General features: G+C 38.5%; 1 protein-coding gene across 1 annotated transcript; it reads right to left on the bottom strand.

Moving 5' to 3' along the window:
• Window positions 1-7,251: 7,251 nt before the first annotated feature.
• SLC30A5 (solute carrier family 30 member 5) lies at window positions 7,252-48,491 on the bottom strand. The gene is made up of 16 exons (XM_011283965.3): window positions 48,358-48,491; window positions 39,031-39,153; window positions 37,790-37,856; window positions 35,828-35,913; window positions 31,716-31,803; window positions 28,004-28,091; window positions 26,747-26,823; window positions 26,338-26,508; window positions 24,617-24,905; window positions 24,228-24,436; window positions 23,531-23,688; window positions 16,127-16,256; window positions 13,306-13,507; window positions 12,417-12,643; window positions 8,925-9,053; window positions 7,252-8,092 (listed from the first exon to the last, which is right to left on the bottom strand). The coding sequence occupies exons 1-16, from the start codon at window positions 48,438-48,440 to the stop codon at window positions 7,922-7,924; spliced, it is 2,298 nt and encodes a 765-aa protein (XP_011282267.1). The 5' UTR covers window positions 48,441-48,491; the 3' UTR covers window positions 7,252-7,921.
• Between the last annotated feature and the right edge of the window lie 18,228 nt (window positions 48,492-66,719).

Below are 66,719 nucleotides of genomic sequence, written 5' to 3'. Positions count from 1 at the left end.
TATATATATATATATATATATATATATATATAAAACAGAGAACATCAAGCAGGAGCTGCACTGTCAGCGCAGAGCCTGACTTGGGGCTTGAACTCACGAGCGCAGAAATCATGACTTGAGCCGAAACCAAGAGTCAATGCTTAATCGACTGAGTCACCCAGACACCCCTCATTCACTTATTTTTATATGCTCAGTAACTATTGCTTTACTGTAAGGACAGAGGCCCTATCAGACCTCTTTGCGTCATCCACTCTGCTTTATACATATTAGGCCATTAATGCATCTTTTATCTAAATAGGTAGGTGCCTTTAACAAAAAAGTTCCCGTACATTAATTTAGAACAATTGCCTTGGGGCACCTGAGTGGCTCAGTTGGTTAAGTGACAGACTTTGGCTCAGGTCATGATGGCTCGTGAGTGCGAGCCCTGCGTGGGGTTCTGTGCTGACAGCTCAGAGTCTGGAGTCTGGGATTTCCGATTCTGGGTCTCTGCCTCTCTCTGCTCCCTTCCCCCCCTCCTCTTCCCCACTCCCCGATCCTGCCCCCATCTGCTCACGATCAAGCTTCTCTCTCTCTCAAAAATATACATTAAAAAAATTATATAAAAAAATAGAACTATTGTCCCCGGGCGCCCGGGTGTCTCAGTAGGTTAAGCATTCAACTGTTGATTTGGGCTCAGGTCATGATCTCAGGGTTTGAATTTGAGCCCCGGGTCAGGCTCTGCGCTGGCAGTGTGGATCTCCTTGGGATCCTCCCTCTCCCTCTCTCTGTGCCCCTTCCCTGCTTTCACTCTCTCTCCCAAAGTAAATAAATAAACCTTAAAAGAAAATAAAAAATAAATAGAACTATTGCCTTAATTTCATAGGAATGAAAGGGATAATCTTATGTTCACTGGATCCAAACCCCATCATTTTACATCTGAGAACAAGTGACCAGCCCTTAGATCACGGCTGTGGTGATTCCTAGGCCAGCGTCCAGCCCACTGTATCAACTTGCAGCCTTTCAGATTAGGCATTCCTATCTTGCTTCTATGGAAAATCAAAGCAAACCCAAATGGGACACTCCACTTGAAAAGTATGTATCATTTAGCTAACGTTTTTCACAGGGCTAGACAATAACACCCCCATAGGATTACCTAGAGGTCTATGGTTAACTTGTACTCTGGTATTCAAGTACCCTCAGCGCCCTCCTCTTAAACCTTCTAATCACAGGCCTAAGAATTTCATATGCGAAAGCCATGATTATGCAAAACTGAAATACTAATGGGTTTACGCAGTTCACTCTGATGGAATTAAGCCCCTTGCCGTCTTATTTCCACCAGTTCTTTGGATTTGTCAAATGCCACCTCCTTCAGCTAAAAGTGACCTCTCCATACTGAATTTTACCACTCCCTTATGGCACCAAATCTCTCCAAATCTTGAATTATAGTTATTTTCATCTTATCTTCTCTGCTGTAACGAGTGTGTTGAAGAAAGGGTTTGTGTCTTTTTTTTTTTTTTTTTTAACTTTAAATGGCAAACTTACAAATATGAGGCAATGAACATGTCACATAGTTCAAATCACCATCCTCTCTCACTGGGGCTTGGCAAAAGCCTTCTAACTCTCCTCAAGGTTGCACTGTCACTCTCCCACGCTGATCCTCTTGAAACCTATCAGCTCAGTAAGTCCCTTCCTCCAGGCCCTCTACAGGCTTGCCATGTCCTGACCACACCACCTGCCTGATTTGCTTTCACACTGGTTTTCCTGCTCTTCTTCTCGCATGTTAAGCACCTCCTGCCCCAGATGCCTTGCATTTGATGCTCAGTCTAGAACACTGGGTATGGGTAGAATAGTCTAGAATTCTAGATATTGTTTGCCTCCTTACTTAAATCAGGTTCTCAGGTTTTTTTCCACGGAGATCCTCTTTGGCCATTCTCCAGCACCATGTTACTCTCTATCCTTGTGTTGTGCTCCAGTGGAGTGTTAGTCCTGAAACCGGAGTGCCTGGTTTGAAAAGTCGACTTTACCACTTACTAGGTGTATGGCTTGGGGCAAGCTAAATTAACCTTTTCCTGCCTTAGTTTCCTCATCAAGAAAGTGGGGGTAATTCTGTATTTGTTGCTTGGAACATTGCCCATCTGATACATGATAAGGGGCCAATAAATTATTGCTTTTCTCAACTATCACAAACTATTTTTCACATATTAGTCTGTCTCCTCGATTAGAAAGTCAGCTCCATTAGGGCAGGACTTTGTTTCACTTATGACTTTATCCCTATAGCCGTGTCTTGGTAAGAAGGACTCCCACAAATTCTTGTTGAGTATGAATGAATTTACTGAATGTCTAAAAAGCCATAAACCATTGAATGTATTATTTTCTTATGTTTCCCGTAACTAGGTGAGTATTAACATTGATAGATCTGTGTACTATACTTTGTTGCAGGGGGAAATCTCCTTGGTCTTTAAATTCAAGTGGAAGATGGCAATAAAGTGGAACAAAATGTACCTGAAAAAATCTTCTCCACCAGCCTGCATTATTGAACTAGATCAGTTAAAGCAAACTTAGTATATGATAACACCAGAGTATGAGGAGAAAAAAAATACAGATGATTATGTAAACTGTTTATACAGTGCCTAGCATATAGTAGCTTCTAAATGAATACTCACTAGCAAATTATAGGTACACTTACACAAGTGCAATAAGTAAGTTATAATTAAAGGATGTTGCCAATTATATACACCTATGTTAGATCTAGATATAGAACATTTCCATTACTTCAAAAAGATGCCCCTTGCCCCTTTTTCAATAAATTCTGTCTCCCCAAGCCAACCATGTGGTAGGCAGAATGAGCCACTCCCCTTTAAGATGTCCTTGCTGGGGCACCTGAGTGGCTCAGTTGGTTAAGTGTCTGACTCTTGGTTTCAGCTCAGGTCAGGATCTCATGGTTGTGAGATCCAGCCTGGCGCTGGGCTCTGTGCTGGGCATGGAGCCTGCTTAAGATTCTCTCTCTCCCTTTTCCTCTGCCCCTCCTTTGCTCATGCTCCCTTGCTCTCTCTCAAAAAATAAATAAATAAAAAATTAAAGAAACTTCCTTGCCCTAATGCCTACAACCTGAGAATATGAACATACCTTTGAATATGTTTCATGGATGGGCCTGGTGTAACCACATGAGTCCTTAGAAGTAGAAGAGAAAGGGGGCGCCTGGGTGGCGCAGTCGGTTAAGCGTCCGACTTCAGCCAGGTCACGATCTCGCGGTCCGTGAGTTCGAGCCCCACGTCGGGCTCTGGGCTGATGGCTCAGAGCCTGGAGCCTGTTTCCGATTCTGTGTCTCCCTCTCTCTCTGCCCCTCCCCCGTTCATGCTCTGTCTCTCTCTGTCCCAAAAATAAATAAATGTTTTGAAAAAAAAAAAAAAGAAGTAGAAGAGAAAGGCAGAAAAATAGGTCAGAGAAAGATACAACAGTAGGAGAGGAAACGAGAGATTTGAGGTGAGGAGCATATGACCCATGGTACTGGGTTTGGAGGTGGAGGAAGCCAAGGAATGCAGGTGGCCTCTAGAAGCTGCGATACCAACAAAGAAACAGGGACCTCAGTCCTACAACTACAAGCACTGAATTCAGTCAACAATCTGAATGAGCAAGGAAATAGATTCTCCCAGATGCTCTTGGATTTCATATACAGGTAATCATAAAGTAAGAACTCTTTTGAATCTGGCTTCTTTCACTTGACATAATGTTTTTGATCTTTACCTACATTTTTAGAACAGTAATTTTTTTTAACTGCTCAGTACTGTTCTACTATGAATATGCCTCAGTTTATTTATCCATCTTGTTGACGGCTATTTGGGTTGTTTCTGGTATTTGGATATCATGACTAGGTACATTCTTATACAAGTCTTTTTGTGGACACACCTTTCCATTTCTCGGGTAAATTGGGTAAATACCCAGGAACAGAATTGCTGGGTCACAGGGGAGATATATGTTTAACTTTAAAAGAAATTGGCAAACAGTTCTCCAAAGCGGCTGCATGTTTCATGTTCCCTCCCACTTGCCTGGAGTGAGCTCACTGAACTGAGCACTGTGTATTTCATTGTGTACCTAAGTGTACCTCAACAAATATATCAGAAAAGAAAAACATGTAACAGAACACTGTATTTGGATATGCAGACAATATAGTATTATCCGTCTCAGAAACGGTACTGTGGATACAAGGAACAAGTAAGTCATAGAATAAATTTGATTAAAAAAATACAACTTTACCATTTTAATTTTATTATACATTATTTACTAGAAAATTTTCCTTCTGAAAGGTCACTCTGAAAAATGAACACTAATGGTTTTATAATCGAATTCAGTTTAGCATCTATATATAATCTCTGCATATTTAACTTGCACATGAATTAGGGCTATAAGAAATGTTTGCCCCCAAATTCTTAAATTTTTAAGAATTTTATTGTCTTAAAATTCTTTTTTTTAACTGTTAGAATTCTTATTAGGTGAGATTTATTTATTTATTTGTTTGTTTACTTATAATATCTATGCCCAACATGGGGCTCAAATTCACCACCCTGAGATCAAGAGTCACACGCCCTACAAACTGAGCCAGCCAGGCACCCCTGGTCTTAAAATATTTTAAGACCTCTAACATTGCTGATGGAAGGGTAAGCTGTTGCAATCTCTATGAGTACAATTTAGTAATATTTTTCACATTTATATAAGCTCTAAACCCTTTGACCTTGAACTCCTGCATGTTGGAATACATTCTACATATTTACTTGCTCATATGCACAATATTCATGCAAAGCTACTCATATCAGCAGTCTGTAATAGCAAAACATTTGAACCAATCTAAAAAAATGCAGGGTTGCTAAATCACAGGGTTGCTACACAGCTGAGGAAAAAAGTGGGGATGCTACTTAATGTTTCAAGTATGGAATAATTTCTAAGGGAAAAATAATACATACATATATTTGCACATTCATAAGGTATTTGGAAGGATATACTAGAAACTGAAAAGTGGTAATTTGTTTCTTTTTTTTTTTTTTTTTTAATATTTATGTATTTTTGAGAGAGCAAGAGAGCAAGCCAGCCAGGGAGGGGAAGACAAGGAGGGAGACAGAATCCTAAGCAGGCTCTGCATCTCTGGGCTGTCAGCACAGATCCCAGCGCAGGGCTTGAACTCATGAACTGTGAGATCACGACCTGAGCCAAAACCAAGAGTCAGACACTTAACCAACTGTGTCACCCAGGTGCCCCAAGTGTGGTAATTTCTAGAGAGGAGGGAGAGCTGTGTATCTGAGTGACAGGTGTGAAGCTTTTTGCCATTCACTCTTTAATTCTGAACAATGTGACCATTAACTAGTAAAAACAAACGTCTCTGCATTAAAATTTTAGGGGAGAATGATAATCTAAATTTAAAGTAAAACGAATCCTATGTTACAGATATTTAATTATATATAGAGCTTCATTATTCTATTATGATTAGAAAAATGTAAAGTTTGTTAATTTTTTAAATTATTTTTTTAAATGTTTTATTTTTATTTTTAAGAAACAAGAGAGTGAGCAGGGAGATAAGGAGACAGAGAATCTCAAGCGGGCCCTGTGCTTAAAGCAGAGAGCCTGACGCAGGGCTTGAACTCTCATACGACGAGATCATGACCCGAGCTGAAGTCGGATGCCACCCAGGCGCCCCAAAAGTTTTATCAATTATTATGTAAAAGGAACAATAAATCTATACTATAACAGATGTAAAGTTAATTCTAAGTGAAAATCATGAGCTCCCAAGTTGGTAATAAGGGAAAAACAATGCTTGGAATAAAGGGAAGGGGAAAAAAATTAGTAGGTGTGGTAAACAACCATAACCATTCTTCTTGGTGCAAATGAACTGTTACAGGCTACCGTTTGGAGTATTATTTTGAACTTATTCATACATTTAACATGTAGTTAATCTCTTGGGATGGTGATTTTAATAGAAAAAAACAGACAAATTGAAAGCTACCTTTAAAGGCAGATTTAAAATAGTAAGAAAACCTCAACTTTATTTAGCCCTTTTCAACTTTCAATTCATTAAGAAAATTTTTTCCTTACATAATTTGTTCATACATTATTCCTTTTGCTCCTCATAACCCTACGATTTTGAAATTTTATTCTGACTTTACGTATAAGGAAAAAAAAGATACTGAGAGAAGCTAATTTACCTCAAATCACATGGTTTTGTATGAGCTAGACCTAGGACCCTGGTGTTCTTAACACTGGTGCTACTTTCCATCTGCAATCCCTTAACCTTCAGCCCCTGCCCTCTCTCTCACCTTATCTCTCATCACAGTAATTTAACTTTCCTGCTGTTTATATGCCTCCAAAGGGAAATGACAATTTTGATAATGGTGCAATATTTATTGTACCTATCTATTTAAAAATTTTTTTAACAAACCAAAATTGCATTAAAACATCGATATGCGATTATTTTCCCACCACTCAAAAATTTTAATATGTATTGAAGATTCTGGACCAGAAAATGTGTAAAGATAAGACAAAGAATATCAAAATAACTTATAACAAATTTCTAAAACCTCTCACATATTAAAATTGGTAAGATAAAAATATGATTTACAATACATGTTTGCCATTATGGTATAGATAAGAAAATAGTAACCATACTAAAATTAATTCATCCTACTTATCAAAATTCCTATTATAAGAATGAAAATATTCACCTGTTTATAAATAGGTATTCAAAAGTGTCTTTTGAACAACATTCTTTGGTGTTCATAAAACGGCATATATTATAATATATTTATCATACAGTCTTTTCAGACTATAAATTCATTTTAAACTGGAAATGAAAAAATATAAATTAGATATTGCTATAGAAAATAGTTACAGGGTAAGTATTTTGATGTCATGGTGCCCAAATACTTATGGACAAGATTTACCTACTAAACTTTAAAATAACTACCTTTTCTTTGATATTTCTTATAGATCTACATGTTCCAGAACTTAAAAAAAAAATTACGTTAGTCTAAAGGCAGAAAATTCAAACATGAATTGACAATTATCTATGATTCTCTCAACTGGCTATTCCACAAAATATGGAGCTAACTGAATAGATGAAAACCCTAGCACTGCATGGATACCAGCTTGATAAGCAACTTGGAATGGCAGATGCATTACAAGAAATGGAACATTCTACTACAGAGGAAGAAGACAAGTGATCGAATAATATGCACACAACTTGGTAAAATTCTTTACCCTAATAAAGTAATTATTCATTTGCAAATATTACCAAAAGTAAAAAAAATTTATTTTACAGAGTGGTTGGTTTTCAATACATCAATAATGTTTTAATTCCCTATTCTCATTTCAGCTTGTCTCATTTCAGTGGTTGGTTTCTCCTAAATAATTTAGTTTACATTTAAAGTGGCAATACAGCTTTTACGTAATGGATTTAAGTTATAATTAGAAACCAGTTTTATATACAGAAAATCCATAAATATAGAACTTTTATTCCTATTTTATCCTAGGGCTATGCAAAAAATTGACTAAAAATTTTTCATTTGGGTCTTTGTAATAAACATGTAAATACATTATTTACAATGGAGACATTTTATGACAGAAAGTAAACACACAGAAGTAATTTTGGTCTTCACCAGAATCCATCATTATATGTTCATTTTCGAAGATGATGTGACACATGTTCAAATTTTAAGATTCTCATTATACACGTAATTCAAGTAATTATTTTACTTGTACAATTAATGCTTCATTCTGTATTTAAATTTCCTTTATGAAAGATTCCTTGATCCAATAGTAGGGAACTTTAGAATTTGTCTCAAATACAGCAAAATGTTTCTGTACAATTATGTGCAATTTTCTTCCTTCTGGCAATATTATAAATACCGAGCAATTTCATCTTCATTTTCCATATTCCAGAGGTAATCCTTGAGTTAGCTCACATGATGTAAGTACCATCTTTGTAGTATTTCATGGACTCCATTTGTTTGGTCATAGCTAGAACATCATGAAATCCAGTACTTAGGCCAGACATATGTTGAAAGTATGCCTCTTTTTCCACTTGAATTGTTAAATTGTTTACTCCAGCATCTTTAAGTATTCCTGTAACCTGTTATAAAAACCCATACATTTTAAAGCATTTACATTAGTGCATTTAGTACATATGTCTCAAATAACTCATAGGACATTTTTTTCATAGCCACAGATAGTCAAAGATAATCCCCAGGGCGCCTGGGTGGCTCAGTCAGTTGAGTATCTGATTTCGGCTCAGGTCATGATCTCACAGCTCATGAGTTTGAGCCCTACATCAGGCTCTGTGATGACAGCTCAGAGTCTGGAGCTTGCTTCATATTCTGTCTCTGTCTCTCTCTCTGCCCCTCCCCTGCCCACGCTCTCTCTCAAATATAAATAAACATAAAAAAAAAAAAAAAGATAATCCTCAAAGTAATGTTTATTATTTACTTGGTAAAATGTTAAATATAATCTTTTAGAAGACCTGTAAATTACTGACCTGACATTCCAATTTGAAAAGAAGAACAGCTTTTGTTTCCAATTTGGTATGTTTAGAAAAGTGATATTAAAACTATTTTGATTCTTACCTCCAACCATAGCATATACCTTGCCAACTTTATTGTGATTATTATTAATCTAGAGGTATATTTATAATAATTAATTTCTAGATAACCGATTGGGAACCAAGGTGGATCACAAGTGATATTTTAACATTACCTTAAGCTTGTGCTCTAAATACTAAAACTTAATTTTTACCATTTTTGGGCAGAAAACAAATCTAGATGTAAAAAATAAGTTATATTATCTTTAGACAGCCAAAGATTGATGTTTTTGAACAAATGATTACTGAACTGTGTAATTTATGACGTGTGCAAATTTATGCATGAATTAACTCAACTGAAATTACTTTAAAAAGAAAAGCTGATCACCTGCTGTACTATTCTTTGCTCCAGCACATCGGATGCCACCTGTATATGAACTGTTCCTGCCACAACACTGGCTGAATGACGCCAAAAATGAGGGTCTCGGTATGATATTAATCCTTCAATTTTCTGTATCTGTAAGATAAAAAAAGAGGTGATATAAATGGACATAAAGCCTAATTTATTTAACACAAAGCAATCTTTTTGGTCCAGGAACCAGATGATTAAGTGTCTGACTCTCAATTTCGGCTCACGTCATGATCTCAAGGTTCATGGGATCGATCCCCACATCAGGCTCTGTGCTGACAAGCGTGGAGCCTGCTTGGGATCCTCTCTCTCCCTCTCTTAAGAAGAAAAAAAAAAGATAATAAGGAGAGCAAGGAAGTGAGAAAGGAAAGGGACAACTCGCTTGAAGTAAAATATTTCCAAAAGAGTGATGCCAAGGAAGACAGCTCTGAATGGGAAGTGAGTAATAGTTGCACACCCATTTTCCCTTCTTGAAGAGGTACTTTACCGATGCTAAACTTTGGGATACATTCAATGGACTAAATGGTTTCCTCATGTTGATACATACATTCACATATTATTTAGTATAGAAACATGTTCAAAAGATATCCTTTATGCTTAGTAATGGAGAACTGGTTAAAAACAGACAACACATATAATGTAATAGGACACTGTCATCAAAAATGTATTAAAGGTATTTATCAATATGACATAATTAAATGGGGAAAAATTTACAAAGTAGCACAAAATAGTTTTTTGCCATGTTCAAAATACCTAAAATATAGAAAAACAATTTTTAAAAGTGCTTCTTTCCAGGGGCACCTGGCTGGCTCAGTTGGCAGAGCATGCAACTCTTTTCTTTTTTCTTTTTAAATGTTTTTTAATTTTATTTTTAGAGAGAGTGAGAGACAGAGCGTGAACAGGGGAGGGACAGAGAGAGAAGGAGACACACAATCAGAAGCAGGCTCCAGGCTCCGACCTGTCAGCACAGAGCCTGACGTGGGGCTCGAACTCACAAACCGTGAGATCATGATCTGAGCCGAAGTCGGACACTTAACCACCTGAGCCACCCAGGTGCCCCTCTTTTTTTTTTTTTAATATATTTTTTTAATTTACTTATTTTGAGAGAGACAGAGACAGCACAAATGGGGAGGGGCAGAGAGAGAGACAGAGAGAGAGAGAGAGAGAACCCAAGCAGGCTCTGTGCTGTCAGCTTAGAATCTGATGTGGGGCTTGAACTCCTGAAACGTGAGCTCATGACCTGAGCTGAAACCAAGAGTTGGACGTTTAACCAACTGAGCCACCCAGGCACCCCTAGAGCATGCAACTCTTGATCATGAGTTTGAGCTCCACATTGGTGGCAGAGATTACTAAAATAAAATTAAAATAAAATTAAAATAAAATAAAATAAAATAAAATAAAATAAAATAAAATAAAATAAAATAAAATATAAAGAGGTTTCTTTCTAGGTGGTAGATGTGATTTTGTGTGTGTGTGCTTTTCTGTATTTTGAAGTTTTCCTTTTCCCATAATGGACATACATTATTTTTGAAATAAAACTTTTTTTCACTTTTAGAATAATGTAGTATTCACTAATAACAAGAAGGTGAGGGAACTACTAATTTTATTTATGAAAACAGTGGGTTAAGATGCTATTCCTTTAATATTCAAGATGCCAACTTTTCATCAGCAGATCCTGATTTAATATGATATGGCAAGGGTGCCTGGTTGGCTCAGTTGGTAGAGCATGTGACTCTTATCTTGAGTGAGTTTGAGCCCCACAATGGGTGAGGCTTTCTTTAAAAGAAAATATGACATGGCAAACCACAAGCTGAAAAAAATTTCTATTGTATTTGTTTTTTCTGTGAATTGCTGATTTATATTCTAGTCCATTTTCTTACAAGACTTTCTTTTTTAAACAAATTTGTTTTATAAAAATATTTTTTTATTTTTAACAGAGAGAGAGAGAATGAGAATGAGAGGGGTAAGGGCAGAGAGAGGGAGACACAGAATCTGAAGCAGGCTCTAGGCTCTGAGCTGTCAGCACAGAACCTGATATGGAGCTCAAACTCACGAACTGTGAGATCATGACCTGAGCTGAAGCTGGAGCTCAACCCACTGAGCCACCCAGGCGCCTCAAGACTCTCTTGATTTTTTTTTTTTAATTTTTAATTTTTTAGTGTTTATTTTTTGAGAGAGACAGAATGTGAGTAGGGCAGGGGCATAGAGAGAGCGAGTCATAGAATCTGAAGCAGGCTCCAGGCTCCAAGCTGAATGTAGGACTTGAACCCATAAGCTGTGAGATCATGACCTGAGCTGAAGTCAGCTGCCCAACCAACTGAGCCACCCAGGCGCCCCAAGACTCTCTTAATTTAAAAAATTATGCACAGTAAGTCTCTGGTTGCTTATATGTGCTGCAAATATTTTTCTCTTGTCTGCCTTCTGTATTTCTTATTTGTTAATGGAGTCTTTTGCCAATCAACAATTTTTAACTGCTCCAATCTATAGATTTTTTTTTGTCCTTTTTTGGCTTCTGGTTTCAATTTGAACTTATTAAAAAGGCTTTCTCTACATCTGTAGCCCTGAAAGTATTCTTCTACTTTATTTTAGTACCTTCATTATTTTTTATCTTTTACATATCCAGTACATTGGAAATATATTTTGATTTTTGGTGGTAAAGAGATACAGCTTTTTATATTCCACTAAGTAGAAATATTAATTAGGTCCACCCTTTCTCCCCACTGATCTAAAATGCCAAGCTTTGCTACATACTGAATTCCATAAATTTCCGGGTCTGTTTCTGGACCACCAATTAAAAAAAAATTGATTTATGTGTTTACTGTTGTGCAAAAACAAAACTATCATTTGTGTTGGATAATTCCGTAACTTTATAATCACCAAACAGCATCCTATTAGTTAATTCTGTAATTTATGGGTTTTTTTTGTTATTCTCAAGCATTAACTCTTCCAAATAAGCTTCCAAGTAATACTGGATAACAAAATAAAACAAACAAACAAAAGGAAAAAAAAACAAAAATCCCAAGGAAAGGCAACTGCACTGAGATTTAAATAAAAGAAATGCAACATCTTTACAATACTGTTTCCCATCCAAGAAAAATGTCTCCATTTATTCAGTACTTATTTTTATGTCCTTTAAATAAGACTGTATTTTCTTCATTCATATTTTTCACATTCCTAGTTGGGTCAACTTACTCAATTTCAAATGCTATTTTAAAAGGAAAAAATACGGGCACCAGGGTGGCTCAGTCGGTGTTCATTTTCAGCTCAGGTCATGATCTCACCATTTGTGAGTTTGAGCCCCGCATTGGGCTCTCTGCTGTCAGGGCAGACCCCACTTCGAATCCTCTCTCTCCCTCTCTCTGCCCCTCCACCCATTTGCATGCGTGCACAGGCTCTCTCTCAAAAATAAAATAAAACATTAAAAAATAACAATAAAAGGAAAAAATATAGTAAAGAAATTACACACAGTACCTTTTCTAAAGCAACATGTAGTTCTTTTTCACATTCTGGTGGCAATCTCAAAAGTAGAACCTGACAGGCATCTTTAATCAGTGGAACAACACTGAGAAATATTAATACGGCAATAAAAAGAGAACAGAGGGGATCAGCAATGAACCATCCAAACTGCTCTATAAGAACTGTGGATACGATCACACCAATACTGCCAAGCGTGTCTGCCAAAACATGTAGAAATACACCTGCAAGTAAAACACATGAAAACATTAAAAATTAAAGCACATCTAATTTAGTTCTTTTATCCATTTTATAAACAATACTGGGTATCTACTATGCACCAGAAATTCTGCTAGGGGATGGTACTTAAAAAAAAAAAACAACAAAAAACAAGGTCACTGCTCTCAAACAATTCACAGACCAGTGGTAAAGGGAAAAATGTAGGCAACGGTAACAGAGAGCGTTAAGTTTTATGATGGTGTGGTTTTCCTAGAAATCACACATGAGCCAAGTTTTGACATTATACAAATTACTTCTATTAAACCATCAGAATATATAATTTAACACAGTAAGTGATAAAAATTCCCCCATGTATATTTATAATACAATAAAAATTTCCTGGTTCTTTTGTAGTGAAAGTTCATAATGACACACTCAGTGTTCCCGTTCCAAATAATATTTATGCAAATGTCACAGGAAAAGGACTCTATAATAATCTGTTTAAAAATTGACATTTATGAACCAATGTGAGCATTTTCTACAACAGATGACTTTATTTATTTATTTTTTAACCACAGATTGTTTTACAAAAATAAAGCTGTACCAGAAGCCTAATACTTAATACAAGTAAGACAGTGTCAATTCAGAACACAACTGAAAGGTAGGACAATATTTGGCAAGGACTCACCCCTCATGTTAGCATTCATGCCTCTGCCTGCAGATCCGTGGCTGTGACCATGTCCGTGGTCACTGTGTCCATGCATATGGTGGGAATGGCTGTGATCAGATGCATGACAGCTTCCCTGAGAAGCTCCATGGTTATGGTTATGGGCATGGCTAAAGGCACAGATACCAATAAGGTTTACTATCAGCCCTCCAACTGAGACTGGCTAGTAAAAGGAGAAAAGAAAACCTTCAATTTGTAGTTAAAAAAATAATTTTGTTACTTAAAAGTTACTACAGATCTAAATGTTTTTTGTTTATGGCTTTAAAAGTATTTATGGTAAAACCTCACAAAGTTCAATAAGGAAATTCAGAAATGTTATTTACTTATTAATGTAGTTTTGTTTGGAAATCCAAAATTTTTAAAAATCGGATTTTTGAGTATTTTAGAAGAAACATTTTTAACTTCCAAAAACCAAAGTTTTGGCAAGTAGAAGGATTTGGACTTGCTTTAAGCAAGCGATTAAGAATAATATGCACCTGGCTCATGGTTCATGAATAAATAAATTATGCTAAAGTTTTGTTTTGTTTATTTAAATAGAGTTTGAAAGTACTGCTTAAGTATACACTGTAGTTGAAATCTCATTTATATTACTAGGTAAATTTCAGTTTGTAAGGCAATGATTATAATTTACTAACTAGTAGATTCCAAATACATACAGTCTTATTAGTGTCTTAAATACAGTAAAATTTGCCAAAGTAAAAAAAAAAAAGTATAATGGAAAAGCAAAGATATAAATGGCATTGTCTGGATTTAATAATGCCACAACAACATCCTAAAGGATACATAAAGTTACTTATCCTTGATTATCCTTACAAAATGATTTTGGGTAATAGTTAAGGGTGTTATTTAATTTATGTACGTCTACAATTTCTCCTTCAGAGAAATTCATTTGATTTATAAAAAGAATATATGGGGCGCCTGGGTGGCGCAGTCGGTTAAGCGTCCGACTTCAGCCAGGTCACGATCTCGCGGCCCGTGAGTTCGAGCCCTGCCTCGGGCTCTGTGCTGACTGCTCTGAGCCTGGAGCCTGTTTCCGATTCTGTGTCTCCCTCTCTCTCTGCCCCTCCCCCGTTCATGCTCTGTCTCTCTCTGTCCCAAAAATAAATAAACGTTGAAAAAAAAATTAAAAAAAAAAAAGAATATATAAAAATAACGGGTACAGATAATTCTAATCAATTTCCAAAGGATGTAAGAGAAGAGATTTACTTTAGTAATCATATATGGAAACTATGTATTTCTTATTGTGGCTCATTTGTTTGTCAGACTTTAAAATTTTAGTTAGCTTTATGAGCTTGAAGATGGTTACTGAACTTTGAATTAAATCAAATACTGCATAAAGAGATCCCCATCATCTCAACTACTTGTCCTCTAATGATAAATACTTCATTTGTATAGATTTCACCAGAAAAAAAAACAACATAGAAAGTATAATCCCCCTTATAATTCTAACCCTGAGTTAGTCACTAAGAGAATAGTGTACACTCTATGCATGTACTAAAATACATACATCAATCCCCTTTTAAACCGATAATAGCAACATGTTATAATACTGCTTTGGAAAATTTTTTTAACTTAGTACAGCTTACAAATATTTTTCATGCCTGTATATACAGATGTGCCTCATTCTTCTTACTGGGCACCTAGTTTTCTATAAACATCTTTATTTAGTCTTTTTATTGATTTTTTTCGCCATAATGAACAATGGCACAATGAATCATGCACCTTTACACACCTGTGCAAGTATTTCTGTAATAAATATTAAAGGTTAAAGGATGTGAGCATTTAAAATTCAAAATATATTTCCAAACTGTAATCCAAAGCATTTTACTAACATATACTTCCACCAACCAGATTCATAACTACAAGCCAGGTGCTAGAATTTAACACTTAATAATAAACCATTCAGGTCCCCAAGATACTTCACTTACATGTGGAAGAATGACAAAGGAGTTAACTCAATGTTGCTTAAAAAAAAAAAAAAAAAAAAAAAAAAAAGAAGCAAGATACAATGCGAATAGTGAGAAAGGGAAATCTAAGAAACTGAGGAAGGAAGACAGGAGTTAAGGGAAAATCTCTCACTTGAGACACACAAGCAAAGTCTTGAGGAAGGTGGAAAGGCAGATGTGAGGGAAGGGCATGCCAGCTTCAAGAAACAGCACATAAAGGTATGGCAATACAGGGAGAACATTAAAAATTTCTAACAGTAAATAATCTGTAAGATAAAGCCTTTAAAATGATAGTATTTTTCTGATTCGCTAACATTTTGCAAATTTCCTCAGGTATTTAAAAGCACATCTTGGGGCACCTGGGTGACTCGCAAGTGTGGAATTTTTGATTTTGGCTCAGGTCATATGTCGCGGTTTGTGAGATCAAGCCGCACGTCGGGCTCTGCTCTGACAGCCAGAGCCTGCTTGCAATTTTCTCTCTTCCTCTCTCTCTGCCCCTCCCCCATCCATGCTTGCTCCCTTTCAAAATAAATAAACGTTAAAAAAAATAAATAAAAGCACATCTTCATACAAAAACACTGGATAAGTCAGAAAGATATCTGTTATGTATTAGAATGTCATCTAATATTCTGACTGCTAAAATATGAGAGAAAAGGATTAATTTCTAAGAGTCAGCAGTGTAAATGTAAATACAGGGTCAAGAACTTATGTTAATTTAAATTATAAAAATAAAGTAAAACCTTCCTACATCAATAATTACAGATAGTTAAACTTTAGCATGGAGAAAGCTAAAGGGGTTATGAGTAAAAAATCAAACAGGAAAAAAAGAGACTTACTGTTAACATGTGTGTGTCTAATTCCGGAGGATCAATTAATCTAGCCACTGACTCCATAAACACAAAAAAAGCTATTACCATTAGAAAAAGTCCATTAATAAATCCAGAGAGAATTTCTATTCGGCCATACCTAGAAATGTAAAAAATATTTTTAGAAAGGAAAATGACAAATATTTTTATTTTATTTTTATTTATTTATTTAAATTTTTAATGTTTATTTATTTTTGAGAGAGACAGAGTGCGAGCAGGGGAGGGGCTGAGAGAGAGGGAGACACAGAATCCAAAGCAGGCTCCAGGTTCTGAGCCATCAGCACAGGGCCTGATGTGGGGCTCGAACTCACAAATGGTGAGATCATGACCTCAGCCAAAGTAGGCCGCTCAACCCACCCAGACGCCCCTACAAATATTTTTAAAGCATAAACATTATTATGTTACAAAAGAGGATATATAAGTCTAGATCTTCAATTATGTACATAATTAGTAAGACTAGAAAATTATCAAGATTTTAAACACCACACCAATGCTGAAAGAGTCTTTCTGTATATGTTTGTTAAAATTTTAAATATTTATCAAAGTCCTTCTTCAATGTTCTCTCTTATACAAGGCCTTGCCTAATTTATTAGCAAGAAGTTACTTCTCTCTCCTTTAAGCCTTTGATGGGTTCTGTACCTCTGTCACAACACACAGATTCTGCTTTGTACCAAAATTATTTGTATCTTTGGCCCCTCTGTCTTTCAGAATATAAAGAGTTGAAAATAGCTGAATTTATCAATCTATTTAGGGTCTTATGAAAATTCATCATATAAATCAGGGATTCTAGTATTTGTTGAAATGAATTCAGTTAATGAAAGGGCATTTCATGCATAGCCACTTCAAAGTTTGAATACTGGAGAAGCGGCAAGATGGCGGCTTAGGAGGACGCTGGGCTCACCGCGCGTCCTGCTGATCACTTAGATTCCACCTACACCTGCCTAAATAACCCAGAAAACCGCCAGAGGATTAGCAGAACGGAGTCGCCGGAGCCAAACGCAGACGAGAGGCCCACGGAAGAGGGTAGGAAGGGCGGCGAGGCGGTGCGCGCTCCACGGACTGGCGGGAGGGAGCCGGGGCGGAGGGGCGGCTCGCCGGCCAAGCAGAGCCCCCGAGTCTGGCTGGCAAAAGCGGAGGGGCCTGACTGTGTTCTGACAGCAAGCGCGACTTAGCGTCTGGGAGGTCATAAGTTAACAGCTCTGCTCGGAAAGCGGGAAGGCTGGAGGACAAAGGGAGGGGGAGCTGCTGAGCCCCCTGACAACACAGCTCAGTTTGGTGGGGAACAAAGGCGCTCGCCAGCGCCATCTCCCCCGCCCATCCCCCAGCCAAAATCCCAAAGAGAACCAGTTCCTGCCAGGGAACTTGCTCGCTCTGCGCAAACACCCAACTCTGTGCTTCTGCGGAGCCAAACCTCCGGCAGCGGATCTGACTCCCTCCCGCTGCCACAGGGCCCCTCCTGAAGAGGATCATCTAAGGAGAAGCGATCTAAGCCTGCCCCTCCTGCCCCTGTGCACCTTGCCTACCCACCCCAGCTAATACGCCAGATCTCCAGCATCACAAGCCTGGCAGTGTGCAAGTAGCCCAGACGGGCCACACCACCCCACAGTGAATCCCGCCCCTAGGAGAGGGGAAGAGAAGGCACACACCAGTCTGACTGTGGCCCCAGCGGTGGGCTGGGGGCAGACATCAGGTCTGACTGCGGCCCCGCCCACCAACTCCAGTTATACACCACAGCACAGGGGAAGTGCCCTGCAGGTCCTCACCACGCCAGGGACTATCCAAAATGACCAAGCGGAAGAATTCCCCTCAGAAGAATCTCCAGGAAATAACAACAGCTAATGAGCTGATCAAAAAGGATTTAAATGATATAACAGAAAGTGAATTTAGAATAATAGTCATAAAATTAATCGCTGGGCTTGAAAACAGTATACAGGACAGCAGAGAATCTCTTGCTACAGAGATCAAGGGACTAAGGAACAGTCATGAGGAGCTGAAAAACGCTTTGAACGAAATGCATAACAAAATGGAAACCACCACAGCTCGGCTTGAAGAAGCAGAGGAGAGAATAGGTGAACTAGAAGATAAAGTTATGGAAAAAGAGGAAGCTGAGAAAAAGAGAGATAAAAAAATCCGGAGTATGAGGGGAAAATTAGAGAACTAAGTGATACACTAAAAAGAAATAATATACGCATAATTGGTGTCCCAGAAGAGGAAGAGAGAGGGAAAGGTGCTGAAGGGGTACTTGAAGAAATAATAGCTGAGAACTTCCCTGAACTGGGGAAGGAAAAAGGCATTGAAATCCAAGAGGCACAGAGAACTCCCTTCAGACGTAACTTGAATCGATCTTCTGCACGACATATCATAGTGAAACTGGCAAAATACAAGGATAAAGAGAAAATTCTGAAAGCAGCAAGGGGTAAACGTGCCCTCACATATAAAGGGAGACCTATAAGACTCGTGACTGATCTCTCTTTTGAAACTTGGCAGGCCAGAAAGAATTGGCACGAGATTTTCAGGGTGCTAGACAGAAAAAATATGCAGCCGAGAATCCTTTATCCAGCAAGTCTGTCATTTAGAATAGAAGGAGAGATAAAGGTCTTCCCAAACAAACAAAAACTGAAGGAATTTGTCACCACTAAACCAGCCCTACAAGAGATCCTAAGGGGGACCCTGTGAGACAAAGTCCCAGAGACATCACTACAAGCATAAAACATACAGACATCACAATGACTCTAAACCCGTATCTTTCTATAATAACACTGAATGTAAATGGATTAAATGCGCCAACCAAAAGACATAGGGTATCAGAATGGATAAAAAAACAAGACCCATCTATTTGCTGTCTACAAGAGACTCATTTTAGACCTGAGGACACCTTTAGATTGAGAGTGAGGGGATGGAGAACTATTTATCATGCGACTGGAAGCCAAAAGAAAGCTGGAGTAGCCATACTTATATCAGACAAACTAGACTTTAAATTAAAGGCTGTAACAAGAGATGAAGGAGGACATTATATAATAGTTACAGGGTCTATCCATCAGGAAGAGCTAACAATTATAAATGTCTATGCACCGAATACCGGAGCCCCCAAATATATAAAACAATTACTCATAAACATAAGCAACCTTATTGATAAGAATGTGGTAGTTGCAGGGGACTTTAACACCCCACTTACAGAAATGGACAGATCAACTAGACACACGGTCAATAAAGAAACAAGGGCCCTGAATGAGACATTGGACCAGATGGACTTGACAGATATATTTAGAACTCTGCATCCCAAAGCAACAGAATATACTTTCTTCTCGAGTGCACATGGAACATTCTCCAAGATAGATCATATATTGGGTCACAAAACAGCCCTTCATAAGTTTACAAGAATTGAAATTATACCATGCATACTTTCAGACCACAATGCTATGAAGCTTGAAATCAACCACAGGAAAAAGTCTGGAAAACCTCCAAAGGCATGGAGGTTAAAGAACACCCTACTAACGAATGAGTGGGTCAACCAGGCAATTAGAGAAGAAATTAAAAAATATATGGAAACAAACGAAAATGAAAATACAACAATCCAAACGCTTTGGGACACAGCGAAGGCAGTCCTGAGAGGAAAATACATTGCAATCCAGGCCTATCTCAAGAAACAAGAAAAATCCCAAATACAAAATCTAACAGCACACCTAAAGAAACTAGAAGCAGAACAGCAAAGGCAGCCTAAACCCAGCAGAAGAAGAGAAATAATAAAGATCAGAGCAGAAATAAACAATATAGAATCTAAAAAAATTGTAGAGCAGATCAAAGAAACCAAGAGTTGGTTTTCTGAAAAAATAAACAAAATTGACAAACCTCTAGCCAGGCTTCTCAAAAAGAAAAGGGAAATGACCCAAATAGATAAAATCATGAATGAAAATGGAATTATTACAACCAATCCTTCAGAGATACAAACAATTATCAGGGAATACTATGAAAAATTATATGCCAACAAATTGGACAACCTGGAAGAAATGGACAAATTCCTGAACACTCACACTCTTCCAAAACTCAACCAGGAGGAAATAGAAAGCTTGAACAGACCCATAACCAGCGAAGAAATGGAATCGGTTATCAAAAATCTCCCAACAAATAAGAGTCCAGGACCAAATGGCTTCCCAGGGGAGTTCTACCAGACGTTTAAAGCAGAGATAATACCTATCCTTCTCAAGCTATTCCAAGAAATAGAAAGGGAAGGAAAACTTCCAGACTCATTCTATGAAGCCAGTATTACTTTGATTCCTAAACCAGACAGAGACCCAGGAAAAAAAGAGAACTACAGGCCAATATCCCTGATGAATATGGATGCAAAAATTCTCAATAAGATACTAGCAAATCGAATTCAACGGCATATAAAAAGAATTATTCACCATGATCAAGTGGGATTCATTCCTGGGATGCAGGGCTGGTTCAACATTCGCAAATCAATCAACGTGATACATCACATTAACAAAAAAAAAGAGAAGAACCATATGATCCTGTCAATCGATGCAGAAAAGGCCTTTGACAAAATCCAGCACCCTTTCTTAATAAAAACCCTTGAGAAAGTCGGGATAGAAGGAACATACTTAAAGATCATAAAAGCCATTTATGAAAAGCCCACAGCTAACATCATCCTCAACGGGGAAAAACTGAGAGCTTTTTCCCTGAGATCAGGAACACGACAAGGATGCCCACTCTCACCGCTGCTGTTTAACATAGTGCTGGAAGTTCTAGCATCAGCAATCAGACAACAAAAGAAAATCAAAGGCATTAAAATTGGCAAAGATGAAGTCAAGCTTTCGCTATTTGCAGATGACATGATATTATACATGGAAAATCCGATAGACTCCACCAAAAGTCTACTAGAACTGATACATGAATTCAGCAAAGTTGCAGGATACAAGATCAATGTACAGAAATCAGTTGCATTCTTATACACTAACAATGAAGCAACAGAAAGACAAAGAAACTGATCCCATTCACAATTGCACCAAGAAGCATAAAATACCTAGGAATAAATCTAACCAAAGATGTAAAGGATCTGTATGCTGAAAACTATAGAAAGCTTATGAAGGAAATTGAAGAAGATTTAAAGAAATGGAAAGACATTCCCTGCTCATGGATTGGAAAAATAAATATTGTCAAAATGTCAATACTACCCAAAGCTATCTACACATTCAATGCAATCCCAATCAAAATTGCACCAGCATTCTTCTCAAAACTAGAACAAGCAATCCTAAAATTCATATGGAACCACAAAAGGCCCCGAATAGCCAAAGGAATTTTGAAGAAGAAGACCAAAGCAGGAGGCATCACAATCCCAGACTTTAACCTCTACTACAAAGCTGTCATCATCAAGACAGCGTGGTATTGGCACAAAAACAGACACATAGACCAATGGAATAGAATAGAAACCCCAGAACTAGACCCACAAACGTATGGCCAACTCATCTTTGACAAAGCAGGAAAGAACATCCAATGGAAAAAAGACAGCCTCTTTAACAAATGGTGCTGGGAGAACTGGACAGCAACATGCAGAAGGTTGAAACTAGACCACTTTCTCACACCATTCACAAAAATAAACTCAAAATGGATAAAGGACCTAAATGTGAGACAGGAAACCATCAAAACCTTAGAGGAGAAAGCAGGAAAAGACCTCTCTGACCTCAGCCGTAGCAATCTCTTACTCGACACATCCCCAAAGGCAAGGGAATTAAAAGCAAAAGTGAATTACTGGGACCTTATGAAGATAAAAAGCTTCTGCACAGCAAAGGAAACAACCAACAAAACTAAAAGGCAACCAACGGAATGGGAAAAGATATTCGCAAATGACATATCGGACAAAGGGCTAGTATCCAAAATCTATAAAGAGCTCACCAAACTCCACACCCAAAAAACAAATAACCCAGTGAAGAAATGGGCAGAAAACATGAATAGACACTTCTCTAAAGAAGACATCCGGATGGCCAACAGGCACATGAAAAGATGTTCAGCGTCGCTCCTCATCAGGGAAATACAAATCAAAACCACACTCAGGTATCACCTCACGCCAGTCAGAGTGGCCAAAATGAACAAATCAGGAGACTATAGATGCTGGCGAGGATGTGGAGAAACGGGAACCCTCTTGCACTGTTGGTGGGAATGCAAATTGGTGCAGCCGCTCTGGAAAGCAGTGTGGAGGTTCCTCAGAAAATTAAAAATAGACCTACCCTATGACCCAGCAATAGCACTGCTAGGAATTTATCCAAGGGATACAGGAGGACTGATGCATAGGGCCACTTGTACCCCAATATTCATAGCAGCACTCTCAACAATAGCCAAATTATGGAAAGAGCCTAAATGTCCATCAAGTGATGAATGGATAAAGAAATTGTGGTTTATATACACAATGGAGTACTACGTGGCAATGAGAAAAAATGAAATATGGCCTTTTGTAGCAACGTGGATGGAACTGGAGAGTGTGATGCTAAGTGAAATAAGCCATACAGAGAAAGACAGATACCATATGGTTTCACTCTTATGTGGACCCTGAGAAATTAACAGGAACCCATGGGGTAGGGGAAGGAAAAAAAAAAAAAAAACAGGTTAGAGTGGGAGAGAGCCAAAGCATAAGAGACTCTTAAAAACTGAGAACAAACTGAGGGTTGATGGGGGGTGGGAGGGAGGAGAGGGTGGGTGATGGGTATTGAGGAGGGCACCTTTTGGGATGAGCACTGGGTGTTGTATGGAAACCAATTTGTCAATAAATTTCATATAAAAAAAAATAAATTACTATATTCTGAAAAAAAAAACAAAAAAAAAAAAACCAAAAAAACCCCACAAAGTTTGAATACTGTTTATAACAGCAAAGATGTGAATGACCACGCACATTCCATTGTCTCAAAGAAACTGTTAGGCAAAGAGCTCAAAATCTAACTAATTTTTGCTACCTCCATGTAAGATGGATTTGGCAGAGAGTATAATCTTGAGCTCACTGCCATTCAGTATCATGCTTGGTTTATCTCCTCTTACTTAATTCAAATTAAAGAAAACAAAAGCTCTGAAAAATTATTTGTATTAAAAGTAATACAATTGTATTTTCTGGGGTGCCTGGGTGGCTCAGTGCATGGGGGGCCAACTCTTGATTTCAGCTCAGGTAATGATCTCATCAGGCTCTGTGCTAACAGCATGGAGCCTGCTTGGGATTCTCTCTCTCCCCCTCTCTCTGCCCCTCCTCCACTCACGCACGCATGCATATTCTCTCTCCCTTTCAAAATAAATTAAAAAAATTTTTTTTTTTAAATTTTATTTCTTAAGATGGAATTTGCCCTGAGAATTTTTTTCATTTTGTTACATCACCTTGATGGTCAAGGTACCTACCCATAGGAGAAAATCCGAGTTGCTTTCCATCTACTCATCAGGGCTGCAAAAAGTCCCATGACCAAAGCAGAGCAGTCAAAGAGCATGTGAAATCCATCTGAGATCAGACCCAGACTATTGGTCAACACTCCATAGAATAATTCCACAAAGGTAAAAAGCTAAAATATGTTTAAAGACAAATAGGGGAGGAATGTGTTGGGAAATACTGTTTCAATACATTTATCAGAATGCAATCATGACAATTTTAACCGTTTATTACACAAACCTTACTTGATGATATAACTGCTATTTTATTTCATTTCATATAAACTGTTAAGATACTAAATCAGATAGGTTCATCTTACACATCATTTAAAAGGAGACAGTTTCATTTATATGACTGTAGAACTCAATAAACTAGGCTACAAAATGTTAGCACTGTGGTCTGTAGTGAGATCCTGTAAGAAGTAGATAAAAATCTTTACAGGATACTATATTTACTGATTTGAAATAGTACACTAAACTGATGCAACTAAAATGCCTCAAAAGTTGCATAAGTAGTCTGAATATGATCCTGTAATCTTCCTATTACTTACAGAAAATATAGTTTTAGCCCCTGATGATCAGAAATTTTGGTAATTACTAAAATTCTACCAGAAATATCAAAATTAAAAGATTAAACTTTTTAAGGTATGTCATTAATATTTAAAAATCTTACCAGATTCAAGCACAAGAAGTAAAAGATCTGCCTAGAGTCATTTTCCTCAAGAATTTGTTTTAGTGATTCCTTAATAAACCTAGGGATCGATTGGGAGCTATGCTGAAAAGCATCACCCATGAAGTTATAAAGAGGTGTTCCTTCAGGAGAATATCCAATTAGAGTGCCTTTCTGTCCTCTCTTAGAAGGAGATGATAAGATGTTGGCAGCTAAAAAAAGGAAAAAAAACCCATGAACATTATAAAAGCTTTAAAAGCTTAAGCTACCAAACCAACACCGTCCGTACCTGTCAGCACTAAATGCAAGCACTGAACAAATTCCCAAATTAAGTAAATGACTTCCACACCAGAATCCATAAGATGAAATTTCCTAAGGGGAAAAGTGCTCACACAAAATGAAGAATATAGCGCTCACTACCACTCCTCCGGACAGGACGTGTTCAGTGCTTTCCTGGTGTGCTGCTCTGTTCATAGCTCGAAGCTGGTCTGTTATTGGATGTGTCCAAAAGTTTCCAAAAAGTAAAGCACTAATAAAAATGGGAAAGGATCCATAGCGGGCACATTTGGAAACTTCCATTTTGACTGAACAAACAGAATCGACATAGAAATCCAGGATCATGACAAAAAAGATAACTGTTGTGAAAGGCATAATGAGAGAAAACCAAGACTCGACTTTACTCTAGGAATTAAACAGAGAAGAAAAAAAGAAATTGTCAGTACTGCACAGGTATAAAGTTCATATCTTATGTTTTAGTTAATCTCTTTATATATAAACAAATACTGTGATTAAATATGATTCATAAAATGCCAAAATATAAGAGACATAAAACATTACTGCATTTTCCTAGTAGTCCCCAAAGTATTAAAAAACAAAAGCATTATGGTTTAATAATTTTATAAATACTAAGTGATCCACAATCCTTGTGTATAAGTAACACATGGTTAAGTATTAAATTGTGTCTTTTTTTAAAATAAATTTTTTGGGGCGCCTGGGTGGCTCAGTTGGTTAAGCGGCCGACTTCGGCTCAGGTCAGGATCTCGCGGTTCGTGAGTTCGAGCCCCGCGTCAGGCTCTGTGCTGATAGCTCGGAGCCTGGAGCCTGTTTCCGATTCTGTGGCTCCCTCTCTCTGACCCTCCCCTGTTCATGCTCTGTCTCTCTCTGTCTCAAAATAAATAAACGTTAAAAAAAAAAAAAAAAATAAAATAAATTTTTTTTTTTTTTGGAACTGCGACGCTTTCCAAGGCACGGGCCCCTCTCTCAGGGCGAACCCATTCCAGGGCGCCCTGCCCTTCACAAAGAAAAGAGAACTCTCCCCTGAGCTCCCGCCAGCTTCTCTGGGATCGGTTGCGTTACCGCACTTAAAATAAATTTTTTAAGTGTATTTATTTTGAGAGAGATACAGAGAGTGCTAGCTGGGGAAGAGCAGAGAGAGAGAGAGAGAGAGAGAGAGAGAGAGAGAGAGGGAGGGAGAGGGAGAAGGGGAGGGAGAGGGAGAGAACCAAGCAGGCTCCACAGGGTCAGTGCAGAGCCTAAACAGGGCTTGAACCCACAAAACCCCAAGATCATGACCTAAGCGAAAATCAAGAGTCAAACGCTCAACCGACCGAGCCACCCAGGCACCGTGTCTTTTTTTTTTTTTAATGTTTATTTATTTTATTTTGAGAGAGAGAGAGAGCAAGCACACATGTACCTACATGTGGGTGGGAGACGGGCAGAAAGAGAAAGGGACAGAAAATCCCAAGCAGGCTTCCCTTTCAGCATGGAGCCCAACATGGGGCTTGATCTCACGACCCTGGGATCAGGACCTGAGCCGATATTGTGAGTCGGATGCTTAACTGAGTCACTCAGGTACCTCCTAAATTATGTCTTTAACTGATTCCTTTGAGCTACAGGAATGGGAGGGATATATATATATGTGATAGTACTTAATTTATATTTTCTATAAGCAATAAAAATTCCAAAAATTTTTCAAAAATTATGAAAAAAAGCAAAGATAACTTACAACACTTGTAAGCTCGAAGTGAAATAAAATACAATGTACTGAAATGAACTAAAATTTATAAGTAACAGCAATTCATTTTACTTATGACCAATACATTCCTGCTCTTACCTCAGTTGTCACAGAAAGAACAATGACCCATGGACATAAGAGAAGCACAGAAACAAGATGGGATAAAGCTTGAAGACGCTTGGCTCCACCAACATCTATAGAGAGTTTTCTGGATGCTGTATGAAAACCAACTTTACAACACAAAGCCAGTACTAGCAATAATACTCCACCCTATAAATAAAATTACATAAGTTTGATTAGAAACACACGGTTCACTCAATCCTTCAATACATAGTATTGGAAGAAATGGAACTATTACGTTTTTTCCATATCCTAAATTACCGAACTACTTAAATGTCAGGCAGTGCTGTAAATTACTGATAACTTACTTTAATGCACTTTTAAAGTTACAGTTGTGGTAATTTTTCAAAATCTCTTGATTATGTTAGGAACAAAGAAAAGAACATACCTTGTGATCTGCCACACCTAAGAAGGCAATGGCTGTGTAAAGCATGTGAGTTAGAGCGCTGTCATGATGTCCTTCAGCTAAGTGAGTTGCAGTAAAGGAAGAAAAACCCCAAATATTAACTCTTTGAATTCTGAAGTCCTCCTAAAATTTTAGCTACATTATTTTGGGTTGACTAGAGACTAGTTTGGGAACCCCAAACCTGACTACCTGCAACAATATATTGCCCTTAAAAACAAAACAATTAAATATTTAATTTTGGGACATAATTTATAAATTGGAATGGCTTGTATTTTTGTTGTCTCCAAAATAATTATAATAGTGCTTGAGATACAGTTGTTAAATTTCAGGAGTTAACCTTCAAAAGTATATGCATGCATACTATGAGTAGGGCAAAGGGACAAGACCAAGGAACATTTTGGACCATTCCTACCAAGGAATTAAGGTTGCTCTTTCAGAACAAGAGGTCGAATCAATCCTAAATCTATTTCTAAATCACTGACCACGTAAGCCTCAGTAAAGCAGCAAGTAGAAAGGGTTGGTGGGGCGGAGACATATCACAAGCAATGTGGAGTTTTGCAGTCATGCCACCCTCTTTCAGTCTAAGAAAGTAAACTGTTGTTTAAGTAACAGGCTCTAGAACAGTATCAGTAACCAGAAGAATTAAAACTGGTGTTCCAAGTTCTGTTAAGTGGAGCGGGCAAAGGGGTATGGACAGGAAGGAACAAGGCATGTCTGTTTGTAGAGGAAAAGGGGTATACTTATTTGACTGGAAAGTTGGGGTTATAGAAGAGTAGAAGCTGAACTGGAAATAACAGTTTAGAGCAAGAGAGTGATTACCAGGTTAAGGAATTTCAACTTTTTCTTTTCGGCAAGAAGATGCCAAAGATTTTTCATTAAATTTCAAAAAAAAGTTTATATTTAATAATTGCAACTGACTTCTAAATCAAGTATTTGAATTGTTAAATTTGTTACAAGGGAGCCAACAGATTGATTTTGTTGACTGGCAAATCCTTTTTTTTTGTTTTGTTTTAAGCACCAGGACATTCTAAAATATTCTTTCACTGTCTCTGTAGAATATATTGATTAGGACGCCATAAAATATTTGATTTAGAATAAATTTACTCATTATTTGAATACCTACATTAACTCATGGAAGTTTCATTCATGACTGATCAGTTTAATTCAATCCTCCTTGTCCCATTCTGCCAGTTTCCTATTTTCAAGACTATATAATTCCAATCTATTGCAAAAGGATACGGTGTTCAGCCATTTTAGCCATGAGATCATCATTGTCGAAAAGCAATAGGCAGATCACAGCAATAATGAAAAAAGCAGCCCCTCTTGTCTGAAAATGAAGAAAATATTCCTCAGGATGACTATTTTAAGAGTTGATTTTTAAGACCATGACTATACAAATACTAAAGAAAAATTGTTTTCAAATAAATATGTGAAGAAAAAATAACATCTGACATTAAAGCCCTTCTACTATATAACATAAATAAGCAGTATTAACAGATAAAAAAAGCAAAGAGCTACAACAAATTCTGCAGAATAGTTTAAGGGCATTTAAGGCACATAATAATGATGACTTCAACTGTCTCCTTGTTCATAGGACTAGGCATGTTACCATGCACAAACCATTTATGTTTGCAGAATTAATATCCCTAAATGTTATTTTGCTTCGGGTTGAAAAGCTCAAGAAGCTACAGAATTATTAGCATGAACTTACTTTATTCTACAACATGCAAGTGATAGACAGTTAATTTACAGTTAATTATTGATAATAATATCAGTATTCTAGTTATGACTCTTCTATGGAAACAGAACTAAGAGGGCACATTAAGAAAATTGGCAGTCATTTCTCATATCCAGTAAAGGTGCAGAGCATTTAAAAGCTGATAAATTTTTAAATTTTATATTCTCATTCCAGGGAAAGGATTTTGATGAAAAAAAAATCATAGGAGGAACATACTGCCTAGTTTATGCAAATACTTCAGAATTTTGGGTATAAAAGCCATCCAAATAGCATTATTATACATTCTGTATTTATAAATTTATAGGTGTACTACCATACACTTTCATTAAATAAAAGTTAAAATTTAAAGTGAGAGTCCTATTCATTAATGTGATCACCACTATACTTGATAAATTCTCTTAGAGTGGTGGATATTTTGACAAAAGTCAGTACACATAAACCACACAATATCAACAATACCCAGCTATGGAGAATGTAATTTAATCTTTTGTCAAAGAGAGCAAATGAAATTTTGTAGTGCTTCAGTCACAGCTAAGAAAAAAACCCTGCTGGTGGATAGATGCCTAGATTTGTAACACACTAATGAGAAAATATATATGATTTATACTCTCATTTCTAAGTCTAACTGCAACAAATTTTTTAAGTCATTTAGTGTGTGTGTGTGTGTGTGTGTGTGTGTGTGTGTGTGTGTGTGAGTGAGAGAGAGAGTGAGAGTGAGAGAGAGAATCTCAAGCTGGCTCCATGTTGTCAGTGCAGAACCTGACGTGGGGGGCTCAACCTTACATCATGAGACTGAGATCATGATGGGAGCTGAAATCAATAGTCAGATGCTCAACTGACTGAGGCATCCAGGTGCCCCTAAAGTCAGTTGTATTTCTTTTGTGAGTTGTCTTTCCCCGCCCTTGGATCATTTTTACTGAGAATCTTAAGCATTTTTCTTAACTTACTTGAGTGATTTATATTTTAAAAGAAATGTAAAACTTTTACTTGTGGTAATTTTTGTTGTTATTGTTAGTTTGTTGTCTGCACAATGACTTCTGTTACATAGAAGGTTATAATCATAATGAAATCAAATTTACTGAGTTTTCCCATTGTGATTTTTTCCCACTGCTTTTATGCTCAGAAGGTTTTCTCCCCATAATTTATTTTATTTTACATATATTTATTTTATATATTATACATGTTTATATTATTTTGTATGTTATATATTTATGTTATTTAATACATTTTACACATTTTAATTCTACATTTATTTTATTATATATTTGTGTCCACAAAACTCTTCAATCCACTTGACATTTTTTTATTTTTAAATATTTATTTATTTAAAATAATGAGAGAGAGAGAGAGAGAGAGAGAGAGAAAACCCATGAGCAGGGGAGGGGCAGAGAGAGAGAGGGAGACGCAGAAATCCAAAGCAGGCTCTAGGCTCTAAACTGTCAGCACAGAGCCCAACGTGGGGCTTGAACTCACAAAACTGTGAGATCATGACCTGAGCTGAAGTCGGACAATTAACCAACTGAGCCACTCAGGTGCTCCACTTGACATTTATTACGGCGTAATATATGAATGGGATCAAAGAAAGAGTGGCATACAGGGTACGCCTGGGTGGATCAGTCAGTTAAGCAACTAACTCTTGATTTCAGCTCAGGTCATGATCTCATGGTTTGTGAATTCGAGCCCCTTGTTGGGCTCTGTACTGATGGCACAGAGCCTGCTTGGGATTCTCTCTCTGCCCCTCTATCTCTGCCCCTCTCCTGCTCATGCTGTCTTTCTCTCAAAATAAAATAAACATTGAAAGAAAAAAAATATTGGCATATGCTTTAATATTAATGATCCTATTTGAAATCTATGGGCTGGGTAGTCTCTCTGCTCTCCTTGGCATATTACTTTGTTCACTTAATTTTATTCATGTGCCTCCAATACTCAGCTTGAAACAGCTCCTTTTAGAACACGGACTACTACACCTTATTTATCTTTATTTTTCCTTTCCCCTGTAACTGGGACAATGTACCATGCACAGAAAGCATTCAATTTGGTAAAACAGAAATACTGTAGTTTTAAGAATTTGGAATTGCAGATTTATGACTCATTTACCAAAGAAGGATAATTCTTAAGTTATTTAAGATAAAGAAGGCTTCTGGGGTACCTTCAGTAGGTTAAATGTCTGACTCTCAATTTAAGGGTCGTGAGACTGAGCCCTGAGTAGGTCTCTGCACTGAGTGTATAGCCTACTTAAGATTCTCTTCCAAGCCTTCTACCCTTCTCCCGCTCATGTGTGCACTCTCAAAAAAAAAAAAAAAAAAAAAAGATAAATAAAGCTGCCTAGTTGGCAAAATGCTCATTAGCCTTTATAACAAGTTCTTAGGTATTTTCCAAAAATGATGAATAAGGGTTAAAAATGAGGTGTGCGAGGGGCACCTGAGTGGCTCAGGTGGTTAAGCAGATGACTCCTGATTTTGGCTCAGGTCATGATCTCATGGTTCGTGAGATCGAGCACCGGGTTGGGCTCTGCACTGACAGTTCAGTGCCTGCTTCTCGCTCCCTCTCTCTCTCTGCCCCTCCTTTGCTCTTTTTCTCTCAAAATTAATTAAAAAAAAAAAAAAAAAAGAAAGAAGAAAGAACAAGGTGGGTGACAGGCTTGGCTACAGCATGATGTAGATTTTTGTGGTGATCAAACAGTTCTGAATCTTGATGTAAGGTCTATGGATTATATCAATGTCAATTTCTTGGTTTCCATAGTGTGTTTGAGTTGGGTAAGAAGTTACCACTGAAACTGAGTGAAGGGTGCTCTTCGTGCTTTTTGCCACTTTCTGGGAACATATGATGATGTTGGAATAAAAAGTAAAAAAAGTTTGTAAGAAAAAGTTAAAATTAGCAGAAAAAGCCCCTGAATTCTTTTATTTATTTATTTTTGAGAGAGAGAAAGTGTGTGGGCAAGCATGGGGGGAGGGGCGGAAAGAGAGGAAGAGAGAGAGAGACTCCCAAGCAGGCTTCCAGCTGTCAGTGAGGAGACCAATGTGGGGCTCGAACTTACGAACTGTGAGATCATGATCTGAGTGAAATCAAGAGTCAGTGCTTAACCGACTGAGTCATCCAGGTGCCCCCACCCTTACATTCTTTTAAATGCTAAAAGATATTATTTAATTGCTTTAGTTAATACTTTACACATATACTTTCAATTTTCAAGTAACTAATAAAAGAAAATTGTACCTTTGCTGGTCCTCCTCCAGAACTAGTGAACAAAACACTGAGTAGTGAGATGACAACAATATCACTGTGTTCAAATAGCAGCAAAGTCCTAGAAAAATACAAAAACATTATCATTCACATAAAATATATCTGATCTTTACCAAGAAGCATGAATTCAACAAAAGTAAGAGAAAGTAAGTATTTATTCCTGATTTCATAAAACACTGAGAAAAATAAATAGGTACAAATGCTTTAGAATTAGCTACCTTTTGGCATTATCTATCCGGTAATACTACTTGCATGATTATATCACAACAATTTCTTGTGTACGTGTGCCAGGAAACACTTAGAAGGTTGCTCATACCAGCTTTGTCTGCAGTAGCCTCAACTTAATGCTACTGGTAAGAAAAAAATATAAATTAGAGTGTATCTATTCAATGGACTATTTTACAACAGTAAAAAATGAATAAAATTATATGAATATATTAAGAAATGGTGAATACTACACTTTAAATGTGTTATAGACTGCATGTTTGCATCCCCTCTAATTTTATACGTTGAACTCAATCCCCAGTGTGAATCCCCTCATGAATGGAATTAAAGCCCTCATATAAAAGACGATAGAGCGCTCCCTTTGCCCCTTCTGCCATGTGAGGTTATAGAGAAACCAGGAAGCAGTGCCTCACCAGACAGTGAATCTGCCTCACCTTGATCTGAGACTTGCCAGTTTCCAGAACTGTGAGAAGTAAATTTGTGCTGTTTAAAAGCTACCCAGTCTTGGGGCGCCTGGGTGGCGCAGTCGGTTAAGCGTCCGATTTCAGCCAGGTCACGATCTCGCGATCCGTGAGTTCAAGCCCCGTGTCAGGCTCTGGGCTGATGGCTCAGAGCCTGGAGCCTGTTTCTGATTCTGTGTCTCCCTCTCTCTCTGCCCCTCCCCTGTTCATGCTCTGTCTCTCTCTGTCCCAAAAATAAATAAACGTTGAAAAAAAAAATTAAAAAAAAAAAAAATAAAAGCTACCCAGTCTTTGGTATTTTTGTTATAGCAGCCCAAATGGACTAAGAAAAAAGGAATGAATCTTAAGGTACGTGAATCTTATATTTAAAAATTGCCATAAAAATGAACTATATATATATAACATGCATCAAGATGGGCAAGTCTCAAACATAAATTTAAATGCAAAAAAGTACACTGTAGAACATACACACAAAATCATCTATGTACATAAAGTAAAAAACTTGTAAACATTAAAAAAAACCACAATTAAACATTAAAAAAAAAAGACTTAGGTACATATGTGAAAAAACTATAAAGGAAACCAAGAAAATGAAAAACAAAACTTAAGATGTTGACTACACCCAAGGGTAGGGGGAGATGGGGATACAGTCAGGAGGGAAACACCAGCATTCAAAGGCATTGGTAAGATAGGTATTTTTTTTTTTTTAAGTTTATTTATTTCAAGACAGAGAGAAAGCAGACAAGGGCAGAGAGAGGGGGAGACAGAAAATATCAAGCAGGCTTTGAACTATCAGCACAGAGCCTGATGTAGGGCTCGAACTTACAAACCATGAGATCATGACCTGAGCTGAAATCAAGGGTCAGACGCTTAACCAACTGAGCCACCCAGGATCCCCATATATATACATGTGTTATATACACATATACAGATATATATATATATATATATATATATATACACACATACATACATACATATATATATATATATATATATATATATACACACACATACATACATATATATATATATATATTTTTTTTTTTTTTAGAGAGAGAGAATGCACAAGTGAGCATGCGGTATAGGGGAGGGGCAGCAGGAGGGAGAGAGAGAATCTTATGCAGGCTCAACACTCAGTGAGGAGCCCCATGTGGGGCTTGATCCCACAACTGTGAGATCATGACCTGAGTCAAAATCAAGAGTCACTACCCTTAACTGACTGAACCAACCAGGTGCCCCCAAGTATTGGTAAGATTTTATTTGGGGGACTGGATGTTAGATATGTAAATGTTCCCTATTATTAAACATATTTCCTCTCTTATCTGTGTGAAATATTTTAAAAACTTGAAAAACTATCACCAGCAAAAACAGGGCTTATAGGATCTAAATAGTAAGATTTTCAGCTGCTCTTTTAACACATTTTCATTTTTTCTCTTTACTCAAAAATCTGTAATACAGAACACAGCAATGCTAACTTTAATTCTATTAATGATTATGAGGTACAACTTAAGAAAATAAATATATCAAAAGAGTAATACCAACCTGAAATGAGACAGGCTATGGAACACCAAAGAGGTCTTTTTTATTTGAGAGAGAGACAGTATGTGTGTGTGTACATGTGCATGAGGGAGAGCAGCAGAGGGAAAGAGAGAGAATCCTACGCTGGCTCCACAGGAAACATGGAGCCCACTGCAGGGCTTGATCCCATAATCCTGGGATCATGCCCTGAGCTGAAATCATGAGTCAGAAGCTCAACCGAATGAGCCACCCAGGCACAACTCCACAAAGTCTTTCTAGTCAAGAAACTGCATGATAGTTTTTATTTTTTAAAACTTAAGTAGGCTCCATGCCCAACATGGGGCCTGAACTCACCACTTTGAGATAAAAGAGTTGCATGCTCTACCGACTGAGCCATCCAGGCACCCTGCACGATGGTTTTAATAAAAGAATGAGAGGGGCAGTGTTGGCACAGGAGCTGGCAGTGAGGGATTTTAAGGGTAGGAAGTAGAGGACTAAATAAGGAGTCAAGTAAGAATTTGACAATTTTCCCCTTCTTTCCCTACCCTAATGTGGGGAAAGTGATTTAATAACATACAGAACAAAACATAATTTCATGGAAAAGAAACTTAAAATATTAGAGATGGTAATACTGTTAATCATATTCAAGCATAAAGTGAAAAAGCTCTCCCAAGCTGAGAAAATCCAGCTGCCTTACCTACCATTCCAGGATGCTGCTGCTGTCATGGACAAGGACATGACATCTGGAATTAAGTATACCCTGCATCTGACGAAGTACACGGTAAACAAGCTAAAGGGACTCAAACCTGGAAGCTATTCTATTAGCCAAAAGAGGGGAAAGGATTTTCACAAAGCATTTTCCACCTACCATTTTTACTCTGTCTACCCCATTATTCTGAGTGAGATTCTTTAAAATATCCTTAATTTTATTCCTTTCCTCTCATCATCATACCCCCCTCCTCCCAACAATGGCCAGGTACTTTTTCTTATGCTTTCAATGAGTAAAACCCTTTAGCTACAGAGAAGCATTAAAAATGTTTATGCAGAGTTGTACATGTTACAATTCCTATTAAGTGGCCCTTAAGCACCACCCCCCACCCCCGGGAATTGGTCCATTACACAAAAAGATTGCTCTATATAGATCTAGGGGAATATGAGAGTTAACTCATCTTTAATCTGATGACTGACACACTGTTGTCAAGACATTTGTTTACGACCATATTTTTTAAGAATTTTCTGTTGGTAAGAGTATTTCAGAGTAGTGAAGAAAAAAGTGTTTAAATAAAGATTTTGCTCTTCTACTGGTTTATTTTATTTACCACTTCAGACCTTTTAGTTTCTAAAATCAGTTGCTAAAAGGGATCACCAAGGGATGATAAAAAGCCACCTATGCTAAAACTTTTCTGAAACTGGATTTAAAAAAAATTTTAATGTTTATTTATTTCTGAGAGACAGAGTGCAAGCAGGGGACGGACAGAGAGAGAGACACACAGAATCTGAAGCAGGCTCCTCTGAGCTGTCAGCACAGAGCCTGACAAAGAGCTCAAACTGACAAGCCATGAGAGCATGAACTGAGCCAGTCAGACGCCTAACTAAGCCACCCAGGCGCCCCTGAAACTAGATTCTTAACTATTAAAATATCATGACAGATCATGAACAATACATTAATGGTGTTCACCAAAAGCTAGACCACAAATTCAACAGGTTCTCTCCTTCCCACCCTCTCTACCCCACTCTATATGTTGAATTGTATCCAATGCTATACAAGTGATAGAAGCATTTGCACATAACATAAGCATTTGATATTATATATAATGGAAGAAAACTAATATTCAAAATTAAGAAACACAAACAAACATTCAAAATATGCACTTTTACCTTAGTGGTCCACAAAGAGTGAGGCCAAAAAACCACAAGAGTGAAATGATACACCCAGCAACTGCATGCTTAAATATTTTGATCCACTATAAATGGAAACAAAAAGTTAAAAATTTTACTCATGTATGTTTTGCTATTATCTCAAAGTCTTAAAACACATAGGGAAAGAAAATAATGGTAGCACTTAAATATTTTAAAGGCTAAATAATTACGTATCTTGAAATTAAATAGAAAATGTTAAGATCCTTTGACTAAATCTAGATTTGTAAGACAGTAGTCTGTTTTCCATTTTCTATATTCTTATCTGTTGTTAGATTTTGAGATCTTTTTCTATAGAGTATATGTTTTTTTCATTAGTTTCTCACTAGTTTGCTAGGAACATGTATTGTTTTAGTCTTTAAATTCTTTTCTAGAGATATTCAGAGCTTTAATTACTTCAAAAGAGAAAAAAAGTTATGATGGGGTTTAAAATATTAATCCCATTTTTAAAACACGCATGGTCTCTAAAAGAGAGGCACCTACATTTGTCATTTTAATAAAAAATTGCAGTACAAGTTTCTAAGTTGTGGCATACAGCAAACACATAGTAGGATATACCTCTACTGTACAAAGAGGTGATAATATGAGGTGACTATGCAAAATGCAGGACATTTCTATGTATCCTGAACTTCAGGGGTCTATAGAAAATAATAATGAAGATGAGAGTAACAGCTAATACTTACTGCGTAGTCACTATATCCCAGGCACTACTTCAAGAACTTTATATGTATTAATTCATTTATTCCTCACAGCTTCATTACAATGGTATTATTAACTCTATCTCATAGGTGAAAATATTAAGGGAGAAATTAATTAACTTGTTCAAAGTAAAAGTTTGTAAGGACAGACAGAATATGCATCTGTCTGCCTCCAGAAGCCTCATTCTTAACCCCTATGCTTTATCTGCCTCCTCATGACACTTGTACTAGGCTCTTGGGTATGTCTCCATGTCTCATTCATAAATCTTTCAGAATAAGGATACTGCATTACAAAAAAGTACTGTATACCTTAATGTTTTTCTACTTTCTTCTTCATATTTTTTTTTACCCTATGACCCAGCAATAGCACTGCTAGGAATTTACCCAAGGGATACAGGAGGACTGATGCATAGGGGCACTTGTACCCCAATGTTTATAGCAGCACTCTCAACAATAGCCAAATTATGGAAAGAGCCTAACTGTCCATCAACTGATGAATGGATAAAGAAATTGTGGTTCATATACACAATGGAGTACTACATGGCAATGAGAAAGAACGAAATATGGCCCTTTGTAGCAACGTGGATGGAACTGGAGAGTGTGATGCTAAGTGAAATAAGTCACACAGAGAAAGACAGATACCATATGTTATCACTCTCATGTGGATCCTGAGAAACTTAACAGAAACCCATGGGGGAGGGGAAGGAAAAAAAAAAAAGAGGTTAGAGTGGGAGAGAGCCAAAGCATAAGAGACTCTTAAAAAATGAGAACAAACTGAGGGTTGATGGGGGCGGGAGGGAGGGGAGGGTGGGTGATGGGTACTGAGGAGGGCACCTATTGGGATGAGCACTGGGTGTTGTATGGAAACCAATTTGACAATAAATTTCATATACTGAAAAAAAAAAAAGATTTTATTTTTAAGTAATCTCTACACCCAGCATGGGGCTCGAACCCAGAACCCGGAAATCAAGAGTCACACATTCTACGGACTGAGCCAGCCAGGTACTACCCTCTTCTGCATGTTTAAACATTCTGTAATCTTAACACTTTAGTTTACTCTTAAAGCCTCAATACTGAAAGACAAATCAAGACCAAGTTAACTCTGGAAATAATCTGCTGTGTACTTAGGTCATTTTTTAAGTAACCATGCTCAAAGAAAGGGCACTGTCTCTTGGCCCACTAACTAGGAAGCTGCTAGGAAAAAAGAATTGTGCAAAAAACTCACCTGGTGTTTGGTAATACTTTTCCCAGAAGAAAATGGCTTTTGAAACAAAACCATAAAAAATGCAGTTCTGTGGATATTGAAACATTAATATATTAATATTTGTCTTATATACAAGGTGTAATCTTAAGATATTTATCTTAAACAAATACACTAGAACTTGAAAGGTATGTTACCCTCTAAAAAATTATACTGGAGAACAATATTTATTCAAATAAAGCTTCCACTGCAACATTTTGGGGGAATGCTTATTTTGTAATTATCTTCAGAACCAATTCACAAGCCACAAAAGGAGTCTCAATGTTTTTTCATACTGGGAAATACCAAAAAAAAAAAAAAAAAAAAAAATCTATCTTCTCCAAAATTTAATAACAAATCTTGAAATAAAAGAAATGAAGAAAGTACTTATTGTATGTCTTTAGGTTTCACATTCCCAAAATGATTATATAAAAATGCATACAACTGCTTAAAATTTCCTAGTAAAGAATCACTTTCCATAATTACTAAAATTAACTCCCAGGAGTCTTTAATAATAGACTGTTATTAACAGAAAGTGGTCACTATCAATCTCAAGATCTAGAGAAACTTTATTTACAGAGAATTTCTTGCAATATGCAGAATAATGTAAATTTATATTATATGAGGACCCTGTAGTGTGAAGGGAGCATATAGTGAACAAAACCCAGCACAGATTAACTTAGAAAATAAGGAACATCTGTGCCAAGACAAGTCTCAGGTAACATTCTACCTGCTGGAAAGCTGAACTACACCAGTGGTATGGTCTGGAGACTCTTTTAGGGAAACTGTAGCATCAAAACTACTTTTACAAAAATTCTAAAAAATTATCTGCTCTTTTCACTTTTATGCTCTCAGGGGTATACAGTGGAGCTCTTCAGAGGTTAACTGATAAAAGAGATCCTGCAACAGACTGAACGCTGAAACAGATATGAGAACTTAGCAATCTTCTATTAAGCTGGACATTAAAAGAAATCTACAAAAACTTCATTAATGCAAAGTACAGTATAAGTCTAGTTTTGGCAAGCTATTACAGTACAATAATCATTTAAAAAATTCTCTTTGTACCTCTAACCTTAGGTATTCTATTTTTTTATTAAATTATCATACATTAGTGAGGAGGGATAAATAGCACAATATATTCTATCTAAAATTTCTTAAAGATACTCAGTTAAAACAGGAGTTTCAAATAAATAAAACATAAGGAAAAAGGAATCACACATACTCACCCAAGTTTTAATATAAAAATGAACTGAACAATGTGAACTGCTTTTAGGAGATCGTATGATTCAAAAAGTCCCACAGCCTTCAAAAATTTAGTCAAACATAGTAACACAATATATTTTGTTAATCTGAAAAATAAAAGCAGAAACAAGTTTCAGTATCATTAAAATCACAAGGAACTCCGTCATCTGTTCTTTTCTTATTATACAAGTATTGGGATCATTATAAAAACCTCAGATATTCATTAAAAACATCAAACAAAAGCCCAAACAACTCACCATCTACATAACTACTATTAATATTTTGGTATATATACTTGCAGATTATGTTTTTTTAATGTTTATTTATTTATTTTGATAGAGGGAGGAGGGAGGGGCAGAGAAAGAGGGAGAGAATTCCAAGCGGGCTCTGTGCTCTCAGTGTGGAGCCTGACTCAGGGCTCGACCCCATGAACTGTGAGATCCTGACCTGTGCAGAAATCAAGAGATGGTCTCTTAACGAACTGAGCTGCTCAGGTGCCCCCAGATTCTTTTCAATGTATAGACCACGTGTCTATGTATATGGGTGTATGTGTGTGTACAGTCTGTTGAAAAACAGACACCAAACTCTACCTGCAATGAAACTAGAAGAGCACACTGTAGGAAGAAACAGAGGAATGGTAAATGCCTTAGATTTTACCCCTCCTCTGCTTTGCTATGTGGCTGCAGTGAAAGTCATGGTTGAAAAGTCAAACAACCTGCCCTACAGAGTCTTGTAAAGGCTCAGGAATCTGAAGCACCTGAGAAAGGCCTGGGGAGTTAAAAAGAGAAGCATCAAGAAGTCTTCCAAGTAGTTAGATCCCCACATTCTCACCCAGCAGAGCCAGGCAACTACCTCTCCTCAATCATGACAGGACAGATGAGGCTTAGCTTCTGGAGACGTCTAGACAAAAGGCAAAGAGAGGAGGCATGAAGTGCTAGAATAAAACCATGGAAATTAAAGGAAGTTTCTTAACACCACCCCACTTCCCTTTCCTCTTCTACCTCCAATATCCTAACGGCTGGGCTGCAATCTCCCAGCAGAACCCTTCTAGGGATCCACTAGGGTTACGCCTCACACAGGTATTCATTCTAATTAGCTTTTTAGCCCTCACTCAAATATGAATAGCAAACATAGATAATCAATCCTTTAAGATAAGCTTATGAAAGGCCTAACAAACAGAAACAACAAATTTAACAAAGATATTACAGGTAATAGCAGAAAACAACAAAGAATAATAAATAATATTCTCTGAGATATAAGAAAGGATATTGCACGCATGAAAAAATTAGTCTGCCATAAAAAGAAAGAAAAAAGGAGCTCTTGAAAAAGAAACTAAAATTAGGGAAGAAATTACTTCAGTTTTCTAGCCTAGTAGTTTTCTTAGAATAAAACCATTATTCTTTGAATGAAACCTATTATCTGTGTGTACATTGTAACCGTGTAATATTGAACCGTGAATACTGTAATAATGAACATTATAAAACATACACAAATTAGAAATAAAAAAGAAATAAAAAGTTGAGAAATTTAATATTTTTTCCTTCACCCTAATAGGAGATCTTGTGTAAGTAATACTCAGGAGACCACTTTTTAAGTTTACATCAAACAGGTGTTAGTACATTAAAAAGTAGGTGTAAGGGATGTCCAAGGCCAGCACACTGGCAGAGGTGAGAAGTCTCTACCAATGGGAGAAAACATTCAAAAAGCAAACAGAATTTTAAAAGAAACCTAAGTCACTCAGAGTTAAAATAATCTGACATCAGTGGGGATATCAATGTATATAGGACAGTATAAAACTTGATGAATGTGAATAATCAAGTGCCATGGCAGTGAATTAACATGAAAGAGCTAAACTACACTAAACAAACAGTAATCTGATTAAGAAGGCATGAAAATATAGATTTTAGGAAGATTTTTTTATTTATTAAAATAAATTTTAGTCCTTGAAAGAATGAATCTCAGCATCTTCACCAGCCAAGATGGCTCATTTTCTGTTTTAGTCCAGATAGTATCATACTAAATTTAAAAAAAGAAAAAAAGATTTGAAGCAAAGTGGTTTTTCTTATCATGAACATAATCTGGGGGGCCTTTTATAGTGCAAACTGGGGATTTTAACTATGTGAAAATTAATCTCCCAAAAGCTAATAAAAATGTTATTGTCGAATCTTGTAAGTCACATCCTAAAGCATTCTAAAGAAGTTCCCATTTAACCCATTTGTTGATCAGCATAAACTTTCTTAAAATTTCTGTTTGAAAGATCAATCAGGGGGCGATGGGTAGCTTAGTTGGTTCAGCGTCTGACTTCTGCTCAGGTCACGATCTCACAGTTTGTGAGTTTGAGCCCCACATTAGACTCTGTGCTGACAGCTCACAGCCTGTAGCCTGCTTCAGATTCTGTGTCCCCTCTCTCTGATCCGCCCCCACTCATGCTGTGTTTGTTTCTCTCAAAAATAAACATTTAAAAAAAAAAGATAAATCAGATTTTCTGGGATAATAAAAAATGTCCTATAACTTGATTATGATGGAAGTTACATAAGTTTACACATTTGTGAAAAATGCAAACTTACACCTTTAAAATAAAGTGATTTATCTATCTATCTATTTATTTATTTATTTATTTATGAGAGAGAGAAAGAGAGAGAGAGAGAGAAAGAGCGAGAGCATGAGAGAGCACATGCACACAAGCAGGGGAGAGGGACAGGAGAAAGAAGGAGAAAGAGAGAAAGAGAAAGAGAGAAAGAGAAAGAGAGAAAGAGAGAAAGAGAGAGAGAGAGAGAGAGAGAGGCATGAAGGGAGGGAAAATCTTACTCAGGCTCCACTCGGAGTGTGGAGCCCCAGGTGGGGCTTGACCCCACGACCTTGGGATCATGACCTGAGCCGAAATCAAGAGTCGGAAGCTCAACTGACTGAGACACCCAGGCACCCCAAGTGTGTTTTGTTTTTGGACTGTCTGTAGACTGGCTAAAAGCACACAGTACAACAAAAGAAATCTACCAAATGTCTAGCAATTGTACAAGTATGAAAGTAAATGCACATTGTGCTAGAAAAAACTGAACACTAACACCTTAGAAATTCTCTAGTTCAATTCCTCTCCTGTCACAGATTGGGAAATTAAAGCCCACAAAGTTAGCTAGGGTCAAGCCCCTGTCCCTTAAGTATGCTCGCTTTATTTATTTATTTATTTATTTATTTATTTAATTTTTTAAAAATTTATTTTGAATGAGAGAGCGCACAAGTGAGGGAGGGGCAGACAGAGAGGGAGAAAGAGAATTCCAAGCAGGCTTCATGATATCAGCTGAGAGACTGACAGGGGGCTCAATCCCATGAACCATGAGATCATGACCTGAGCCGAAATCAACAGTCTGTTACTTAACTGACTGAGACACCCAGGTACCCCTTTATTTTTTAAGTAGGCTCCATGCCCAACGTGAGGCTTGAACTCACGATCTGGAGATCAACAGTCACATGCTCTACTGACTGAGCTGGCCAGGTGCCCAAGTATGCTCTTTTTAATAAGTCACACACAAAATCAAAGTTCATCCAAAGGCTTTGAGGGTTCCCATCTCAATTACACATTACACATTCATAATAATTTATTACACATTGTAATTATTACACATTTATAGTGGCTCACACAAACAGTAAAATCATCTTTAAATTATACATTTGTAGTGGCCTACACGAATAGTAAAGTCACCTTTATTAAAAAATTTTTTTAAAATTATTTTTTAGAGAGAGAAAGACAGAGTGTTAGTGGGGGAGGGGCAGAGAGAGAGACAGAATCCAAGCAGGCTCCAGGCTCTGAGCTGTCAGCATAGAGCCCTACAAAAGGCTCGAACCCATGGACTGCAAGATCATGACCTGAGTCCAAGTCAGACGCTTAACCAACTGAGCCACCCAGGAGCCCCAAAATCATCTTTAAATATGAAAGACAAAATGCACATTAAAACCTAGGATTAATTTATATTTTGGCCCATTTAAGCTGGAGAAAAAAAGTCATATAGACTTTAGTACAGTGAACATATTAACTATATGAATGCTAAGTAAATATTCTGGTCAGGGTAGCAATTCAAAACTAACCAATGAAAATAAAAGTTGGGCTAGAAATCCACTGTTTATTAGTTCAAAACCCAGGGACCGTCATTATATGTGGTCAGCAAATGTTCGCCAAATGAAAGAATGCGAACTCTACAGCTACCCTTATGCGTTACAGTACCATCTCATACAGTAACATATAGAGTGCAAAAACAGAGTACCTTAAGTGGTAGTCCAAGCTTGTGGCAATCTGAACTATCAGCAACCCAGGCATGGACTCAGAATGAAAGAAAAGAATGAAATCAAGTAGAGAGGGACACTAGAAACCTCAAGGGCTTTACTCCTTAAGCTCTTAATTAGGTGTAATAATAAGGCAGTAGGATAGAAGCAAGGACACAAAGAACAACAATGTCAAGATAGGGAGAGGAAAAACAAAGACCGGGAAAACCAGACAGACATACATTAAAAATCACCAATGTGGGAATTCTCAATGTCAGCAAAGAGCCTTGTACATTCTCCACGGGGCTAGTTAGCCATTCTTCAAATTTTGTTTGCACACGTACTATATGCCAGATGCCATATGTGGCCAATGAGATCTAAGGGAAGACTGACAGGGTGGCTTCAAGTATAGCCTTCCCTCTTCCTGATAAAAGGGCAAGATCCAGCTGGAAATGCTTCTGTCTTCTTTCTGCCTTCAAGGGAGGAGCTTTATCTAAAAAATGTTATCAGAATGTTAACATTATCTAAAAAGTGTTATCCATCTTCTAACAAGCCTGAATATGAAAGCTGATACACTTAGGATGGCAGAAAGCAGAGGCAAAGAATCTGGGTCCTAGATGGTATCACTGAGGTTCTGAACAAATACCTGCAATCGCTGGTTTCTTTTATGTGAGAAGAATATATTCCTATTTGTTTAAAGCTCTTAGTTTGGTTAGTTACAACTAAATATATTTCTAGGTGCTATCTGTGACTCTTAATAGAGACAATGCTCTCAAGGAGTCTGAGGCCTAAGAAAGTGAGGCAAGCAAACAAGTATTTATGTGACCCAAATAAGTAATGGGACTTTTAAAATAGATGTAGAAGCAATTAACTCTAACTTTGGAAGCAAAGGTCTGTCTTCAGAGTCTGAGATGTGTAACTATGTATTAAAGACTAAGTAGGAATTACAGTGGAAGAAAAAGGAAAGGGTATTTCAAAGCAGACAGCAGCATTTGGAAAATACTAATGCTAGGATTAAGCCTTCGAATAAATGTATTTAAATTTAAGCTCAATTAACCAGATCATAATGACCAGAAGTTATTAAGGAAAAGGTAAGTTATCTTTAATAAAATTGTTCTGCCAAGATGGGGCAATAGGAGAAATTATTTCTAAGTTATTTTTATTATTTTTCTAAATGTTTTTATTTTTTAGAGCGAGAGAGAGAGAGAGAGAGAGAGAGAGAGAAAGTGTGAGTGGGGGAAGGGCAGAGACAGAGGAGGAAAGAGGACCCTAATGCAGGAATTACTTTTATAATCTCTGTAGTTTAAAAATTAAAAAAGGAATAAAGAAAATTAGTGTCATCATAATAGAGGGGCACCTGGGTAGGTTCAAACTCATAAACTCATAAACCGTGAGATCATGACGTGAGCCAAAGCTCAACCGACTGAGCCACCCAGAAGCCTCTAAGTTACTTTTGTTTAAAGTATTAATAAAACTTTAGGGGCGCCTGGGTGGCGCAGTCGGTTAAGCGTCCGACTTCAGCCAGGTCACGATCTCGCGGTCCGTGAGTTCGAGCCCCGCGTCAGGCTCTGGGCTGATGGCTCAGAGCCTGGAGCCTGTTTCTGATTCTGTGTCTCCCTCTCTCTCTGCCCCTCCCCCGTTCATGCTCTGTCTCTCTCTGTCCCAAAAATAAATAAACGTTGAAAAAAAAAATTTAAAGTATTAATAAAACTTTAAAATAAATAAGTTTGGTACTTCAAACACAAGATTTAGTCAGAAGGAATATTAATTTAAGTAAAATAGTTCTTGATAACTTACTACTATTATGATTTTTTATTTATCTTATATTTTTTAATGTTTATGTATTTTTGAGAGAGAGAGCGTGCGAGCAGGAGAGGGGCAGAACTCACAGACTGCTAGATCATGACCTGAGCCTAAGTTGTACTCGTAACCAACTGAGTCACCCAGGTGCCCCATATTATAATCTTTTTTAAAAAAATTAATTTTTTTGAGGGGGAGAGAGGCAAAAGGGGGGGGGCGGTAAGGAGAGAACCTTAAGCAGGTTCAAGTACAGGGCTTGATCTCACAACAGAGAGAGAGATAATGACCTGAGACAAAATCAAGAGTCAGCTGCTTAACCAACTGAGCTACCCAGGTACCCCTCTATTATGATGACACTAATTTTCTTTATTCCCTTTTTAATTTTTAAACTACAGAGACTATAAAGTAATTCCTGAGAAGCTGCTTGTTATTAAAATTTTAGGTAAAATGGTTCCTAACTTCCTCCTCATAGGTGACCAACTGGTCATCCTTCCAAGCCTTTTCCTTTGCACTTCCACGTAGACACACGCATATATTATATATTGACATATTTAAAATTGTACACATATTTTGATATTGCTATATGACTTTCTAACATGTTGAAGATTTTTGCTACTATTATTAAACTAGGAAAATTATTTTAACATTTAGTTAAAAGTTGGACTCTCTGATTTTATTTTGAGAGAGAGCATTTCTTTGAGATAGAGAGAACACATGTGCAAGCACGGGGGAGGAGCAGAGAGAGGAGAGAGCAGGCTCTGCACTGTCAGCACAGAGTGCGATGCGGGGCTCGAACCCATGAACCGTAAGATCATGACCTCAACAGAAATCAAGACTTGGATGCTCAACTGACTAAGCCACCCAGCTGCCCTGGACTCTGATTTTTAAAGTCTCAATGAAGTTTTCCTGCTGGCCTACAGATGAAACACCAGCTAAGGCGAAATAACCTTATACTAATAAGTAGGTATCTGTAGTTCATATTGTGCAGGGAAACACCGAAACAGCTTTATTTACTAAGGAAAGATGTGGGGGTGAGGAGAGGGAGGCTCTTCAACAAGGGCAGTGGTCTTTGAGCTACTTTCTGGGCAACTCTGGGAGACATACTTGACCTACTCAAGTTATAAATCATGATTTGCCATTAACTAGTTCCATCAAACATATCACTGGTCTTTTATACATAGGATTACAAAAATCTCTGGTTCTCTAAACTGGAATTACTGAAATTTGGGTTTGGGTCTAAATGTGCTTCTTGGGCTTTGCCCAGTGCAGCAGCTCATGGTTCTCCAGTAAACAAAAAACAAAATCAGTGCATGTAAGGCATGGGGTTTAGGATAACTGATTCCTAGTTCAGTTATTCTTTCTGTTAACTTCTGACAATAAACTTTTTTCTATATATCAGTTTCTTGATCTGTGAAACAAGAATACTATTATGTAGTCTGTAGCACTGTATTAAGGATTAAATTAGATGCTATACTCAAAGCACATCGGACACAGGTGTCCAACAATGTTGACCGTCACCCTGTTTCCTGCAAAGAGTACTTACAGAAGCTGAAAAGAAGGATTTTAAACAATTGTTTTAAATTGTGAATTTGGGCATAAAAATACACACAAGTAAAGGATTTGTGAACTAGTTTCTGCTGCAGATTATAACTAGTATTGGATTATTAGTCTAGACAAAGGAAAATGCTTCCAACTGGGAATCTATTAAAAATGCAATCACTCCTGAGCTGAATTTTTCTGATGAACTACAAGAGCAGTTCTGCTAAGCAAAAGACTGTTTACTACATCTACTTAACATAGTAATCTCCTGAATAAATAATAGCTTGAAACTATTTAATAAAAATAATTTCTAGTTTACAGAAAAGTGGCAAGAATCATATACCCTTTACCTGGATTCCCTCATTGTTAATTGTCCCATTCGCATTATCTCTCTCTCTTTAAATACATGCGTTTTTTTCCTCAACCACTTAAGAATAAGTTACTTACAACACATTTTTTACCCCTAAATTTGGATTTCCTAAGAACATGGACATTTTCTTATAAAATCAGGAAAGTTTTCAACTTCAGAAAATTTAACATTTTTATGCTACTTCATCACCCATGGTCTAATTTTGTCAACAGACCTATTACTGTTCTTTACAGCAACTTTTTCCCTCTACTACGAAAATCCAGACCAGAATAGCCTATTGCATTTCCCTGTCATGGTTCGGTCAATAATATGTGATGCTGTTATTTACAAGAGATTAGAAAATTAAACTTATACTACAAAAATGCAATTGATTAAAGTTCTGTTCCAGCATTTTATGTGTTCTTTCCTTTTCAGTAAAAAAAGGTGTGTTAGCAACGCTATTTCTACAGTTTCAAAGGATTTATCAAAACAATCTTTAAATCTCAAAAGGAGTAAGGAAAAAACAGAACCTCATTAAAAATGAAGACACTAAATACCAATTCCAACAAAACCGTTGGGCTGAATTCTATGCATCTCTGACACTACTTCAGAACTTAAGACAAATCAAGGAGACACTCGCAAGTGGTTACTGTACTTACCTCTGGAGGTTAGTGGGAACATGGGGGGGGGCTGGTAAGGTGGTATTTCCGCTTTTCATTCTAGAAATTTTTGTAGTGTTTGAGGTGGGGTTTGTTTTTTTTGTTTTTTTTTTTTGTTTTTTTTTTGTATTTACCATGAGCACACATTTCTCATTTAATAATAAAAAAATAAAATCAGAAAGATAAAGAAAACTAGATGCCGGGCTGCATTTTTGATGTACGGGGTTAACCTGAATATCGAAGTTCATCCGTTTGTACTTTGGTTTCTTCGCCTGAAGATGGTGACACCTTCCCCTAACTTACGCAGGGAGACGCCAGAAAGGTTAAGTAGTCACTAAACTACTGTTGCAGGGAGAAAGAGCCAACAGAAATGTTTGTCACGGACCAGAGAAACGTCTCCCGTGGGCCGGCTGGCAGAGCGAAGGTTAACGGTCTGCCTTGAACAGACCAGAAACTCCAGCAGAACGGCCCTGGGTTTTAGAGCGTTCATTCTGCAGCGAGCAACAGGGGAGCCAATGAAAGTCACAGGCACCCGAGGCAGAGGGAGACGACGGACGGCTCCCCGCGCGCGCGAGCTGAGCTGAGGGCGCACCGGGCTGTCAATGGGACAGGAGCGACGCCGGTGCCCGCGCGCCCGGGGGGCAGCTGCCGTCCGGGTCCGCGAGTGGGAGAGCCGCTCCGGAGGCGCGAGCCGGGTGGGTCACACCTACCGAGCGCTGGGCACGTCCACCGGCCCGAGGCCACCGCCGCCGCTGGGGCTGGCTAGCACGTCCCCGCCGTATTTCTCCTCCATCCCGGGGCTCAGGAGCCGCCGCCGCTGCCCCCGCCGCGGGGTTTCCTCATGTCTCGCCGCTGCCGCGGAACAGCGGGCGCAGGCGCGTCACTCCCCCATGATAGCGGCCCCCTCGGGTCCCCACAGGCCAGGCCGCCGCCGCCGCCGCCGTGCCCGGCTCCTGCTCACTAGCACACGCGCGTCGGGACTAGGCCGCGGGCAGTTCCGGCGGCGCCGGGCTCCCCCGAGGCGCACCGGAGCGGACGTTGCCAGACCACGTCATCGGGCCCAGCAGCCCTCACTCCCGGGGGAGTGCCCAGCCCTGCGCCTGCGCATAACAGAACAGTCGCTTTCTCTTGCCCTTCCTTAGGCACCGCCTACACGGGTGACGGGATCGGATCGTTTCTCGGGATCAGCTCCTCGTATTGACGCTGCCATCGCGCTTACCTGTCCCTGCAGCGCCACCTCTGTGCCGTCAGGAATACAGCCGATTCTTGTAGCACCGCGGAAGAAGGCATAGAAAATGGACAATGTGTGATCAAATACAATACAGTATCTTTTAAAATTTGGCTGCTAGACTATGCTACTTAATCCTGGTACATCAGTAAATATTGGGTAGGAAGGACCAGGCATTATTAGGGTTTTTTTTTTTTTTTCTGTTGCTAAAAATTTAGGAACGTGAGCTCTTGTGTCAGTTTCAATTGTAACTCTGCCACTTAATAATTGGTCACTTGGCCTTTCTGTGCCTCAATTTTCTTATTTGTAAAATAGGGATAGAAATATGTATGTCATAGGGTTGTTGGGAAGATTATATGTTATGTGAAAATGTCTAGAACATTTTGAAAGGTACACAGTAATCAGTGAATGTTAACTGTTATTATTACTCATAGGGGAATTTGTGGACTGGGTTGGGAGATGGAGTTTGGAGCGGTTTACAATACTGTACTTAATTTGAATATACATAAAAAGTCTTAATAACCTATAAAAGATTGAGAAATCACTGTCTGTGCCTGCTCTGGCTTCATAATCTATTGTGGAAATATTTAGCAGTTTGCGAGCAAGGCCTGGTTCACCACAGTAAAGGTTAAAGGCACAAATGCTAAGGTTTCCCAAATAAGGTGTGATATGATTATACCTAGAAAAGACTCACTGATAGACAGAACTTGACCTGAAACTTGGATAAGATTTTAGATATGGGAGGAAAGCACTGTGGGATGACACATCCCATATATAGAACACACAAGAATGGATGACTTAAAAAATTTTTTTTCAATGTTTATTTTTGAGAGAGATTGCACACACAGTGCCAGCAGGAGAGGGACAGAGAGAGGGAGATATAGAATCTGAAGCAGGCTGCAGGATCAGAGCTGTCAGCCCAGAGCCCCATACGGGCCTTGAACTCAAGAACCGCAAGATCATCACCTGAGCTGAGGTTGGACAGTTAACCTACTGAACCACCTCGCCGCCCCCTGGAATGCATGACCTTAAAAGCTAAAGTGACTCCAGGGGTGCCTGGGTGGTCCAGTTGGTTAAGCATCTGACTTTGGTTTAGGTCATGATCTCATGGTTCTTGAGTTGAGCCCTGCATTGGGCTTCTGCCGTCAGCATAGAGCCCAAATCAGATCCTTTGTCTCCCTCTTTCTCTGCCCCTCCTGCAGATACGTGCTCTCTCTCTCTCTCTCAAAAATAACTAATAAACACTAAAAAAAAAAAATTCATTAAAAAAGAAGCTAAAGTGACTCCAAGTGACTTTTCTGTAGCAATTTTTGTAGAATTTTTATTTTCCAATTAGAGTGGTAGTGTTAACAAGTAACTATTGTTTTTCTAGAGCAAGTTCCATTCTTTTGGAGCCTAGAAAACGAGGTAACATGACACGTGTGTGAGCTTGAATTCACTTGATATTTCTGATTTGGTTAGAATTATGGCACTTTTCTTTTAGGCCGATATAAGGACATTTCCTACAACTGTGGAAGTTGTAGTGGAAGGACAAGTGCCTCTATGCTATTTCCCTTTGGTCACTTCTCAATCCATTTCAACCTGGCTTCTCCATCCATCAGTACCCTGAAATAGCTCTCTCATGGATATTTTTGAGCCATATATTACCTCACCCCTCTAAAGCTGTCGACATAGATGAACTCTTTTCTTGAAACATTCCTTTTTGTTGATTTTGTGAACTCCACAATGGTTGTCTCAAAGGAAGCTCAAGTTCTTTATGTTTCAAAGTCAGTGCGTGATCTTTCCCATAAACCTGATTCTCTTCTAATGTTTTCTACCTCACTGAACGGCATCATTTATTTAGCTCAGCAAACCAACAACTTAGCTATCATATTGAACACCTCCCCTTGTGATCTATATTGAATCCATCACCAATTCATGTCATTTTTTACCTTCTCAATATTTCTTGAATCAATCTAAATTTTTCCATTTCTATTACCACCATCAAGTCTAGGCTACCATTAACTTTTGTTTCAGCCACATTAGTAACCCATTCCAATTTTTTTTAAGTAAAAAAAATATTTATTTTTGAGAGACAGAGTGAGCAAGAGGGGCAGAGAGAGAGGGAGACACAGAAATCCGAATCCAAGGCAGGCTCCAGGCTCTGAACTGTCAGTCTAGAGCCTGACGACGTGGGACTCAAGCTCACCTGAGCTGAAGGCCAAAGCTTAACCAACTGAGCCACCCAGACACCACAGTAACCCCTTACTCATTTTGCAAGTTCAGTCTTTTACGTTATCCAATCTGTTTTCCACAATTTTGTCATAGTATGGTAATATTTTCCTAATGCAAACCTTATAATGAACTGCCTACCCCACTGCATTTCACCCTGCAGTCTTTCAGTGGCTTTCTGTTACTCTTAAAAAATTTTTTTTTAATGTCTGTTTAGTTTTGAGAGAGGAGAGAGAGAGAGCACAGGAGGGGCAGAGAGAGAGGGGACAGAGGGTCCAAAGCAGGCTATGTGCAGACAGCAGAGAGCCTGATGCAGGGCTTGAATTCATGAACTGTGAGATCATGATCTGAGCTGCAGTCAGATGCTTAACCAACTGAGCCACCCAGGCGCTCTTTCCATTACTCTTAAGGGCCTCCATTACAAACTTGAATCAATCAGGAATTCACACTGATACCTCCAATTACAATCCAACTGTAGATGTTTCATTCTAGACTTTCCCCTTGTATTTCTACCTCTCTTCCCTGAGAATGAGAAACATGGCTCCCGTTATCCTCAATATACTGCCTTATTTTCTCAGTCTTCTTGTGTGTAACCAATCTCATGATCATGTAGGTCATCTCCTCTTTGGCACAGCCAACTCATGCTAGCCTGGGAAGGCTGAGACTTCTCCCTCCCAGCTTTTATTTTTTAATCTACATTTGACTCATTTGCACACAGGGACAAATATGGAGCTGAAACATTTTCTTTCACTTTCACTGTCCATCATCTGGAAGGAGCAAGAAAGGGAACTAAATTTTTGGAGTGGCTCTTCTAAGAACCAGGTAATCTCTTATTTAATTTTTCTTTATTAATATTTTTAAAGTTTATTTATTTATTTATTTTTGAGAGAGAGAGAGAGAGAGAGAGAGAGAGAGAGAGAGAGAGAGAGAGAGAGAGAATCCCAAGCAGGCTCTACACTGTCAGTGCAGACCCCAATGTGGGGCTCAAACTCACAAACTATGAGATCATGACCTGAGCAGAAAACAAGAATCAGAGGCTTAACCGACTGAGCTGCCCAGATGCCCCTCATTTAATTTTGAGATCCTTTCAAGGTTGGCATTATTTTATGCTGCAGAGTTAAACCCAAAAAGGGTTAAGTAAATTGTCAGTTATTATATAACTAGTAAGGCAAGACTACCCCCTAGAATGGCAAAGTGCCCTTCAGTGTCAGCTGTTTTACTCCTTTCTTCCTGATCGCATGAGTGACAACTGATTCCAATGTAGTAAGAGAACCAGATGGGGAGTGCCTGTTTCATAAACCACTGGTGGGAATCTTGATTAAAGAATATGGTGGACGTTGTCATAAGGGGCAACTTAGCACCAGCTTCCTTCCTTCCAATGAATTTTGTTGAGTGCTTACCATATTCTAGGTCCACTTTCAGGTACTTGTTGCATTTCCCAGAAGCAAACTCTGAGGTAAGAATTTGAATAAAAGTGACTTACTAGTAAATATTCCCAGGAAAAGCTGGAGAGTGGGGAGGAGAACAGGAAAGAAAGACAAGTAAGGATGTGATATCAGGAAAAGTCCCACTGGGGAGCTTGGATACCGTGAAGATCACACCTCAGAAGGTCCTGATGGCGGTGAGCTGTCTTAGTGCATCTGGGCTGCTATAACAAAAGTACCATAAACTGGGTGGTTTATAAACCACACACATTTATTTCTCCTAGGTTTGGAGGCTGAGAAATCCCAGATCAAGATGCTGGCAGTGGCAGTGTTAGTATCTAGTGAAAATCCACTTCCTGGTGTCACCTTTTTGCTGTGTCCTCACATGGTGGGAGAGGTGAGCTAGCTCTCTGTGTGTTTTTTATGTATTTGTTTGTTTTAATGTTTATTTTTTTATTTTTGAGAGAGAGTGTGAGTGGGGGAGGTGCAGAGAGATGGGGGGACAGAGGATCTGATATGGGCTCCATACTGACAGCAGAGAGCCCAGTGTGGGGCTTGAACCCATGAACCATGAGATATGACCTGAGCCAAAGTCGGATGCTCAGCTGACAGCCACCCAGGTGTCCCATCTATGTGTGTTTTTTTTTTTAAATAAAGACACTAATCTGAATCATGAGGGCAGAGCATAATAACCTAATAACCTCCCTAAGACCCAACTCTTAATATCATCACCTTGGGGGTTAGCATTTCAACATATGAATCTTGGGGGAATACAAACATTCAGACCATAATGCAAGGGAATTGGGATATTTTGGGAGTTCTCTGACAATGAGAGGATGGTACTGGTTGTTAGGAGTGCTCCTTGCATGTGTAATAATGGGAAAGGGATCCAAGGGCACATAGGCAAAGGCCTTACTGACAGTATCCACTATAAGATTACACATATTTTGGTCATTTTCCACGTGCTGTGTTCTACCGTCCCAATGTTGAAACCAGAAAACTCATAGCCTAGACTTCCTTGAAGCAAGGGTTCTGGTATATGACCTGGGTCTCATCAGTCAGACATATTCAAGTGTGACTTAAGTTCAGCTGAGAAAGCAGCAAGTGGGGACACTTTTTTTCTTCTCTGGAGGAGGCATTTAGTACTTTGAAAGCATCAATGGCAGAACTTCTGGTGTCCATTCCTAGGGGTCACTGGTACCAAGCGGCAGTGACCGTGGTGTTGTTGGCCGAGTGACCCCCTGGTGTGGTTGGACCTTGCTTCTGGTTGCCCAGTGGCAAAGCCTGGCTCTCTGGTCCTACAAAGGTTCCATGAATTACCCAATATCCCTTGATACATTCCTGCATGAACTAGTCAGACTGGAGGTGGTGGTTTGCAATTAAGAACACTGAATGGTACGGCTGATATGGTACCAAACCCTGACTAACAGTAAGCTGCACATAGATTTTGTTAAGTGCTTTTTACTTTAGATCAAGAAACAGTACCATGCTTCTAAAAATCAACTCCTAATATGTTGCACCTTAGTGGAGAAAGCTTCCCCACACCCACACTTTATCAGGACTTTATCTGATGCCAAACATATTTTTATCCTCTATTTGATATCAGAAAAGGAAAGTAAGACAATGTTCAGTAATTCCATATCTGTCCTGACCAGGGTAGGAAGCAGGTTGGGGTTGGAATTCTCAGAGGTATTGATATCGATATTCTCAGAGATAACGGGCTCCACACTACCATTGCAAAGCTATACAGGGAAGTAGTGTGTTGTTTTAAGGATTTGAGTTCTTAGCAGTTAGGGACTGTGTGTAATGTTTTTAGCAGACATTAAATGTGGGCAGTTAAAAATGAAAAACACTATCTACAGGAGTGACGAGGAGGATGCAAATGAGGAGATGGAGAGATATAGTTCATATTTGCACATTTTCAACTAGCAGATCAGAATTTTATCGTGAATCTTGAAGTTTCATTCAAGAATTCATTCACTAATTATGCCCCATGTGTTTCAGGAATTTATCCTTCCATTTATCCATTCATCCACCCAGCTGTCAAAAAGGAAATATTTAATGAAGGCCTACTATGTGCCAGTACCACTTATATTCCAAAGTGGAGGAAAACACAGTATTATCTTTCTTCTCAAACTGATGAGAAACTCAGCTGATAGCAACACACTTTGGGGGAAAACAAACTGAAAAGAATCTTGCCGAAAGACAGTTCTGTATAGGCCTTTTGTGTTTCTGCGTGTCTTTTCAGCAAAGGCATTGACAGCCTTTGTTAGAGACTATGTTTTCAAGGATGTTTGTATAGCAAACAGCCTTGGAAGGTAGAGGTAATAACTCCTTTTGGGGCAGAGGGAAGATTTATTGCTGATCAGGATAAAAAAGATAAAGGCTCACTCTAAGACAAGGGTTGGGGAGGTTGGCTAGCAGACTCTTCAAAAAGGACTGGAATTTCCTAAACTTTCAGTTGCATGCTTAACAACTACTTAGGGTGTGAGGCATCACCCTCATGGGATTTGAAGGTGCGGGAGGCAAGACGAAGTGGTGCAAACGTGAGGTTCATGTTACCTGTGTGGTTAACAAAGTCCTTTGTCTCTGATCCAGGAGTCTTGGTCAGACTTCTGCTGGCTTCAGGAAACTGTGGCAGGCTAATTGTGTTTGCAAGCACAGTAACATCTTAGTCCCTTCGTGGTTCTTGCCACATCTTCCCCCCACCCAAATTTTACTTATCATTTAATTAGAAAAATTCATAGTACACTATCATGAGGGGTGTGGGTATTCAGGAGTCTTGAGGTATTCAGACTGGAAAGAGAGAAGTAAAGGTGTTGGTATTTATAGATGACATGATCTTACATGCAGAAAATATGAGGAACTCACTAAAAAAATTGGTAGAAATAAACAAGTTGAGCAAGGCTACAGGATGCAAGATCAATAAACAAAAATAAATTTCATTTCTCTACATTTTTTTAAGTTTATTTATTTTGAAAGAGAGAGAGAGAGAGAGAGAGAGAGAGAGAGAAAGAGAGAGAGAGAGAATGAGTTGAGGAGGGGCTGAGAAAGAAGGAGAGAGAGAATCCCAAGCAGGCTCTTCACTGTCAGTGCACAGTCCAACACAGTGCTCCATATCAAGAACAGTGAGATCCTGACCAGAAAAGAAATCAAGAGTTAGACACTTAACTGACTGAGCCACCCATGTGCCCATTTCTAAATGTTTGTAATGAACAATCCAAAAATGAAATTAGGAAAACAATTCAACAATTCCATTTATAATAGCATCAAAAGAATAAAATACTTAGGAATCAATTTAACTAAAGGAGGTATAAAATATATATTTTGAAACTGTGAATCATGTTGAAAACAATTAAAGAAAACCTAAGTTGGGATGCCTGGGTAGCTCAGTGGGTTAAGCAGCCAACTCTTTCTTTCTTTTTTTTTTTTTAAGGTTTATTTTTATTTTTGAGAGAGAGAGCGAGAGAGAGAGAGGCAGAGCATGAGTGGGGGAGTGGCAGAGAGAGAGAGGGAGACACAGAATCTGAAGCAGGCTCCAGGCTTTAAGCTATGAGCACAGAGGCTGATGTGGGGCTCAAACTCATGAACTGTGAGATCATGACTTGAGCTGAAGTCGGATGCTTAACCCACTGAGCCATGCAGGCACCCCAGCAGCCAACTCTTGATTTCAGTTTAGGTCATGATAGCACAGTTCATGGGTTTGAGCCCCACATCGAGGTCTGTGCTCACAGTGCAGAGCCTGCTTTGGATCCTCTGTCTCCCTCTCTCTGCCCCTCCCCTACTTGTGCTTTCTCTGTTCTCTCTCTCAAAAATAAATGTTACAAAATTTTCTAAAGAGAACATAAATAAATGGAAAGGTGTCCATGTTCATGTTTAATATTATTGAAATGGGCATATTCCCCAAATTGATTTACAGATTCAATACAATCCCTGTAAAAATTCTAGCTGGATTTTTGAAGAAATTGACAAGCTAATCTTAAAATTTATGTGGAAATTCAAGGAACCTAAAATAGCCAAAATAATACAGAAAAAGAACAAAGTTGGAGGACTCACACTTTCCAATTTCAAAACGTACTACAAAAATACAATAATCAAAATTGTGTGCCACTGGCATAAGAATAGGTATATAAATCAAAGAAGTAGAATTGAGAGTCTAAGAAGAAACCCTCACACTTAACACTCAATTGATTTCAACAAGGGTGCCAAGAGAACTCATTGGAGGTTGAATGATCTTCCCAACAAGTGGTGTTGGGACAACTGGATATTCATAAGCAAAAAAATGAATCTGAATCCCTACCTCACACCTTGGACAAAAATTAATTTCAAATATTTAAAAATCTAAATTTGAGAGCTAAAACTATAAATCTGTTAGAATAAAATATAGATATAGATCTTTGTGACCTTGGATTAGGTCATGGTTTCTTGGCTATAACAATTAAAAGCACAAGCAACCAAAGAAAAAGATAAAAAGATTAAAAAAAAAAAAAGAAAAAGAAAAAGATAGAGGTGCCTGGCTGACTCAGTTGGCAGAGTATCTGACTCAATCTCAGGGTCATGAATTCAAGCCGCATGTGGAGCCTACTTAAAAAAAGATGCAAAAGGAAGATTAAGTTAGACTTCATTAAAATTAAAAATTTTGTGCTTCAAAAGGGCACTATCAACAAAGTGAAAAGATCATTCACAGAATAGGAGAAAATATTTGCAACCATATGTCTGGTAAGAGTCTTATGCAGAGGCTACAACATGGATGAATCTTGAAAACATGTAAGTGAAAGAAATCAATCACAGAAGGGCACATATTGTATGATTCCATTTATATGTAATGTACACAATAAGCAAATCTATATATAATGTAGGTTCATGATTGCCTAAGGCTAGGGAGTGATGGCTAAAGGGTAGTGTTTCTTTTGGGGGCACTAAAAAGGTTCTAATATTGATTGTGGTGATAGTTGTACAACTCTGTGAATATACTGAAAACCATTTAATTGTATGCTTTAAATAGGAGAATTGGATGGTAGATGAATTACATCTTTAAAAAATTAAAAAAAAAATTTTTAGTGTTTATTTATTTTTGAGAGAGAGAGAGTATGTGAGCCAGGGAGGGTCAGACAGAGAGTGAGACACAGGATCTGAAGCAGGCTCTGAGCTGTCAGCACAGATCCCGATGCAGGGCTCGAACTCATGAACCATGAGATCATGACCTGAGCTGAAGTCAGATGCTCAACCAACTGAGCTACCCCAGAGCCCCTGAAAAAAATTTTTTTATGTTTATTTATTTTAGAGAGAGAGAGAGAGAGTGAGAGTGGGCATGAGTCGGGGAGGGGCAGAGAGAGAAGGGGACAAGTGGGCTGTGCACTGACAGCCCCACATGGGGCTCAACTCAGAAACTGTGAGATCATGACCTGAGCCAAAGTTGGATGCTTAACTGACAGAGTCACCCAGGTGCCCTGTGAATTACATCTTAATAAGGGTATTATTTAAAAGTTTGGAATGTATTTTTTGATACCCCAAAAATAAAAAAAAATAAAAAATAAATAAAAGGGCAAAGATTTGGGGCAATTTTATTGTTAAAACGTTTTGTATGTCATTGTTATTTAAAACATTTTTTTTAAATGTTTTATTTATTTTTGAGACAGAGAGAGACAGAGCATGAGTAGGGGAGGGGCAGAGCAAGAGGGGCACATGGAATCCGAAGCAGACTTCAGGCTCTGAGCTGTCAGCACAGAGCCTGATGTGGGGCTCGAACTCACAAACCACAAGATCATGACCTGAGCCGAAGTCGGACGCTTAACCGACTGAGCCACCCAGGCACCCCGTGTCATTGCTATTTTTAAAAGATGTTTTATTTTATTAAAAATTTTTAAAAATGTTTATTTATTTTTGAGAGACAGAGAGAAAGAGAGCGCAAACAGGGGAAGGGCAGAGAGAGAAGGAGACATAGAACCTGAAGCAGGCCCCAGGCTCTGAGCTGTCAACACAGAGCCCAATGTGGGGCTCGAACTCAGGAACCACAAGATCATGACCTGAGCCCAAGTGGGATGCTTAAATGACTGAGCCACTCAGGCGTCCCTTATTATTATTATTATTATTATTATTATTATTATTATTATTATTTAGAGAGAAAGAGAGAGCAAGTGGGGGAGAGGGGGCAGAAGGAACGATAGAATCTCAAGCAGGACACCTCAGGGGAGGCTGGATCCCACGACCCTGAGTCAAAATCAAGAGTCAGATGCTCAGTGGACTGAGCCACCCAGATGCCCCAGGTGATTTGTATTGTTAAACTGAATTGAAGGAGTTCTTTATATTATGCAAATACCATTCCTTTGTTAGCCAATGTTTCGTAACATTTTCTTCCAGCAAAAAAAGATAAAATATAAAAAACCCCATAAACCCAATACTAATACCCAGGTATTTATACATTCTTTAAATAAAACTTCAAAAAAATAGCTCAGCTTAGATGGGAAGGTTGTTCACAAGATCTCAGTTCTGATACATTGCATGATTGCTAATTTTAAGCAACTTTTCTGTACTACTTTTGGGTCAGGGTCAATATCTTATTTTTTTCTTTTCTTGTACCTGGTAAAGTATCTTAAAGCCAGTATTTATTGAGTGATTTTTTTTTTTTCTGAGTTGAAATCCAGTAGTATTTTTGTTTCCTGAAGAACAGGTATGGAAAATTTTGTCCTTAGTTACAATTTCATTACAGAGAGATGATATTAGCTCTCAGTCATTGTTAATTCGCCGTGGTTTGTTTGCTATAATGGTCTTCAATCAGGAGTGACAGGTGCCATACATTCAAAGAAGATTATTTCAGAGGGAACCCCTTCCTTTTTGGAACTCCTTAAAACTACCTTTCTATCACTCTCTTGGGGCACTTTTAAAAAAGATTTAATTTTATTTTTTAATTCTTTTTAAAATTTTATGTTCATTTATTTTGAGAAAGAGAGCACAAGCATGAGCTGGGGAGGGACAGAAAGAGGAGAGAATCCCAAGCAGGCTCCACACTGTCAGTGCAGAGCCCGATGCAGGGCTCAGTGCCATGAACCTGAAGATCATGATCTGAGCTGATATCAAGAGCTGGACGCTTGGGGCGCCTGGGTGGCTCAGATAGTTGAATATCTGACTTTGGCTCAGGTCATGATCTCACGGTTCCTGAGTTTGAGCCCCATGTGCTTTGTGCTGATAGCTCAGATCCTGTAGCCTGCTTTGGATTCTGTGTCTCCCTCTCTCTCTGCCCTCCCCCCCCCCCCCCACATGCTCTGTTTCTCTCTCTCTCTCTCTCTCGCTTTCAAAAATAAATAAATATTAAAAAAATATAAAAAAGAGGTGGACACTTAACCATCTGAGCCACCCAGGTACCCCAAGATTTTATTTATTTTTAAGTAACCTCTATACCCAATGTGGGGCTTGAAGTCATAACTCTGAGATCAAGAGTCATCTGCTCCATCAACTGAGCTAGCCAGGCTCCCCTCTCTTGGGCACTTTGAAACACTGGTTATGTAGAATCTGTGTGGACTCTGGTTTGTCCCTACACTATAGGCACTTTGAGGGCAAGGGTATGTCCCACTTACACTCCCCCCCACCACACCCCCAGAATGATCATCAGGGTGCCTTGCACATAGCAGAAGCAATAAACAGTTGTTGAATTCTACATAAAGTAAAAACAAAAAGTCAAAACCCAAACACACAATATACCAAACAGACAAAAGAAAGATTAATGGGTCTTTAGTGTACACAGTTTCCTTATTTAGTAAGTGAGCTGTTCACATTTCAGACATGACTGAGACGTGAAGGCTCACTTGAAATGCCTTGCAGTTACAATGTTCTGGAACAGAGACCAGCTTCTAACACGTCAACTGTGTACCGTTGTTCTGATCAATAGAGAATGTGAAGTTATAATTTTTTGAAATTTTGCATTCCCAGGCTATACTACCCAAAAAGGTTACACTGGAGGTCCTTGAACCTGAACTAGAGGCAAAGGCAAAAACCACAGCATTATCCACTTTCAAGGAAAGTCGAAGATGGTGTAAGGAACCTGAGGCTAAATTACCTGGGTACCCATTCTCTCGTGGAAGCTGAACAAAGTTATCTAGTCATGGTCATCATAGGGTCTCTGCCATTCATTCCAGTCCATTTAACAGGTATTTTTTTTTTAACACCATATGTTTTGTGTGGCTCTGTGATAAAAACTGCCCTTAGAAAAGGAAGACGAGAACTGTTTGAAACCACTAGAGGACAGTGTAATACAACAGAATCCTCCGTGAATTTGTACAGTACTTGCTGCAAAAAGCCAGACTGGGGCAAGAGCGAAGCAGGAATGACTGGGGAATGATTAGAGAAGGAAGCAGGTTTCTAGCCTGATCTATTGTCAATAAAAAATTGTGTATACTTGGGGCGCCTGGATGGCTCAGTCGGCTAAGCCTTTCACCTCGGCTCAGGTCATGATCTCACGGTTTGTGAGTTCGAGCGCTGAGTTGGGCTCTGTATTGACAGCTCAGAGCCTGGAGCCTGCTTTGGATTTTGTGTCTCCCTCTCTCTGCCCCTCCCCCACTCATGCTCTGTTTCTCTTTCTATCTCAAAAATAAATGAATGTTGAAAAAAAATTGTGCATACTGTTGTGCCTAGCACCCATTTCACAGGCTGGTTATATATGCTGTTTCCTAAAACTAGTTTATGTTTGGCTTTTTCCTGCATCTAGCAGATCTGCTGAATACCTCCTCCTTTTTTAGAGGTGCTTACTTTATTCCTTTGCATGCAGCTGGATTTTGGGAGCTCACAGCCTACTTTGTTTTCATCGTAATATACTTTGATTTACTCAGAGTTAAAACTTATGAACACTTCATAACTAATTATTAAAAAAATTTTTTTCTAAAGTTTATTTATTTATTTTGAGAGAAAGAGACAGAGAGAAAGCACAAACAGGGGAGAAGCAGAGAGAGGGAGAGACAGAATCCCAAGCAGGCTCTGCACTGCCAGCGCAGAAGCCCAACACAGGGCTTGATCCCACAGACTGTGAGATCATGACCTGAGCCAAAAGCGAAAGTCAGAAGCTCAAATGACTGAGGCACCCAGGGACCCCCAGAAAAGTTTCTTTAAATTGATGTACATCAAACTGAATCTTAGTTTCTTGTGGAAACAAAAGTAGTGAAGGGAGGTGTCACCCTTGCTTTGGAGCTTGATTTCTTTTTATTTATTTTTCTTAGTGTTTCTTAAAAATTACTTATTTTGAGAGAGAGACAGAGAGCATGAGAGGAGGAGGGACAGAGAGAGAGAGAGACCCAGAATCCAAAGCAGGCTTCAGGCTCTGAGCTGTCAGCACAGAGCTTAAAGTGGGGCTCGAACCCACGAACCTCAGATCACGACCTGAGCTGAAGTTGGACACTCAACCGACTGAGCCACCCAGGTGCCCCTTTCTTTTTAAAGAAGTCATCCCAAAACACTATATTTGTAAAGTATTAAGCTTTCCAAATTGTTTACATTGACCAAGCAGGTCACAATAAAATACTATATATAATTACATTTCATATGCTATAATCGTACAGAAGCCTAGTCAAAGTTGTTATTGAAAGGGAGAAGAATATACCACCCCAAAATGTGCCATTTGGGCATGTGGATTATTTTGAGCTGAAGGTGATCAAGACCCAACAGACTCAGGGAAAGCTTTTTACCTCTCCCTTATCTGCCTAAAAGAATTTAGAGAGGGAGCTTGTACCAGGAAGAAAGCTATAGCCAGAGATAACTTTTTACAAGGAAAAGACTAATATGCATGGCCTGGCAAACTTTTGTTTACCACACATTTGCCCTTCTGTATTCCTGTTACTTGTCTTCCTTCCCTTTGAAGTCTCAGGCCCTTACCCCCTTTTCCTTAGCTCATGTTGGTCTGTAAGCCTCAACTGCATGACTGCCTTTCAGTCTTGTGGCATTGTGAGGCTCCAAGATACATGTAATTAAATTTGTTTTTCTCCTGTGAATCTCTTTTATGTCTATTTAACTATTAGGCCAGACAAAGAACCTAGAAAGGAAGAAGGGAAATTTTTTCTCCTCAACATTACCTTCTTAATTCTGGTCTTAGTTTTATTAGAAACATGGGAAGATGAACTTCATAACAGACATAAATTGGGGAAATCTTCAGAGTCTTTTTTGAGTAGACTTTTGGAGAGACCTAGCACCCCTCGATGTGCTCTAATGAGAAACTAATTCTGGAGCATTTGTTAAGTTGTTTTTGCTTAATGTATGTGTTAAAGCTCGTTGCAAATTTTCTTGAATTAAGTATAGGCTCAAGTCGGTTTTTTTTTTCCCCTTAGAAACAAAAACTTTTATTCTTTCTTGAGAAGCTCTTTCATCAGCTCTGGAAGCTTCTCCTTCATTCTGGTGTTATGCTGGTGTTGGGGAGCAAGCATCCTTGTCGTCTTCAAGGTCCTTCTGGTTGGACTAAGAATCAAATTGACACAAGACAAGAGGAAATCAAATTTGATAGGGTATGTACAGAGAATCCACACAGACATGGAAATTCCAAAGATAGACAGGCAGAATGAGGTATATATGTCATCCTGACCTAAGGAGAAAGAAGTAGGGGTCTGGGATTTCAGGGGAAAGGAATGCACTTCACAGGGCAATAAGAAGAGCAAATATTTGGTAATCAGAGGTTTGCCTTGTCAGACAGATGGGTCACTCAGAAGAAATTTACCTCTGTTAATAACCCTTATTCTGGAAATAATTTAGATTCTACTATGTGGTTAAGGGAGAGGCAGAAGTTTCTCTTGAACCTGTAGGATCTCAGTTGTCTTCAGCTGAGAGTAATCTTCATGTCAGAGTGACCCATCTTGGGGCAGCCTGCCTTGGTCCCTACACCAGCCACATCTGTAACAAGATGCATGAAATACAGACCGAGACCCTGGTTTGTTTCATCCTTAGGGTCACTCAACACACACTTCCATCACAGCAGTAGTGAATTTGGCTTGCGTGGACGCTTGAATGCTGAATTTGAATCTGAAATGCACAAAGTTTAAATTCTTTGATTTTTTGTAAAGCTCTGCAATTTGCCCGATAGCAGTAGATTACAAGGATCACTAGAGCACTCTCCTGTTTTATAAGCTACTTAAGGACTTAAGTATGTGCTATAAATAAGATAAGAAACTAAATAAACCTAGCAGGATCTGTAGGTCACATGCATAGCATTCCTTTGAAAGTTTTCCATTTTGCGATATGGTGGTAGAATGCGTGTTCACGTACACTGATAATCTTGGAAATGCTGAGAAACCATAGGAATAATTAAGTTGGAGGACTACCTAGCCAGGTGCCACGGCTCTTTCTGTGGGACAATTCAAAGGTGTTTCTGTAAGTGCTTCTTAATTGCTCCAAATATAGAATAAATTATTTCTGTTCTCTCCAGAGAAGGACAGAAAGACTAAGTCTAGAAAGTTGGTATAAGAATTAAAACAGATGGGAAATATTGTGAGCTACGACAGCATATTCTTCAGATCACGTTATTAAAGAGGGCACTGTTGAAAAAACCACAAATAATACGAACAGACTCAATCAGATATTGGAGGCCTGTGCCTATAACTGACCAAGGCTGTTAGGACACATACTTGAAATAGGGTGTAAGAGTGCCATTTCCTTCCTTCCTTCCTTCCTTCCTTCCTTCCTTCCTTCCTTCCTTCCTTCCTTCCTTCCTTCCTTCCTTCGTAATCTCTACACCCAAACGTGGGGCTCGAACTTACAACCTCGGGATCAAGAGTCTTATGCTCTACTGACTGAGCCAGCCAGGTGCCCCAAGGGTACCATTTCTATTGAAAATCTAATCACTGAAAGAATGAATGTGGGATTTTTTTTACTGCTCAACTCATAATTTTTTGTCAGGTACACTAAACCCGGCATAAAAAAAGGCAGTCTGGAGTTTTAGGGTTTATTAATGGCATTTAGAAAAAAATATATATAGTTTGAAAAGCCCAGAGGCAAGGTATGCCAAAAATGAGCGTATCTGACAGTTTTATAGATTCCTAATGTTAGAAGTTTTCATGGAATTGTGACCTGAATGTAGGAGCAGAATTATCTGAATCTATGGAATTCATGGAGATGTTCTTTGATGAGAAGCAGATATTCCTCATGGACCTTGTAAGTTTGAAACAGAAAAGAGAAATAAAGAAACCAAAACTTATAGCTTTGATGAATAGCAAAATTTGTCAGGAAGAGCTAGATATTAATTAAGTGATTAATTTGTAAGAAGCAAAGCATAAATCTCCTTTAGCTGTGGAAAGGGAAGACAGCCAGAGACAATCATATTTGAGACCCTGGTCTGAACTTGTGCTGGAAAAAGAAGTTTTTTCTTCCGTTCTTATTTATTATTATTACTATTTAAATCAAGGGGGATAAAGCTTGTAGGACGCCACACTCCCAGGAGCTTGGAAGTAAAAGGTGCGCATGATGAGGCAGGACACTTTTGAGACGTGAAGGAGCAGATGCTTTGCATTATCATTTCTTTTACTATCCAAGAGTGACAAATAGATTGAAAAGAAATGTCACAGCTGAGATATGAAATAAGGCAGATGGCCAGAGCTGAGAAGGATGACAAATTAATGCACACAAGGGCTCATGGGTCACTGGAACTACTGTACCTAGGTGTTCTAGGCTTCTGATTTTTGGGTTCAGGCTTCTGATTTTTTAAAACTCAGAAACATTCTAGTTATTAGGTATTACCATACATAGTCTACTGTAGCCTGCAAGAATCAGGTGGATGTAGTTTGCTGCTTTATCTTATACCACAGTGCCACCTATAGGAAACTTCTAGGAACTACATGCAGATGTTCTTAAAATCTATTGGAGACCTGTCTAAAGAATGATTAGAATCACAGGATTTTAGAGAGGATGGGACTTCAAAGGATCCAGCTTTCTACTGAAAGCTTGAGTCAATTAAAAAAATTTTTTTAACGTTTATTTTTGTATTTTTTGAGACAGAGACAGAGCACGAACGGGGGAGGGGCAGAAAGGGTGGGCCAGAATCTGAAGCAGGCTCCAGGCTCCAGGCTCTGAACCATCAGTGTAGAGCCCGAGGCCAAGCTCGAACTCAAGAACTACGGGATCATGACCTGAGCTGAAGTTGGTCGCTTAACCGACTGAGCCACCCACTCACTTGTATAAATTATTTGATTAGTGGTTTTCTAACTTCAGTGAATGGAAACACACTCTCACCAAGCAGTTCATTCTATTCATATTTTCACATAATGCTACTTTAAAAAATTTTTTTTAACGTTTTTTATTTATTATTGAGAGACAGAGAGACAAAGAGCATGAGCAGGGGAGGGGCAGAGAGAGGGGGAGACACAGAATCCGAAGCAGGCTCCAGACTCTGAGCTGTCAGCACAGAGCCTGACGCGGGCGAACTCTCCACCCCTCTTTGCAGGCACTTCATTGGTGGGTTCTGCCAATTCAGTTCCTTTGCTTTCCATGTTTCAAATTACTGCCTATATCGCCTGTCCTCTTTTTCTCCTCACTCCTTCTTTTTGTGCTTGTGGATTTATGCTTTTATTAAAAAACATTCATTTACTGTTGTTTTGGTAGTTTTTTTTTAATATTTATTTATTTTTGAGACAGAGCATGAATGGGGGAGGGACAGAGAGAGGGAGACACAGAATCTGAAGCAGGCTCCAGGCTCCGAGCTGTCAGCACAGAGCCTGATGCAGGGCTCAAACTCACGGACTGTGAGATCATGACCTGAGCTGGAGTCGGAGGCTTAACCGACTGAGCCACCCAGGCGCCCCTGTTTTGGTAGGTTTTTAAAAAAGAGTTTATTTAATTTTATTTTTTAAAGTGTATTTACTTATTTTGAGAGAAAGAGGGCACAAGCCAGGGGGGCGGGCAGGGAGAGAGAGAGAGAGAGAAAGAGAGAGAGAGAGAGAGAGAATCCCAAGCAGGCTGTGGCTGTTTCCTGACTCAGGGCTGCATCTCAAGGACCTGGAAATCATGACTTGAGCTGAAATCAAGAGTTGGACACTTAACTGACTGAGCCACCTAGGCGCCCCAAAGATTTTATTTCATTTTTTAAATGTTTATTTATTAAGTTTGAGAGAGAAGGAGGGAGAGAGATAGAGATAGAGAGAGAGAACAGGTGGGAGAGGGGCAGGGAGAGGGAGAGTGAGAATCCCAAGCAGGCTCCTCACTGTCAGCGCAGATCCTGAGGCGGGGCTCAATCTCCCAACTGTGAGCT

The sequence above is a fragment of the Felis catus genome, chromosome A1, assembly GCF_018350175.1.
Source record: "Felis catus isolate Fca126 chromosome A1, F.catus_Fca126_mat1.0, whole genome shotgun sequence".
NCBI lineage: Eukaryota > Metazoa > Chordata > Mammalia > Carnivora > Felidae > Felis > Felis catus.
This window is presented reverse-complemented; position numbering and strand designations above follow the sequence as displayed.

Excerpts from the sequence above, each read along its gene's own strand:
- SLC30A5 (XM_011283965.3), bottom strand. The coding sequence starts at position 48,440 with ATGGAGGAGAAATACGGCGGGGACGTGCTAGCCAGCCCCAGCGGCGGC. Across the intron at positions 26,824-28,003 it reads GGCTAAAATGGCTGAACACC|CTGAAGGACATCATGACAGC; the intron begins GTATCCTTTTGC and ends CAACTCACTTAG. Across the intron at positions 8,093-8,924 it reads AGCAAAGAATAGTACAGCAG|GTTACAGGAATACTTAAAGA; the intron begins GTGATCAGCTTT and ends TTTTTATAACAG.